The sequence below is a fragment of the Moschus berezovskii genome, chromosome 18, assembly GCF_049115385.1.
Source record: "Moschus berezovskii isolate FMDL1 chromosome 18, NW_MosBer_1.0, whole genome shotgun sequence".
In the NCBI taxonomy this organism is placed as follows: domain Eukaryota; kingdom Metazoa; phylum Chordata; class Mammalia; order Artiodactyla; family Moschidae; genus Moschus; species Moschus berezovskii.
Window position 1 is genome coordinate 32854093 of NC_142477.1, and position 72089 is coordinate 32926181.

Below are 72089 nucleotides of genomic sequence, written 5' to 3' on the forward strand. Positions count from 1 at the left end.
AGATGGACCTTGGTTGGCAAAACAATGTCTCTGCTTTTTAAAATGCTGTCTAGGTTGGTCATAACTTTTCATCCAAGGAGTAAGTGTCTTTTAATTTCATGGCTGTAGTCACCATCTGCTGTGATTTTGGAGCCCCCCAAAATAATAGTTAGCCACTGTTTCCCCATCTATTTCCCATAAAGTGATGGGACCAGATGCCATGATCTTAGTTTTCTGAATGTTGACCTTTAAGCCAACTTTTTCACTCTCCTCTTTCACTTTCATCAAGAGGATCTTTAGCTTTCTTCACTTTCTGCCATAAGATTGGTGTCATCTGCATATCTGAGGTTATTGATATTTCTCCCGGCAATCTTGATTCCAGCTTGTGCTTCCTCCAGCCCAGCGTTCCTCATGATGTACTCTGCATATAAGTTAAACAAGCAGAGTGACAATATACAGCCTTGATGTACTCCTTTTCCTATTTGGAACCAGTCTGTTGTTCCATGTCCAGTTCTAACTGTTGCTTCCTGACGTGCATACAGATTTCTCAAGAGGTAGGTCAGGTGGTCTGGTATTCCTGTCTCTTGAAGCATTTTCTGCAGTTTATTGTGATCCACACAGTCAAAGGCATTGGCATAGTCAATAAAGCAGAAATAGATGTTTTTCTGGAACTCTTGCTTTTTTGATAATCCAGTGGATATTGGCAATTAGACTAGATTATACCATATCTATATTTCACCCAGAATAATCATCTTGAAATGATCTAATATTATCACATTTCATAAAGCTTTAGCTAATAAATTCTTAATAGTATTTCTTCTAACACAATATATAACTGTTTTGTGTATTTTTGTCTTCAAATCAGAAAATATCAGAAACTTATCCTCAGCACTTTTATACCTTTGTAATTTTTTTAAAAAACTTCTTTCCCCACATTGTATTTATAATTATTACATTATTCATTTAGTGCAAACTCACAGTAGGAAAGGCATCATTAGGAATAGCAATTTATATATTTTTAGAAGGCCTGAGTAAAACTCTTGACATTAATTCTACTACAAAGTTACTAGTTCTATTTTAGAAATTAAACCACAAACTATTGGTTTTAAATAATTTCATTGCCTATAAATTTGTCATATTTCTCTGAGTTTTATAATATAAATTATTAGAAATAAAATAAAACAATTTCCCTTTACTTATTAAACCATTTTCTTGTTCTGTTAACTATTTGTCCCAGGGGGTAAAGTAATGTTAATTGTGACATTATTAGTTCTGCTCATAAGTAGTTTCAAATATTAATAAGAGACATAATTTAAAATACTAGAAAAGCCATGCATTAGAAGCTCTTTGACTGCTTGCTCCAATATGGTGTGGAGTCAATCCACACAATGAATACTATGAGGCTTGCTCCTTTTTCAAGGTATTCCCTATGCAGTCATCCTGAACACCATCAAACTTCATGCCAAATAAGCATTATCCTAGTTTTGGGAAATGAGAAAACTGAAGTTCATAGAAATGTGGTTGATTTTCTCAAGGTAGGGTGGCAAGTTAACAGTGGGATCAGGAATAGAAAATAATTTTGTACTCCAGCCTCAGTGGATCGCTCTCTTTTCTAATAAGATTGTGACTATATACAGATGATATCCATATATTTCTTCAAGAAAGACTAGAATACAACACCCATATCAAATCCATTTGATAGCACTGACAATAACATTGGGTGCCATTTTAGATAAGCCTAATATAAATCCTACATGTTGGCATATTGAATTTACTTGGTAAATTAGGGTGTGACATACTCTAGCAATGGTTCAATAGTACTATGAGTTTTACGGTTTCTGCTAGTACAAAATTCAACAGGCTACAGCTTATGCTGACAGAAAGGGAAAATCAGAGAGTTACAAAAATCATGTTTAATAGGAACAGAGCTAAAGGAATAAATAACACTCATCAGAATAAATTTCTAGATTGGAAAGCATTATTCAGAAGTAAATTCACAGTAACTAGTGTGCTTTTACTCTCAGACTGGCTGAGAATCAGAGGTTAGCTAAGAAAGACAAAGAGAAACCAGAAAGTGCTTTGCTGAAATACAAGGTCATATATAATCCTCAGAATTGTTTATATTGCTGTCTGTTGGAAATTATTAACAAATTCCAAAGATTGAAATCAGAATAAATATTTAAATTTATATTTATGATTACCCCCTCTCCTATAACAGTTATTTGCATATTAAAATGATCGAACATTTTTGTTGTTTGAAAATGATAAGAGTTGAATTTAGAAAGATTTTTAACTTTTTAGCATTCTCCTGTATATTAATTACATATATGTATATCAATTCATTTTAATCTGTATATATTTATATACATTTATACATATATGAAATAGATGTTTTTCTGGAACTCTCTTGCTTTCTCCATGATCTAGCGGATGTTGGCAATTTGATCTCTGGTGCCTCTGCCTTTTCTAAAACCTGCTTGAACAACTGGAAGTTCATGGTTCACCTATTGCTGAAGCCTGGCTTGGAGAATTTTGAGCATGACTTTACTAGCATGTGAGATGAGTGCAATTGTGGGGTTGTTTGAGCATTCTTTGGCATTGCCTTTCTTTGGGACTGGAATGAAAACTGACCTTTTCCAGTCCTGTGGCCACTGCTGAGTTTTCCAAATTTGCTGGCATATTGAGTCCAGCACTTTCACAGCATCATCTTTCAGGATTTGAAATAGCTCAACTGGAATTCCATCACCTCCACTAGCTTTGTTCGTAGTGATGCTTTCTAAGGCCCACTTAATTTCACATTCCAAGATGTCTGGCTCTAGGTGAATGATCATGCCATCGTGATTATCTTGGTCGTGAAGCTCTTTTTTGTACAGTTCTTCTGTGTATTCTTGCCACCTCTTCTTAATATCTTCAGCTTCTGTTAGGTCCATACCAGTTCTGTCCTTTATCGAGCCCATCTTTGCATAAAATATTCCCTTGGTATCTCTAATTTTCTTGAAGAGATCTCTTGTCTTTCCTATTCTGTTGTTTTCCTCTATTTCTTTGAATTGATTACTGAGAAAGGCTTTCTTATCTCTCCTTGCTATTCTTTGGAACTCTGCATTCAGATGCTTATATCTTTCCTTTTCTCCTTTGCTTATTGCCTCTCTTTTTTTCACAGCTATTTGAAATGCTCAGACAGCCATTTTGCGTTTTTGCATTTCTTTTCCATGGGGATGGTCTTGGTCCCTGTCTCCTGTACAATGTCACGAACCTCCGTCCAGAGTTCATTAGGCACTCTATCTATCAGATCTAGTCCCTTAAATCTATTTCTCACTTCCACTGTATAATCATAAGGGATTTGATTTAGGTTATAAATGAATGATCTAGTGGTTTTCCCTACTTTCTTCAATTTAATCTGAACTTGTCACTAAGGAGTTCATGATCTGAGCCACAGTCAGCTCCTGGTCTTGTTTTTGCTAACTGTATAGAGCTTCTCCATCTTTGGCTGCAAAGAATATAATGAATCTGATTTCGGTGTTGACCATCCTGTGATGTCCATGTGTAGAGTCTTCTCTTGTGTGTTGTGTGGATCACAATAAACTGTGGAAAATTCTGAAAGAGATGGGAATCCCAGACCACCTGACCTGCCTCTTGAGAAACCTGTATGCACGTCAGGAAGCAACAGTTAGAACTGGACATGGAACAACAGACTGGTTCCAAATAGGAAAAGGAGTACGTCAAGCTTGTATATTGTCACCCTGCTTATTTAACTTATATGCAGAGTACATCATGAGGAACTCTGGGCTGGAAGAAGCATCAGCTGGAATCAAGATTGTTGGGAGAAATATCAATAACCTCAGATATGCAGATGACACCACCCTTATGGCAGAAAGTGAAGAGGACCTCAAAAGCCTCTTGATGAAAGTGAAAGAGGAGAGTGAAAAGGTTGGCTTAAAGCTCAACATTCAGAAAACTAAGATCATGGCATCTGGTCCCATTACTTCCTGGGAAATCGATGGGGAAACAGTGGAAACAGTGTCAGACTTTATATTTTTGGGCTCCAAAATCACTGCAGATGGTGACTGCAGCCATGAAATTAAAAGATGCTTACTCCTTGGAAGGAAAGTTATGACCAACCTAGACAGCAAGTGGAGCCTACTTTGTCAACAAAGGTCCATTTAGTCAAGGCTATGGTTTTTCCAGTAGTCATGTATGGATGTGAGAGTTGGACTATAAAGAAAGCTAAGCACCGAATAATTGATGCTTTTGAATTGTGGTGTTGGAGAAGACTCTTGAGAGTCCCTTGGACTGCAAGGAAATCCATCCAGTCCATCCTAAAGGAGATCAGTCCTGAGTGTCCATTGGAAGGACTGATGTTGAAGCTGAAACCAATGCTTTGGCCACCTGATGTGAAGAACTGACTCATTTGAAAAGACCCTGATGCTGGGAAAGATTTAGGGCAAGAGGAGAAGGGCACGACAGAGGGGATGGTTGGATGGCATCACCGACTCAATGCACATTAGTTTGGTTGGACTACAGGTGTTGGTGATGGACAGGGAGACCTAACGTGCTGCGGTTCATGCGGTCGCAAAGAGTTGGACACGACTTAGTTACTGAACTGAACTGAAGTGAATGTAAGTTTCTGTGTCAGGAGAGAGGGGGAGAGAGGGTGAGATGTATGGAAAGATTTGTATGTGTTTAGTTTTTAGTTTATATATATTACTTTTTATTTTTACAAGCTTATTTCTCTCTTTGACTAATGAAAAATATTGGGGTCATAATATTTAGTATGTGATATTACACAGAATGCTTTTATTACTGGTTATTATCTTTGCCATAATTTCAGGTTTCAGTGTCAAAAGTAGGATATCCTAAAAAGCACAGAATATTTCACAGCTTTTCATCCATCTTAACTTCTGCATTGTTCTCCTGGTAATGTATCACATATCAGCAGATTATTAGACAAATGGAAATAACTGGAAATTTTGATTAAACATGAAAAAACTATTTTGTAAAAAAATAAATATGTATGACCATGAACTAGCTGCCCCAATAGCTATGACAAGGCAGAAGCATACAGTGATTAAAAAATAGCTCCAATAGGATTTCCTGTGCATATATACACACACATACAAATTAGTTCCATTAGTTTCTAAGTTACACTCAGCATCCTGAAGGTTAACTAAAAATAATAGTAAGTCAGTTCTTCTTTTTTAGAAAGTGTGAATTTCTAAGGGACAAACTTAACAGCAATATCCTACATCAAACATGTGGGCAAAGAATTTCCTGAACATTGTCACCAATTTTGTTTACCCACTCTGTTGTCACTCTTATTCTTCAATTGGCTTTATACTTAGGGCCATGCAGAAAGGATTTGGGTATCACTTTTAAGCGTGTGTGTTTGCGTGCAGTGTGTGTGTGTGTGTGCATGTGTGTGCTAAGTCCCTTCAATCATGTCTGACTTTGTGAGACCCAAAGGACTGCAGCCCGCTAGGCTTCTCTGTCCATGGGATTCTCCAGGCAAGAATACTGGAGTGGGTTGCCATGCCCTCCTCCATGGGATCTTCCCGACCCAGGGATCAAATCAGTGTCTCTCATGTCTCCTGTACTAGCAGGCGGGTTCTTTACCACTAGCCACCTGGAAAGCTCTATAAGCCCCTAGTTTCTTCCTATTAACCAAACCTGCTAAACTGAGAAGTAGGAGAGTAAGACTAGTTAATAACTAAATGCTTTCATTTTTGTTTTTGTTCATATTTGATGTTATTCCTCCGTTGAGAATTTCAGGAGAAGTGTTGTCTTATGTAGTAATAATCCAGTATTCAGGAATCTTAAGATCGTCATATATTACAGTACATCTAAAATGTACAATTATGGGCTCTAAAAATAAATCTAAGATTAAAATAGGATTGGTGTAAAAATACATATAATATTTTTGAATGCCATCATCACACAACTTACTTTTCTTAAATGATTTTCTCTAAAAGAGAATAATGATGGTTGAAAATGCTGTTTCATGATCTAGGCAATGCAGAAAAGCAAAATTTTACTGATAGACTGTCTTAGAAAATAACACATTGTTTAGAATAAAGAAGCTTTATTTTTTGCTTTTGCAAAAAACTTTTGGGTTTTAGTCTTTACTGCTTTATGTGTCTTGCCTACTTCTGAAATTTTTTCACCTTGGATTCCACTGTCATCTCTCCTAAGTGAACCAGTCTTGATTACCTGAACAAATTATACTTAATTATTCAATTGCAAAACTTTTATTAGTTTTATAAGCTGGATTCTCTTCCCCTAAATTTATATTTTCAAGTCCTGACCTCCAGTACCTCAGAACATGACTGTATTTAGAGATAAGGTCTTTAAAGAGGTATCGAAATTAAAATGAGGCTATTTTGGTGGTTGGTGATGGACAGGGAGGCCTGGCGTGCTGTGATTCATGGGGTCGCGGAGAGTCGGACATGACTGAGCGACTGAACTGAACTGAACTGAACCATATCCTGACTGATGTCTTTATGAGAAGAGGAGATTACAACACAGAGAGACACACCAGGGGCACATATGCACAGAGGGACGATCAGGTGAGGACAGGGAGAGAACTCAGAAGGAATAAGACCTGCCCATATATTGATCATGGACTTTTAGCTTCCAGGACTGTGAAAACATGTTTGTTTTTTTTTTTTTCTTGTTTAAGCCACCTAGTCAGTGGTATGTTATGGCAGCCCTTACAAATGAACACAGATAGTGAACATTAACCTTAACATTTTGGAATGCTGGCTAATACTTTAAGCATTTTACTTGCCAACGCCCACATTAAAAGTAGTTTTTCAATCACATAGCACATTTGTCTTCTGAGAATACCATAAGAAAGTATTGTTTTGCACAAGACTCACAATAATTAAATATTGATACCTCAAGGTCCAGTGACGTGGAGACAAAGGACCAGTGCAAAGTTCACATTTGATCATTTACTTTGAGTTTCGTCCAGTTAAATATTAGAAAAATGTGCATCTGCAACATGATTAGTGGAATTGCTAGTTTATTCCTTTTGTACATATTGAATTTATATTTCAAAATTTGATTATATTAATCAGTAAAAAAAAGAAATATTTAAAATCTCTCTCTCTCTCTCTCTCTCTCTATATATATATATATATAGTTTTATTTTAATAATTGCATGGCAAACAGAAACCTTGCCCTCTACACATAAAAAGAGTTTGTTTACTTATATGAACAATTTGTTTTCTGTTTTGTTTACTAAGTCTTTAAAATATCACAATAAGATAGGAACTAGAGTTTAAAATTTCTAATAAAACAAAATTAAATTTACTGTTAAAATCCACCAGAATTCATTCATTTGGCCATTCATTCATTTTTTTCAAAAAGACTCAGCAATTATTAGGTACTAAGCATTGTGTTTAACACTGGAGATAAAATTTTGAACCAGACAGAAATGGCCCATAATCACCTAGAGTGAAAACCATATTGACTGAAAATAGTATGTAATTTCCTTTCTGACAGTGACAATTAAAAAAAGCTTTGAAATAGTGCCATTATTTAGTAGTCATTTATATCTAATGGCTATCTAATTTATATATACACTTTAGAAAACCAAATAATAATTTAATCTGTTATTATGAGTTAATAGGAAAGATGGCAAAATTGGGAGCAAAGACATTTCTTAGTTTACAGCTGAGTTTTGCTGGGCCATAGTTTTATTATTTTGGGAAAATTACTTGAACCATGCAGACCTGTTTCCTTATGAATAAACCTTCATTATTAATTTTCATTTTGAGACTTGATTTAAAGCCAGAAATCATAATAAATACATGGTGGGCATGTGATAATTGATGATGCCTTTATTTTGATATTAACATTAATAATATTAGGTTTAATCAGATAAAAATTATGTAAGAATCCAAGTCAGAATTACTTTCAAAGCAGTCTTGAGTTCCAGATCAAGCTGCTTGTTTTTTGAGGGTCTGACTTTTAACCACTGTGAATTTCTCTTAGGAAATATATAAACTTTGTAAGAAATTTTAAAAAATCAATGTTATTATATTCACCAGAATTAAACACAGTATCTGATCTGGTGATATGATTCTAATTTGATTTCCGTTTCATTCTAATAAGGTTCAGATATAATGTTTTTTTGTGAGGTATTATATAAATTCACTAAAGAGAATAGTGTGTTGTTTTAGCTTTTTCTTTCTCCCTCACATTATGCCTAAGAAACTTTTTTTTTATTCTTGCACTGTATATGTGTGTGAATGTATGTGTATATGTATGCATTTGTGTGTATGTGCTTAAAGTATCCTGCTCTTCTGATTCTATTACTCTAGGACTAGATTTTCTTTTGTGAGTTTTGATATTCCATAGAAACAAGACTGTTTTAAACATGCAAAAGCTTCTGCCACTTTACATTTAGAGAAGCAGGTCCAATTTTAAGTTCCGGCAGTTAGTTTAATTATTTTAGTGAGTTTTGGCATAGACTCTGATTGGTTAAAAAAGGCTTATGTTCATCACTTGAAATTTTTTTGTTTAGGTATTAGGAATCATAAAGAATATATTCAGCAATAAAACCCTAGTCAACTGATTTACTCTATAAGAAAAATAAGTCTTACTTTCAAAATAAAATTTACATACCCATTACTAACAACAAAAAATTTGGACTCTCCATAAAACATAAATGGACCCCATAGATCAAGAATCCCAATTTTGAAAACCTTATTAAACTTAGAAAATGATAGCCCCATTTTCTTAATATATTTCATATTCTACAATGTACTTTTTGAGACTGCTAATTATTATATAGCATATGCATATATATGTGTATATATATAGTATAGACTATAGATTATGCTTTTTATCTGCTTTCAGTGCTGTTAAAACACAGTATTTTTCACCCATAGTAATTTAACTGCATGTTTTTTACTTGATGTTTTTACTATGATTATTTTTTTATTGAGCTTCATTACTATGTCTGCCATCAAAGTCCATTCAAAACCATAACTCTGCCAAATTCAAATGGATATAATTATTTTCCTGGAAGGAAAAATGAGCCTGGAATATGTCCACTTTGCTTCAGGTTGAACTAATCCAATGTTTTACAATTTTAAAGTGCTCCATGGATATTCTTTGTCACGTCAGATGTTTTTTAACTTGTTCATCAATGTATGCTGCTGTGAGTTGGTTGTGGTGTGTGAAGCACTTTAAAGAAAGGCAAAGTTTAAATTCTGTAGAATAAGTAAAAGGAATACTACAGAAGAAATTATGCCTTACTGTTATCTACAAATTTTACTTTAATATTAACTTTACTAATAAATATTTGTTTATTTATAGTAAAGTGAATTTAACAACATATGACTCAATAATGACCATTGTAAGTATACAAAGATGTGTTAAGAACATGAACTGAACATCTTAAGACTGTATGATCAATGTGAAATTATCCTTGGTGAAAGAAATTTCATTTTCTGGCCAATAAAACTTGAAATAAAGTATTTTAAACATACAAACATCCTTATATTTGACCCTTAAATGGGCAGAAGGAAACCAAAACCACAATTAATGTAAGGTCTCAATTTATGAATAATTTCAGAAGTTTCTAGAAAAGAAATGTTTTCACAAGAAAAATAATAGTTGCAAAGTAACTTGGTCTTATTTTCCTGACTATTATTTGTACAAGGAAACAAGCTATGAGAGACAATTGATAAAAGGTAACGTCCTACCTAATCTGAAATAGCGTTTTGTTTCCTAACATTTGCTTATTTACTTACCCTATAGAATTTAGGTAATTTTATGGCTGCAGTCCTGTTCACAGTGATTCTGGGGCACAATAAAATAAAGTCTGTCATTGTTTCAATTGTTTCCCCATCTATTTGCATTGAAATGATGATTCCAGTTGCCATCATATTAGTATTTTAATGTTGAGCTTTAAGTCAGCTTTTTCACTTTCTCCTTTCACCTTTATCAAGAGGCCCCTTAGTTCCTCTTCACTTTCTGCCATAAGGATGATGTTATCTGTGTATCTGAGGTTATTAATATTTCTCATGGCAATCTTGATTCCAGCTTCTGTTTCATCCATCCTGGCATTTCACATGATGTACTCTGCATATAAGTTAATAAGCAGGATGACAATATAAAGCTTTGATATATTCCTTTCCAAAGTTTGAACCAGTCTGTTTTTCCATGTTCAGTTCTTACTATTGCTTCTTGACCTGCATACAGGTTTCTCAGGAGGCAGGTGTGGGAATATCATACAAGTCTGATACTCGCATCTCTCTAAGAATTTTTCACAGTTTGTTGTGATCCACAAAGGCTTTTGCATAGACAATGAAACAGAAAACGTTTTTCTGGAATTCCCTTGCTTTTTCTATGATTCAATGGATGTTGGAATTTGATCTCTGTCCCTCTTTTTTAATCCAGACTATACACCTGGAATTTCATAGTTCACATACTGTTAAAGCCTAGCTTGTAGGAATTTGAGCATTACTTTGCTAGCATGTTAAAAAAGTGCAATTGTGCAGTAGTGTGAACATTCTTCAGCATTGCCTTTCTTTGGGATTGGAATGAAGACTGACCTTTTAGAGTCCTGTGGCCACTGCTGAGTTTTCCAAATTTGCTGGCATGTTGAGTGCAGCACTTTCACAGAATATCTTTCAGGATTTGAAATAGCTCAACTGGAATTCTATAACCTCCACTAGCTTTGTTCGTAGTGATGTTTCCTAAGGCCCATTTGACTTCACACTCCAGGATATCAGGCTTTAGGTGAGTGATCACACCATCGTGATTATCTGGGTCATGAAGATCCCTTTTGTATAGTTCTTCTGAGAATTCTTGCCACCTCTTCTTAATATCTTCTGCTTCTGTTAGGTCCATACCTTTTCTGTCCTTAATTTAGACCATCTTTGCATAAAATTTTCCCTTGGTGTCTCTAATTTTCTCAAAGAGATCTCTCGTCTTTCTCATTCTATTTTTTTCCCTCTATTACTTTACATTGTTCACTTAGGAAGGCTTTCTTATCTCTCCTTGCCATTCTTTGGAACTCTGTATTCAGATGTGTATGTCTATCCTTTTCTCCTTTGCCATTTGCTTCTTTTCTCATTTGTTTGTAAGTCCTCCTCAGGCAACCATTTTGCCTTTTTGCCTTTCTTTTTCTTGGGGATGATCTTGATCACTGCCTCCAGTACAGTGTTATGAATCTCTTTACATAGTACTTCAGGTAACTCCATCAGACTAATCCCATGAATATACTTGTCACTTGCATTTTGCAATCATAAGAGATTTCTTTTAGATCATACCTGAATGGCCACATGGTTTATTTCCTTTATTTATTGATTTATTTTTTTAGTGTAAGTCTGATTTTGGCAATAAGCCGTTCATGATCTGAGCCACAGTCAGCTCCCAGTCTTGTTTTTGCTGACTGTAAAGAGCTTCTCCATTTTTGGATTGCAAAAAATATAATCAATCTGAAATTCAGTGTTGACTATCTGGTGATATCAATGTGTGGAGTCGTCTCTTGTGTTGTTGGAAGAGGGTGTTTCCTATGACCAATGTGTTCTCTTGGCAAAACTCTGTTAGTCTTTGCCCTGCTTAATTTTTAGTCAAAGACGAAATTTGCCTGTTACTACAGGTATCTCTTGACTTATCTTTTGGGGGGTATTAGTTCTAGAAGTTCCTGTAGGTGTGCACAGAACCATTCAACTTCAACTTCTTTTGCACTAGTGATTGGGGTACAGACTTGGATTACTATGAAACAGTAGTTTGCCTTGGAAACAAACTGACAATATTCTGTCATTTTACAGGTTGCACACAAGTACCACATTTCCAACTCTTATGTTCACTATGAGGGCTATTCCATTTCTTCTAAGGGATTCTTGCCCACAGAAGTAGATATAATGGTCACCTGAATTAAATTCACCCATTCCTGTCCATTTTAGTTCACTGATTCCTAAAATGTTGATGTTTACTTTTGCCATCTCCTGTTTGATCACTTCCAATTTACCTTGATTCATGGACCTAACATTCTAGGTTCCTATGAAATATTGTTGTTTATAGCATTGGACTTTACTTTTACCACAACTGGGCACTGGAAGTCGATCTCTTTGTCATTGTCATTATGCAATATGCATAATTCAATTTATATAAAATTCTAGGAAATACAAGTTAATCTCTTCTTCAAAAGCAGATCAGTGGTTGTTTTAGGCATGGAGGGTAGTAGAGATGGTCTACAAAGTAGAGAAGCATTCTATACGTAATTTTGTCAAAGATTTCAGTGGACACTTGTCAAACTGAAAGAATCACTGAGCATAAAATACACTTTGTTGAAACTTATTTCAAAAAAATTTGTGGGAGGTGGGTCATGGAGGATCCTGCTGTGATTTATGTTGGAGAGTGTTTTGCCTGTGTTCTCCTCTAGGAGTTTTAGAGTTTCTGGTCTTATATTTAGATCTTTAATCCATTTTGAGTTTATTTTTGTGTATGGTGTTAGGAAGTGATCTAGTTTCATTCTTTTACAAGTGGTTGACCAGTTTTCCCAGCACTTGTTAAAGAGACTATCTTTTCTCCATTTTATATTCTTATATCCTTTGTCAAAGATAAGGTGTCCATAGGTGAGTGGATTTATCTCTGGGCTTTCTATTTTGTTCCATTGATCTATATTTCTGTCTTTATGCCACTGCCATATGACCCAGCAATCGCATTCCTGGGCATAAACACCGAGGAAACCAGAATTGAAAGAGACACATGTACTCCAATGTTCATTGCAGCACTGTTTATAATAGCAAGGACATGGAAGCAACCTAGATGTCCATCTGCAGACAAATGGATAAGAAAGCTTTGGTACATATACACAATGGAGTATTATTCAGCCATTAAAAAGAATACATTTAAATCAGTTCTAATGAGGTGGATGAAACTGGAGCCTATTTTACAGAGTGAATTAAGCCAGAAAGAAAAGTATCAATACAGTATACTAACGCATATATATGGAATTTAGAAAGATGGTAACCTTAACCCTGTATATGAGACAGCAAAAGAAACACAGGTGTATAGAACAGTCTTTGGGACTCTGTGGGAGAAGGTGAGGGTGGGATGATTTGGGAGTATGGCATTGAAACATGTATATTATCATATGTGAAATGAATCACCAGTCCAGGCTCGACACATGATACAGGATGCTCAGGGCTGGTGCACTGGGATGAACCAGAGGGATGGGATGAGGAGGCAGGTGGGAGGGGGGTCAAGATGGGGAACACATGTACACCTGGGGCAGATTCATGTCAATGTATGGCAAAACCAACCATTATAATATTTTAAAGTAATTAGCCTTCAAAAAAAAATTTGTAACCCAAAAAAGCCTTTGACTGTGTTGATCACAATAAACTGTGGAACATTCTGAAAGAGATGGGAAACCCAGACCACCTGACCTGTCTCTTGAGAAACCTGTATGCAGGTCAGGAAGCAAGAGTTAGAACTGGACATGGAACAACAGACTGGTTCCAAATAGGAAAAGGTGTACGTCAAGGTTGTATATTGTCACCTTGCTTATTTAACTTCTATGCAGAGTACATCATGAGGAACGCTGGGCTGGAAGAAGCATCAGCTGGACTCAAGATTGCTGGGAGAAATATCAATAACCTCAGATATGCAGATGACACTACCCTTACCACAGAAAGTGAAGAGGAACTCAAAAGCCTCTTGATGAAAGTGAAAGAGGAGAGTGAAAAGGTTGGCTTGAAGCTCAACATTCAGAAAACAGAGATCATGGCATCTGGTCCCATCACTTCATGGGAAATAGATGGAAAAACAGTGGAAACAGTGTCAGACTTTATTTTTTTGGGCTCCAAAATCACTTCGGATGCTGATTGCAGCCATGAAATTAAAAGACGCTTGCTCCTTGGAAGGAGCAACCTTGATAGTATATTAAAAAGCAGAGACATTACTTTGCCAACCAAGGTCCGTCTAGTTAAGGCAATGGTTTTTCCCGTGGTCATATATGGATGTGAGAGTTGGACTGTGAAGAAAGCTGATCGCCGAAGAATCGATGCTTTTGAACTGTGGTGTTGGAGAAGACTCTTGAGAGTCCCTTATACTGCAAGGAGATCCAACCAGTCCATTCTAAAGGAGATCAATCCTGGATGTTCATTGGAGGGACTGATGCTAAAGCTGAAACTGCAATACTTTGGCCACCTCATGCGACGAGTTGACTCACTGGAAAAGACTCTGATGCTGGGAAAAGTTGGGGCGGGAGGAGGGGACGATGGAGAATGAGATGGCTGGATGGCATCACCGACTCTGTGGACATGAGTTTGAGTGTACTCCGGGAGTTGGTGATGGACAGGGAGGCCTGGCGTGCTGTGATTCATGGGGTCGCGGAGAGTCGGACACGACTGAGCGACTGAACTGAACTGAACTGAACCCAAAATAAATAATTTTAAAATAAATCCATTTACCTTAAGCTTTAATAATGAAAACACATGGAAAGTTATCTAAATCATTACTCTTGAGGAAAAGCAAATAAAAATATGAAATGCAACTATTCACCTGTTAGAATGTCAAAAACACATACTTTTATACACAGAAAGTCATTTGTCAAAGAAAAGATGTTTATTTGGGAGTAGCAAAGGGATTTTTATTCAGGACATGCAAATAGCAAGCTACAGGTGTGTCTGTTTTGAATTTGGCTGTAATTATGTGCAGAAAATGTAAAGAGGGGAAGAGTTACATGAAAGTTGGTTGAAATAAAAATGAAATGGAGAACAGCTTTGAAAATTCCCCAAGGAAACAAAGCCAGTCTTGTTTTATAAACAAAACTCAATTCACCTTATTTTCTGAGACCAACTTGATTGGGTAGTTTCTAGTTCATGCCTCTGGTAACCATATGCAAAGTTTCTTAAGACTGATAGAAAGTAATCCCTGACCAAATTCCTGTCATTCAAGAAAGTTCCAATGTTATCAAATTTCTATGAATCAAGCATTTATGGGAAGTCAATCTCTTTGTCATTGTCCCTCCCACCCCCCGCCTTGAGGGTACATGTGTGAGAGCTTCCATTTTATATTCTCTGGTTCCATTCCTTCACATTTTCCCCTTTTGTTCAAGATCTTTCACAAAAAGCATTGCTGAGAAATTATCATTCAGGTGTTGTTAATTTTTTCTGCTATACACTTTTCTGTAGATGGATTGCATTGTATGTCCCTTGGATCTGAAGAGGGTTGTCCTCAGGTCTCTTTCCCATGTAGCTGAGGAGGATCATGCTCAGGTGTCTTGTCCCACAGATGAGGAAAATGATAGGGAGTGCCACCGCTTCATTTGAGCGAGAGGATTGGTGAAAGAATCTCAGTTATGTCCCTCTGTGGTGGATGATTTAGTTTTCATGGTCAGTCGAGTTTCAAGAAAAGACTTTGAAAGGCAAAGAAGTTTGTTTTGTACATGTATTTTTGAGGAAGATATATGTATATTATTACAAAACAGTAGAAATAAACTGAAAACCAGAAGCTCAATGATAGTTATTGATTAAATATGCTTCTCAACCAGTTTCCCCAGGTGTTTGTGTTTGTTGTTAAGTCATTCAGTCGTGTCTAATTTTTTGTGACTCCGTGGACTACAGCATGCCAGGCTTCCCTTTCCTTCACCATCTCCCAGAGCTTGGTCAAACTCACGTCTATTGAGTCACTGATGCCATATGTCCCAAGGTTCAGGAGCTTGGACAACTGCTTGGTAATGTCCTATGTTTAGTTCTTGTGTAAAGTTATTTTCCCTGACCTATTGACATAAAAATAACTTTCTTCACTAGGACACAAATTCCCCTTGCTGAGAAGTGAGGAGGTTTAGAGTTTTGAATTTTTTTCAGCACTACTTTTGGATACTTATTTTATTTGGGTTTCTTGATATTTCAAAGCTTGGACAGAAGCACTGAAAGTGGTAGACAAAACTATGAAAAGATTGTGAATTAGTTTTTCAAACTCTGCTATTCAAACCCAAAGAAAAGTTTTTGGTGATTGCAAACCCTGAGCCCTTTCTATCCACTTTAGTGTTTTTGTAGTCACTCCTCCAAACTATAAGCTTCCCCACTCTAATGTCATTTTTAAAGCTGGCTTGAGAAAAAAACAAAATTAGGTATATAAGCAGTAGAAGGAAGAGTTTTCTCATTTTGGCATCAGGAGTAAGGACAGTGATCCTATAGTGTACCTTCCAATTAAGGTAAAAATAGAATATATATTTTTTCCACATGAAAAGAAAGGCCCAATGTTTAAGGATAGACATAATTCTGTACTTTTGCTTAGATTTCCTTTCTTTGAATGAAAGATGGTATCTTGTGGTTATATGAATGTACACACACACACTACACAGCACATGGTAATCTGGTCCACTGACATTATGGGAGTGTTTGTTCAAGCACCTTAAATTTCTACAGATCTGAAGTAACAAGTGAACTAATCTAGTATAAATAAGATTTTGGTGGAGGTCTGGAACATCTTGAGGGGCAAAGTTGAATTAAGTTATCCACCAGATTTTTGGTCAATTTCCAATAACATGCCATTGAGTGGGAGCACATCAGTTTCTCTTTTAACAGTACTGTTGCTGTTCTTATTTCCATTATAGAGATACATTAAGGGAGAAGATGATAGAAGCTTGTATATATTCCAGTAGGGAGTGAATTCATATTCACAAGGTTATATGGAATAGCAAAGTTACACGTATTTAGTGGGAGATACACTATGGTTTTGTCAAGCTCATCATTGTTTATGAAACAGAAAAATTTGAGATAAGAGTTCAGGCCTGAGTTGACAGTACCCAATGGAAACCAGGTCAGGAAGCAACAGTTAGAACTGGACATGAAACAACAAACTGGTTCCAAATAGGAAAAGGAGTACGTCAAGGTTGTATATTATCACCCTGTTTATTTAACTTATATGCAGAGTACATCATGAGGAACACTGGGCTGGAAGAAGCACAAGCTGGAATCAAGATTGCCGGGAGAAACATCAATAACCTCAGATATGCAGATGACACCACCCTTATGGCAGAAAGTGAAGAGGAACTCAAAAGCCTCTTGGTGAAAGTGAAAGAGGAGAGTGAAAATGTTGGTTTGAAGCTCAACATTCAGAAAACAAAGATCATGGCATCTGGTTCCATCACTTCATGGGAAATCGATGGGGAAACAGTGGAAACAGTGTCAGACTTTATTTTTTTGGGCTCCAAAATCACTGCAGATGGTGACTGCAGCCATGAAATTAAAAGACGCTTACTCCTTGGAAGGAAGGTTATGACCAACCTGGATAGTGTATTAAAAAGGAGAGACATTACTTTGCCAACAAAAGTCTGTCTAGTCAAAGCTATGGTTTTACCTGTGGTCATGTATGGATGTGAGAGTTGGACTGTGAAGAAAGCTGAGGGCCGAAGAATTGATGCTTTTGAACTGTGGTGTTGGAGAAGACTCTTGAGAGTCCCTTGGACTGCAAGGAGATCCAACCAGTCCATTCTAAAGGAGATCATTCCTGGGTGTTCATTGGAAAGACTGATGCTAAAGCTGAAACTGCAATACTTTGGCCACCTCATGCGACGAGTTGACTCACTGGAAAAGACTCTGATGCTGGGAGGGGTTGGGAGCAGGAGAAGGGGATGACAGAGGATGAGATGGCTGGATGGCATCACCGACTCGATGGACATGAGTTTTAGTGAACTCCGGGAGTTGATGATGAACAGGGATGCCTGACGTGCTGTGGTTCATGGGGTCACAAAGAGTCGGACACGACTGAGCAACTGAACTGAACTGAACTGAATGGAAACCAATAATACCTGGTGCCAATCTTCTAGAAGGGAGGAGACTAGTGATTTCAAAGCTACCAAAGGCAGGTATTACATCTTTCCTACTTATATTTTGTCATCTTTCTAAATATAGTATCTAGGCCACCAGTGCTGATTAGTCATGATTATTGTTAGCTCTGGCATAAATATGTTGTTCCTATTTTGTTGTTCAGTCATGTCTGACTTTGTGACCCTGTGGACTGCAGCATGCCAGAATTCCCTTTCTCTCAGTGTCTGCTCAAACTCATGTCCATTGAGTTGATTATGCCATCGAACCATGGCATAAATATAACAATCAGTAAGTTGAACAGAATCAGATAATTTTTGTAAGGTGGGTATACAAGCTAAATCTAAAGTGAAGGACAATAGGAAAATCAGGGAAAGAACAAGCAAAGGCATGAATGAAATGATTTAACATGATACACAGTGAGGATGAGGAAAAAAAAGGTCTGGTTCATATATCTTAGGTAAGCTATCCTCTTTAGATGCCATCTACTTTAGTCCTTAGAATTTTTCAGCTTTAAGTCACCAGTTAATACATATATCTCTACAGATTTGGGGGCTTTCTTTAGATGTGACATGTGAATCCTTGAAGTTTTCTGCATTATGGTTGTTTAATATCATGTGAAGTAGGGTTCTTTCCAGCAAGATTAAAGATATCTTTTTGGAAATGTCTCTTCTGATGGATAAGATATCTGGGCTGTACCATGTGATGTTTGACATCTGTTTCCTGGAAGAGCACTGTGGAAAGCCTGCTCTATCAAAATATCTATGGGCTTGATGATGCCTTTCCAAAATTGAAGGTTATCCTTCTTTATTAGCTATGGGTCAAAAGAAATTGGGACTAAATGCATCAATTTTCCTGTAATTATTTTAAAAGATATAAGTTTTTGCATCCTGGAGGGAATAGATCTAAAATTTGGAAGAACAAAGAATAATACTCTTGGCCAGGGTGTTCAGAGGGTTTCAACTCATTCAGCTGAGTCTTAATAATTAGATTTATATGTTTCAGCAATGCTGAAGACTAAACATGATAAGTACAATGAAGGTGCTTCAGAAATGGCCAGACCACACAGACTCATCAAAACATCTGACCAATAAAGTGGATTCTTCAATCACTATGAAGTTCAAGGTGGGGGGGGGTTCCCCAAGTGAAAATAATCTTTTCTAATGGCATTGAGCTACAGAAGAAGCTGTCATGATTTCATGAAAAACTTCAGTCCAATGTGAAATTATACACCATTATAAAAATATTCGTGAGTGGGATTGATTGAATGAAATCCATTCAGGTGGTTCATTGCCTAAATGAAAATATCCAGAGATAGTTTGGATAGTTTTTCCAGCATTTTTGAACAGATGGAATAAGTAAGGTAAGTGCTTTCTGCAGCCTTGTCAAAGGTTCTCTACCAATATTGATCCATGAACATTATTTTATCAGTAGCCAAGTGACAAGGTAGTGGGCTTCCCTGGTGGCTCAGTCAGTAAAGAATCTGCTTGCCAAGCAGGAGACACAAGAGATGCAGGTTCAATTCCTGGATTGGGAAGATGCCCAGGAGAAGGAAATAGCAACCCACTCCAGTATTTTTGCCTGGGAATCCCATGGAAAGAGGAGCCTGAGGTCCCTGAGGTCACAAAAGAGTCAGACATGGTTTAGTGACTAAGCAACAATAACAAAGTGACAAGGTAAGCACTTTTTGCAGTCTTGTCAGTGTTTCTCTACTAATGTTGATTCATGAATATTATCATTTTATCAAGTGCCAACTAATTTAATTTAGGTATGGTAGTAATAGAACTTTTAAATTTCCTAAAAGGACTGGCTTATTATTGGGTCACAACTAGAGTTTCTTTTCTTCATGATACCAGTAGCCTTTAGATCTTCAATTTTCTTTTTCTTCTCTAGGGGCCATTTTTTTTTTTTTTCCTGGAAAATTCACTTAGGTTGTTACCAGTAAAAGTAGTTTTCTGGACCGTAACAGAGATTGTGTCTGTGGATCCCATAAAAGCGGCATTTTTTTGAAGAAATAATCAATGAGGTGATTTCCTTTGCCTTCCAGAGAGTTGAACTTAGAATGCCAAGGGACTTTAATAATAGCCAAAGCTGCTGGCCACAGTATAGCATCTTAAGTTTTGAACATAACTACCATTTTAAATTTTGTCTCTACTGGAAGTCAAAAATTCTGGTTTCTATAACATTCCAAAATCATGGGGTACTCTAAAGGCATGATAGCTATCAGTATTTGTGTTTGCAGTTTTACCTTCTGCTAGATTACTTGCTTGAATATCATTCAACATATCATTCAACTTGTTGGGCTGAAGTGGCCAAAAGTAGGGGTACAGCCTCGAGGACCTCAGAAGGAGTTGTTATTGAATATCCAGTGCAATAGTCGCAATTTTCATTTTTCAAGTAAGAGCCATTAGTAAACCATGAACAGTCAACATCTGTCAAGGAGGTTTCTTTTAAGTTATTACAAGGGGTTGATAGGTGATTCATTCAAGTTAGATAGATATAGGAGAGTTTGTCTCTGGAAGAAGGAAAAAGAGTAACTGGATTGTTACAATGAATGAGAGTGATATGTAGGTTGGTTAGTGAAAGAATTTTATAAAAAGTAAGAGAGCTTGCTGAAAAATGTTGGGAATGATATGAGTTCAAGAGAGCTTTGACAGCATGAGGTTCAAAGACGGTCAGAGGATCCTATGACCATTTCTTCAGTGGCCTTTACCAGAAGGGAGTGGCAAGGATAGCCCCAAGACATGAGGGGTAACACTGGGATCTATTTGTTGACTGTCACAACCTAGAGGTTGTGGTAGCCCCCATGTTTTTGAGTAAGTACTCTGAGGGTATTATCCTCTTTTTCATAAACAAAAAGCAAACAGGGAAGTTTATAGTTCATATGCTGCTGCTGCTGCTAAGTCACTTCAGTCGTGTCCGACTCTGTGTGACCCATAGATGGCAGCCCACCAGGCTCCCCCATCCCTGGGATTCTCCAGGCAAGAAGACTGGAGTGGGTTGCCATTTCCTTCTCCAATGCATGCATGCATGCTAAGTCACTTCAGTCATGTCCGACTCTGTGCGACCCCATGGACGGCAGCCCACCAGGCTTCTCTGTCCACGGGATTCTCTAGGCAAGAATACTGGAGTGGGTTGCCATTTCCTTCTCCATAGTTCGTATATCTGAAGGCAAAATGATTTATTAAGGTTTCCTTCAAGATTTTAAAGGCTAGATCATCTTTGTTTTTCCAGATAATGGGAGTTTAGTGGTTTTTACTAAGACAAGCAAAGCCTGGGCCATGAAAGATAAGTTTGGAATCAATTGTGACAATAAGCAGCTACTACAAGAATACCTTATAACTGACATTTAGTTTTAGGTTTGGGGAAATACAAGATGCCATGAAGGCTTTTGGGATCTACCTAGGTGTAACCCTTGTTCTGAGATAAAATGTCTTAAATATTGGACTTGATTTTGAACAATCTGCAATTTCTTCTTTGAGAGCTTGTGTCCCTTAGTGCCTAAGAGTTGTAACAGATGAAATCTGCCTTCTTGTGAGGAAGAGGTTTGACAAGGTGAGCACAGAAGTAAACCATCTCTATATTGTCAAATACTAGAGCCTCCAGAAGATTTTGTATTATCAAAATTAGCTTTTAAATTTTGTGAGAAGAAGGACTTTTGGAAGAACCATGGGCCATTTACATTCAGGTATATTGTTGTCCTTCTAAAGTAAAAGCAAGAATATATTGGCCAGCCTTACCAACCAGAATACTAAACAATGTATTGAATAAGTTGATCATGATGAAAAACTTGCTTTCAGTAGGGATTAATGCTAATAATGTATGGGGATTAGGAACAATATGATGAGGAATGACAATGTTACTCATTGCTTAGAGATCCTGAACAAATCTTCACCCTCAACCATTAGGTTTTCTTATAGGTAAAATAGGGGTATTACAAGCACTATTGCAAGGGATAATAAGATCCTGTGCTTTATAGTCTTCTGTGGTGCGTCTTGGACTTCCCAGGTGCACAGTGGTAAAGAACCTGCCTGCCAATGCAGGAGATGCAAGAGATTCAGGTTCGATCCCTGGGTTGGGAAGATCCTCTGGAGAAGGAAATGGCAACCCACTCCAGTATTCTTTCCTGAACAATTCCATGGTTAGAGGAGCCTGGAGGGTTATAGCCCATTGAGTCACAAAGAGTAGGACACAGTTGAGCATGGACACACATGATAAGTCTTATGCTCTGTAAACTTAAACTCTTTGTTTATAGGGTATTGATTAATTCTTGAGAGAGATTTGGAGGGATCCCCTTGGATTGTAACCAAGAGAGGGACAATATGAATTCTGCCTATGTCTGTGGAAGGTGTTGCTTACAGACTAAGGGACACTAAATAATGAAGATGTGTCTGAAATATGTCCTTCTATGATTTGTAAGAGCTATAGGAGAAATGGGTAACAGAGGATGAGAGAGTTGAATGGCACCACCGATTCAGTGGACATGAACTTGGGCAAACTCCAGGAGATGGTGAGAGACAGGGAGGCCTGGCGTGCTGCAGTCCATGGGGTCGCAAAGAGTCAGACACAACTTAGCAACTGAACAACATGGTTCCTAAAGTATTGGTCATATGAAAGAGTAAAAGTTTGGATTCTCTTGGGCATTAGACTTAAGGGACTTAAATCTTGAGTTACAATATCTTGAATTTATTTTTCATTCAAGAGAAAGAAATGTCAGCATAATATTTTTCTAGGAAATCTCATCCTAATAAGTGAAGAGGAGCCATAATACTGAGAAGAAATAAGTGTTTACCTTGTAAAGGTCCCAAGGAAAATGGATATAGGTTGAGAAAGAGACATATTGTGATTAGTTTGAACTCCTCACTATTTGAAGGGACTGTTCATTTGTAGTGGGGTTGTGAACTGATAGAGTAGCTCCTGTGTCAGTTGGTATGTAAGGGATTTATATCAGATCTGGGGAATGGTTTCCTCAGCCTGTTATATGGTAGAATGGGAAATAGTCCCTGTGACCCTTTGGAGTCCCATCACTGGAATGACCTTGACCCTTGGCTTTTGGAAAGGTATAACTGTCTAGACTTTTTAAAAAATCTCTTCCAATGGCTAGTTTTTATTTTTATTTTATTTTTTTAACAATAATGACAAAATTGTTTAGGAAGAGTTTGTTTGAAAACTGTAATTGTCTAGCTTTAAAAAAGAAAAATCAACTGCAGTCTCTCTTTCAAAGGTCAGTTTTTATTTTATTTTTACAATAAGACAAAATAGGTTAGGAAGAGTTTCCTTGGTAGATTCCATCCATTGAAAACTTTTAGCCATGCCCCCTTTTTTGGAATCATCTTCCATGGCATGTCTAACTGATTAGTTATGTTGACAAGGTCAAGGTGAATATTATTTTTCATTCTCTTTCGGTTATCTTGACTGACAGAAAAATCTTTGTTTTAACTATAAACATTGAAGTAAAGGCTACATTGATAGAGTCAATGTATATCAGTTCAGTTCAGTTCAGTTCAGTCGCTCAGTCGTGTCCGACTCTCCGTGACCCCATGAATCATAGCACGCCAGGCCTCCCTGTCCATCACCAACTCCCGGAGTACACTCAAACTCATGTCCACAGAGTCGGTGATGCCATCCAGCCATCTCATTCTCCGTCGTCCCCTTCTCCTCCTGCCCCCAACCTTTCCCAGCATCAGAGTCTTTTCCAGTGAGTCAACTCGTCACATGAGGTGGCCAAAGTATTGCAGTTTCAGCTTATCATCAGTCCCTCCAATGAACATCCAGGATTGATCTCCTTTAGAATGGACTGGTTGGATCTCCTTGCAGTATAAGGGACTCTCAAGAGTCTTATCCAACACCACAGTTCAAAAGCATCGATTCTTCGGCGATCAGCTTTCTTCACAGTCCAACTCTCACATCCATACATGACCACGGGAAAAACCATTGCCTTGACTAGACGGACCTTGGTTGGCAAAGTAATGTCTCTGCTTTTTAATATACTATCAAGGTTGGTCATAACTTTCCTTCCAAGGAGCAAGCATCTTTTAATTTCATGGCTGCAATCAGCGTCTGCAGTGATTTTGGAGCCCAAAAAAATAAAGTCTGACACTGTTTCCACTGTTTTTCCATCTATTTCCCATGAAGTGATGGGACTAGATGCCATGATCTTTGTTTTCTGAATGTTGAGCTTCAAGCCAACCTTTTCACTCTCCTCTTTCACTTTCATATAGAGAGTCTATATTTTCTTTAAAAACAATTTTGAGGCTGCTGTAGTAATTGTGAATGAATTCAATAGGCTTTTGAATTGTGTGCGCAAAATTCAATGGGTACATGCATTAATTTTGTCCCCATGTACTAGCTTACAGAAATTCCTCAGGATGGCAAGATGTAGCCTTTGGGATATGACAGGAACTTGGTCATATAAAAGAGCTATTTGTTGGCTGACTTGAAATTCCAAAGGTTTTTTTGAGGCTTCCCCAATGAGCAGTTTTTATCCAATGCTGGACCTAATCTTCTCCAATAAGCATGTGGATTAACTGATAAAGATCAAAGGTTCAGTTTGAATTACTCATTTCCCAAATCTTTAAGGATCCTTTGGAAAAAGATCCTTTGAAAGAAAAGCTGTGACCAACCTAGACAGCATATTAAAAAACAGAGACTTGACTTTACCAATAAAGTTCTGTCTAGTCAAAGTTATGATTTTTCCAGTTGTCATGTATGGATGTGAGAATTGGACTATAAAGAAAGCTTAGCAGAGAAGAAGTGATGATTTTGAACTGTGGTGTTGGAAAAGACTCTTGAGAATCCCTTGGACTGCAAGAAGATCCAACCAATCAATCCTAAAGGAAATCAGTCCTGAATATTCATTGGAAGGACTGATGCTGAAGCTGAAGCTCCAATACTTTGGCCCCCCAATGTGAAGAACTGTCTCACTGGAAAAGACCCTGATGCTGGGAAAGATTGAAGGCAGGAGGAGACGGGGACAACAGAGAATGAGATTGTTGGATGGCATCACCAACTAGATGGACATAAGTTTGAGCGAGCTGCGGGAGTTGGTGATGGACAGGGAAACCTGGTGTGCTGCATGGGGTCCCAAAGAGTCGGGCACTACTATGCGACTAAACTGAACTGAGGATCCTCAATTACCTTGGGAAAATAGTTTACTATAGACCCAAGTTCAACTTTGGTCCATGGAACAAAATTAATTAATGGTTTAGCAGGATCCTCAGAATACCTGATTTTAAAAGGGAAAGTTTTAATAGGCTCAGTTAGTAAAGTTTAGGAACTAGAGAAGAAGGGGAGTTTAGGTAAAGAAAGAGGATTTGAACAGGGCAAAGTTGAATATAGAGGAGGTCAAGTAATGAGGTTACAGGAAACCTTGGCTCCTGTCACCAAAGAAGTGGCCCCAGCTGATTGGTTTATCTCCTTTATTTCCTTAAGCTAACTTAGAAATGATATTTTACAAAGACGTAATTTTAACACATTACTTTCCAGGACATATCAATATGCCTTTGTTACCTGAACATTATCAACTGGAAACATTTTAATATTCACTTACATAAAAATTGCTGACCACAGGCATTAGTTTCTGCAAAAATCCCCTGGTAAATAATGTGTTAAAATGCTGAACTAGGTACCAATTAAAATAGTTATCCCACTCAGATTGTTTAGTTGTTATTGCCTTAGTCTTCTAATTTAGTCTGAAGAAAAATATGTTTCAGCAGATTGAAAGTTTATCCTAATGGCCACTGGAGTTCTACATTATCTTTAGTAGGACTGGATCATCTAGTCAAAAGTGCACGTAAGGATGGACCATAATTTTTTAACATAAAATCAGCCAGGATCCCTAAATAACGGTCACTATTGTGGCACTGAGATGACTGGCATTTCATATCTCATATCTTTTTCTGACAGCAAAAGAAAAATTCCTAAATCCCTAAGTAGCCTGATGGATGTATTTTCACGGTTGGGAGTTTTGTTTCACAGTGTGTCTTTGATGGGATTCCGTCGCTTTTCTCCTGGAAGACAGCCTTTGCCCTATTGTCTGACCCATGACAAGTTGTCCCTTGTTTCATGTAAATTGTCTTGCAGTTGACAGATGACCTAATGTCAGTCTGGTTTATCTGTGATCAATTTATGCTCTCACATAAATTGTGAGACTCACATAAATTTAGAGACTAAAGTCTCTAAAGAAAGGTGGCAAGTACTCTAACACCATTTGTTTGTTCAACCTGTGCCCACCTATAGAATTTTAAATTTTTGCTCTCATTCATTCCAAAGAAATTACGCCAAAATTCTAGCATGTTTCCAATAAGAAACCTGAAAAGGGTAAAACTTTTAAACAGATCTTTAACGCAGTCAGAAAGCCCACCCAAATGGAAGGAGACCAGAGTCTGAGAGGAGAATCACCAAACCAAAACTAGACAATGTCACAGATGCAATAAGTTCCAGGGCTTTCATGGGGGTCGCCGCCGCCACACCAAGTCACTTCAGTCGTGTCCGACTCTGTGTGACCCCATAGACGGAAGCCCACCAGGCTCCCCCGTCCCTGGGATTCTCCAGGCAAGAACACCGGAGTGGGTTGCCATTTCCTTCTCCAATGTGTGAAAGTGAAATGTGAAAGTGAAGTCGCTCAGTCCTGTCCGACCCTTAGCGACCCCATGGACTGCAGCCTAGCAGGCTCCTCCATCCATGGGATTTTCTAGGCAAGAGTACTGGAGTGGCTTGCCATTGCCTTCTCCGTCATTCATGGGGGTACCGCACACAATTTCAAGGGTCATATCCCTTGGGGGTCATCTCCTTTGGACCCCACTTCCAATGCAAAGAAATATCTACCTAAATAAAAAGATAAAATGAAGCGACCTCAATTTTGTCAAAAATTGTCTCATTTGGGAGTAGCAGAAGAATTGAGCTCAGTTAGAGTCTGTTAAAAAAACAAATGAAGATTAACTTTGAAAATTTCCGAGGAGACAAAACCAGACCAGTCCCATAAACAAAGCTCAATTCATTTTATTTTACAAGACCAACTTATCCAGAGTGACTTCTTATTCATGCCTCTGGAAAATATAAGCAAAATTTCCCAAGATTCCTTGATCAATTTCCTATGATTGAAGAGCATCCCAATACTATCAGTTTTCTGTAAATTAGGTATTTATGGGAAATCCATCTCTCAGTCCTCAAGTTTTGTTTCCCTGAGGGCATATGTATAAGATTTTCTATTTTCTATTCTCTGCTTCCATTTTAGACTGAAATTCTTTCACAGAGCATATGTAGGATTTTGGGGATATAAAAAATGGAGAATAATTTTGGAAGATTATTAAAACTTCTTTTTAAGAACAATTGGATAATGAGTCAAATTAGAACACACCATAAAAAAATGTTTTTAAGTTCATATTTTTTCCAGTGGTATTGTTTTGACATTGTTTCAAGAGTGTGGAAAATATTCTCTGAAGTTTTTTAAATGGAGATTTTTAGTCAGTTATTTTAATTGCAATCACATAAAAAAAGAAGATAGACAAAATGACCTTACCATGCATTCCAGCTTTATGCTTCTTTATGGCTATAGAATAAATATGTTTTGACTATTATTCCTTTACAAATAGCAAGTGGGAGTATGAGTATTGACATTCCATGCATAGTAATCAAGATAATATCTATTTTTATGAGAGAACAGTTCTTAATTAAGGTTAGTCCGAGTGGGTCACCTTAGTAAAATAATGAAAAGTCAAAGTGCCAGTATTCAAGGTTGCAGTGCCTTATAAATAGTTTATTATTGCTTCCTACTCTCTATATTACCAGGATGGCTATCTTTCTATGGTAACATTTTAATTTTATTCTCATTTTCAAGTGAACTTTTTGTTGTTGTTTCTCAACCCTAACCCTTCTGAAAATACCTAATTATTTAATGGATATTCAGAATAACATTGGATTTTATCAAGGAAGGAAAAACAGTGGACAAGACAAAAATACATATGATTTTCCAATATCTCCTAAGTTCCAACTTTGTCTTCATAGACAATATCAAACTGTGGGCATATTCTCTTAGAGTAGATGAATTTCTTCATAAGTTATGTGTCTGGTGATAAGTTCAGTTCTTTTACTTGGTCAATGGCTTGGTTACCTTGGGACCACTTATTTCTAATGCTGTCTTGCTGGAAGATAAGGAATGAAGTTTGCTTTCACACTATCACTCAACCAGGAGGCTATTCCATTCAGTGCTAAGACTAGGGCTCAGTACTCCCCCACTGACTACTGCTTCCTAATAAATAAGTCACTGTTTTGCAAGTCTAGGTTTTAAAGGTTTATTTGATGAGTTAAATAGAATAGGCTATGACAAGCTTTTTTTTTTTTTGCAGTGCCCTTCATCAGATCCTGTACATTTACCTGCCTTAGGTTTATCTAGAACCAAAAACTATTAATATCTTCATTTTATTAATAAGCAAACAACTGTTTAGGAACATTAAATAACTGCCAAATAAGTTATTAAATCAACCCAGCCTAGGATTATCTTTCTCAAAAATGACAATATTTTCATTCAGTTGTAAGTAAATCATTCATAGATATTAATCAAGAGAAACTACTGCAAGAAAGAAAGATGAGAGATACAAGGTTAATGAATCTGCAAAAGATTCAAATGCATGGATATCTTAGAATTAGTATGGTTTCTTCACTGTGGTTAAGCCAATTTAGATTTCTATTACTTTACCTTAAAGTGATTTTAATTCTAAGTTTAAATTCTAAAGGGCAGAAGAAAAGAAGTACATTTATTTCCCTGTTCCCCCATCTCTTATATCTATAATCAGAAATGTTAATAATACCTAATAGTTTCATAAAACTTGCTTCAAATGTCCTATTTTTTGAATTCTGAAGAGGTTTTTTTGATGATTATTGTAAAATAGGAAAGTTTGGATTGTATGATTCTACAAGAAGTCTAGAGGAAGAATGTGATGTTCTTAAGGTTTTATGTTTGTGCTTTTATGATTTTAATTTGATTTTAATTTTTAAGATTTTAACTTTAAACCCTTTGCCCAAGGGAGAAATTCTAGAACTGCTGTCTTGGCTCTCATGTTTTTATACACATTTTAGATGCATGAAGGAAGAGCAGGGGATAGGATAAAGAAACAAGCAACGTGTTCACATGATCCATAGAAGGCAGATGGAAGTAGGTTGTGAAAAGTGTAAATGCATTGGATATAGAGATATTAATCATCAGCCCAGTCTGAGGTGGCTAGCACTTTTATGTATTTTTTGCCTGGATAGGGTGAAATGTAGTTGCCATAGCATTTTATATACATATCACTTATATGCATTCAATACTTATCAGATAAAATTAATTTCAATCTCCTCACGCACTGATTGATAGGTCAGTGTTTCTATTTTCTTTCTGTGAAAACAAAAGTTCAGAGAAATTCATCTACTTAACCGAGAAAGCATAGCTGGGAAAATGTGGAGCTTACCTCATTCCAAGTATCTTTTTTTCTAATTTTGAAGGCTTTCAAACATATCACACTCTGGTCAACTGTTCATGCATGTGTACCTAAAAAGCTACTGTTTGGTAGAGTAATTTTGTTGGAAGAGGGAAAATGCTGTTGTATAACTTTATTTTATAAAGATCTGTGAAGGATAGAAGATATTATGTATTACAAATATTAACTTCCCAAGGGAAAAAAGTACAATATTCTTCAAGTACAAGAATAAGCACAAGAAAAACTCTATTTCCAGAAGAACCTTATTTTGTGCCAAATGTGCTTTTACACTTATTAGAAACAGTTCCTCATTCACAATGTAAAAATGATGTTATTATTTTAGTTTATATATAACATATGACATAAGGAATGATTTTGTGACTAATTTAGGCCTCAGGTTCTTTTTCCCACCCAAACAAAGTCATCCATTTGGCCATTTAATTTTTACAAATCTACTGTTTCAAATTTCACAGTTCATTTTCAAGTTAGAAAACATACTGATGTGTTTCCTTTCTATTTCTTCCTGAATATATTTGTGTTATCTTTTTGTGCGATAATGAATCATTTTTTGACACATTCCAATATTTTTTTCTCACATGCCTTTCCTTTTTTCAGCTCCAAATAATGAAATCATCACTGACCCCATTGGCATTCATTTCTATTCTGATTTGTGTGAAGAACTCTTATATTGAAGTTTTACACTGTCAACAACTAGAGGGGCTGGCTATGATCTTGTCACAGTCCATTTGTTTTACACTGTTTCTTTTTTCCTTCCACACATTCCTTCAATGTAAATTCATGTGAAAATATGGTTAGTGGGCTGTTTTATTTATTCTTCTAGATTGCCAATGGAAATATTAACTCTGACAGGAATAAATACAGGGCAGTACACCACCCTACCAGATATGTTATCTTGTGTTTATTATTCCCCATCATTCATTTTCAAAATCTTTCAGTTGCTTTCATGAAATGTGTGTATGTTTTACTCTTAAGACTCTCCCATTAAGTTTACTGTTAAAATTCAAGCTCATCTGTAATTTGAGACATTTATAAGAAGGGAAGAAAGTAGCTGAGTCTTTTTCAGAATCAAATTCAACCTCTTGGGCTGAGCAGCAGTTTTCTTTACTAAGTGATACAGGTTTGGCCGGGTAATTTTAGAAAGGCACGAATAGTTGTATCTTGTGTTGAGTGTGTTTGTATGCATATTATAATATTCTGATTGCATAGAATATTTAGAAGTTTGTAAACTTATAAACTATGTTTCTTTACTTTAAAGAAAACTTGAAAGCTTTTAGACACTAAAAATAATCTAAGAATAAATATAAAACCAGTAGATTTTTCTTTCCCAAAAGATCTTCAGAAGTCATTGTTGGCCAACTTCCAAATACAAATTAAGTAATGGATTTGTATGACACTTTTATCATATCAGTTATATATTTATTCTTATGGTGGACACTCTTTTGTCTGTTGCCAATATCTGTGGATGGTATAAAGTTGCAGAAAAGAAGTAAGTGCCAAGTTTAAATGTGGATCCGTAAGTTGTCGAAAATGACCATTGAGAATCATTCTCCGAATACTGACTAATCAAACCATAAGAGAAGGCTAGATCGGAAATAATCATAAGGATTTAATTTAGGCCAAAGTGACTTTTTTTTTTAGGCCAAAGTGTTTTTGTTTTGCAGAAGAGGAAACTGATCTACAACAGTGAAGTGCACAGATTTACAGTACATCTCAGACTAGAGACTCAACTCTGTAGAATACTGATGTGCACCATTCAAATTGTTTAAGTAGAAACGCCTATTTGTTGTTTTTCTGTTGCTATGTGAAGATGAGCAACAACTTGGTGATTTCCTGGGTTTATTATCACTCAGTATTTGTGGGTCTGGGGTCCAAACATGGCTTCATTGGCTACTCCACTCAGGGTTTCAAAAGGTTACCATCAGGTTGTTGGTCAGATAACATTCTCATCTGGAGGCTCATGTAGGGAAGACTCCATTTCCAAGATCATTCAAGTTGTTGATAAGAGTCATTTACTTATAACTGTGTAACTGAGGGCATTGGCTTTCTTTTGGTCCTAGGCTGGAGGCCACTCTTAAGTCTTCAAAGAAGCTAAATGTTCCTAGAGTCACCCACAGTTCTTTGGCAAGTGGGCTGTCTTGGTGTGACAGTCTACCTCATCAAGCCAGAAAGGGCAGTATCTCACCTCAAGGAGGTTCTAGCCCTTTTAAAGACTTTCATCTATTTAATTCTAAGATAATTTTTTGGGAGATTTAATTGTTGTTGTTGTTCAGTTGCTAGGTTGAGTCTGGCTTTTGAGACCCCTTGGACCTCAGGCTCCTTATCCTCTGCTCTCTCCCAGAGTTTGCTCAGATTCATGTCCCTTGAGTCAGTGATGTCATCCAACCATCTCATCCTCTGCCACCCCCACTTCTCCTTTAGCCCTCAATCTTTTCCAGCATCAGGGTCTTTTCCAGTGAGTTGACTCTCTGCATCAGGTGGCCAAAGTATTGGAGCTTAGGCTTTAGCATCGGCCCTTTCAAGCAATATTAGGCTTTTAATGAATAGTCTTTTAAAGGCTTCCATCTGATTAATTGTAATAGAAGTTATTGGGAGATTTAATTACATTGGCAAAATCTTTTTACCTTTGTCATACTTGGTTAGATAGAAGCAAATTACAGATCCTATCCACCTAATCTGACTCATCTGATCCTGGGAAAGATTGAAGGTGGGAGGAGAAGGGGATGACAGAGGCTGAGGTAGTTGGATGGCATCACCAACTCAATGGACAGGAGTTTGAGTAAACTCTGGGAGTTGGCGATGGACAGGGAGACCTGGCGTGCTGCAGTCCATGGGATTGCAAAGAGTCAGACACGGCTGAGCAACTGAACTGACTGACTGACCCACACCTAAAGGAAGTTACAAAATGTGTGAACACTAGGGTGTGGAAATCATGAGGAGTCACCCTAGGATGTCCACCACAGCTTACATCTTAGATCCAAATCACACAGAAAGAATCTACTGAAACACTGGTGCATATATCACATATATACATAAACATTTGACTTTCCCCCAGTAATTCAAGAAGCTTTCATGCATCTATATGTATTCTCTATCTTCACTCAAAGATCAAATCCAGTCAACCTTGTTTATAATCTCATCTTCTCTTTGTCTTGAGAGTTTGAGAGAAACCATTTTCCCCTTCCTTTCTTCTTTCTTCAAGTGAGTCAGGCATTCAAATGTGTTCTCTACATCAGCCCTGTGAAACAGAGCAAACATGGAAGCCACATATGTAATTACATGAAAAAGTAAAAACAAACATTAACATAAACCTACATTAAAAAGTAAAACTAATTTTCATAATATATTTATTTAATTAAATATATTAAAATATTATGACCTTGATAGGTATTCAAAATATGTGTAACAAAAAATTTGCATCATTTGCTTCCTAGCAAGTCTGAAAAATCTGGTGTGCACTTTACATTTACAGCACATCTTAATTTGAAGGTTTTCCAGTTCTCAATAGGCACACATGGATACTTCCTACATTATTGACTAGTCATTCTCTCCTATTAAAAATATCATTATGAAAGAGCTTCCTCCAGCTAAGACCATATTAATTGGCTCTCTATTACTATTCTCAAAAATCTTTTTCTACAAACAACTTCTACTTCCTAATCTATCAATTACTCTTTACCCTTTCTCAGCTGGCTTTCACCCTTGCAAATCCGTCATCACTACTTTTGCTCATATCTCCATGTTGCTAAACCAAATGGAAATTTTTCTAAGTAGAATTATCATCACCTTGTTGCATAATTGATGTCTTATTTCCTTATAACTTCTTTCTTTTTAAATAACATGCCAGCACTCATGCCTAGTTTTATTCCTCCATCACTGATACCTTCTTAATCCTGAGTTAACAAACCAGTTAAACAAACAATACAAAGCTCTTACTCTTCCCTAAAACCTGGCCCTCTTCCACTGTCTCCCAGGGTAACAAATGGCATAGTTATTGGTCCAGGTGATTACAAAATTGTGTCTGTCTCTGGCTGGCTGGCTGGTTCTCTCTTGCTGTCTCTCTGTCTCTCTCTAAATATATCTGCACTGTTTAATTCAAGAAATATTTGAGTTTGTACTTTTGTACCATTTGCCAAACAGTAAAAAATACAGATAAGGACTGTCAAGGATTGATTTCCTGTGCATATGCTATAAAGAGCAAGAGAGAAAATAAATTCATACATAATACAATAATCAATATATCATCATAATACAGACATAATATTGTAAATATATAATTTCATATAGAAAAATAAAACAGGATATCACCATGACAATTATTATGAAATTAGAATTACAATGTATGGTTTGGTCAAAGAGTCCAAATTAACTGTGTGTCTGTGTGTGTGTGTGTGTGTGTATGTATTGTGTGAGAGTATTGCAGACAACAGACAGTATGTTTGTATATAAATATTTATGTGTGAATAGACATATCTTCTTATGTATATAAATACTCAAATGAACACTCATATGCATATATATGTATATATGCGTATATGTGAATACATGGTGGCACTGGTGGGAAAGAACCTTCCTGCCAATTCAGGAGACATAAGAGATGTGGGTTCTATCCCTGGATTGGGAAGATTCACTAGAGGAGGGCATGGCAATCTACTCTAGTATTCTTGCTTGGAGAATCCTATGGACAGAAAAGCCTGGCAGGCTGCAGTTCATAGTGTTGCAGAGTCAGACATGACTGAAGCAACTTCGCAGGCATGGCATATACTAATTTAATTCTCATACTCATCATATGAGAAAAAAAAAATTTCTCCATTTACAGAATTATCTCTCCCACAGTCATACTGTTGTAAATAACAGAGCCTAAACTTGAGCCAGCCTCCTACTCAGTGGCATAATAAACACAAAGTAATGGTCCCTCATTCCATTAATGTGGTATATCACATTGTTTTCTATATACTGAATCATTGCATCCTAGGGAAAAATTCTGCTTGGTTATAGAGTATAATCCTGTATTTTAATGTGGTGTTGAATTTGGTTTGCTAGTATTCTGTTGAGAATTTTTGCCTGCATTCTTTTTCTGGGATACTTGTCTCTACTTTTATCTTCTTATGGTGTGCATTAGTATCAGGGTGATACTGGCCTCATGATATGAGTTTAGGAGTGTCCCCTTTTCTACATTTTGGAAGAGTTTAAGAAGAATTGGTGTTTACTCTTAATGTTTGGTAGAATTCATCTGGGAAGTGATCTTATCCTGGGAATTTCTTTTTTGGAAAGTTTTTGATTACAAATTCTATCTCCTATATAGCTATTGGTCTTTTTAAGATTTTTATTTCTGCTGGATTTAGTCTTGGTAGGATGTTCTATTTGTTGGCATATAATTATTTATAATAAAAATAATTGGGTTTCCCTTGTGGCTCAGCTGGTAAACAATCCACCTGCAATGCGGGAGACCTGGGTTTGATCCCTGGGTTGGGAAGATCCCCTGGGGAAGGGAAAGTCTACCCACTCCAGTATTCTGGCCTGGAGAATTTCATGGACTATATAGTCCATGGGGTCACAAAGAGTCAGACATGACTGAGTGACTAAAAGAAAGAAATTTGCCTTGAATTTTTTAAGATTTCTCTGAAATCTGTTGCAATGTATCTCTTTCATTTCTGATTCTATTTGAGTCTTTTCTCTTTTTTCCATGGTTAGTATAGCTAAGGTTATTATTTTTATCTTTCAAAAACTTCAACTCAGTTTTATTAGTTTTTTTCTATTGTTTTTCTATTTTCTATTTCATTTGTTTAAGTTTTGTTCTTTAATATTTTCTCCGTTTTACTAGCTCTGAGATTAGTTGTTCTTTTTCTAGTTTCTTTACACACTTAGATGCAGTTAGATTGTTTATTTGAAATTATTCTTTTTGAATGTGGGTATTTATTGCTGTAACATCCTTTTGCTGTAGCCCATTTGTCTCAAAATTTACTTCACTTTTGATTTCTTCTTTGATCCAACGGTTGTTCAAGAGTATATAGTTTGATTTCTATTTATTGTTGAGTTTTTCTGTTTCCTCCCATCTGATTTCTAGCTTCATTCCATTGTGGTTAGAAAAAGATACTGAAATGTTTTCAGTCTTATCAAATTTAAGACTCATTTTGTGACCTAGCATGTGATTTACCCTGGCAAATGTTTTGTGTGCTCTTGAACACATATTCTGATGTTGTTGAGTGAAGTATTCTGCACATGTCTATTAGGTCAATTTGACTTATGGTTTTGTTCAAGACTGAAGTTTCCTTTGGAGAAGGAAATGGCAACCCACTCCAGTGTTCTTGCCTGGAGAATCCCAGGGATGGGGGAGCCTGGTGGGCTAGAGTCAGACACGACTGAAGTGACTTAGCAGCAGCAGCAGCAGCAGTTTCCTTATTGGCTTTTCTCTCTGGATGATCTATCTATTACTGAAAGTGGAGCACTGAAGTCTATCCTTAGTGTATTACTCTGTATTTCTCACTTCAGATCTTCCAATATTTATTTGTATATTTAGGGGCTCTGATGTTGGTTATATAGTTCACCTTTGAACAATGTGGGGGTTAGGGGAACCAAGGTCCCACACAGTTGAAAATCTGCATTCAGGAGGACAAAAGGATCAAAGTTAATATAAACTGTCTATATTAAGGCATAAAGAGCATGTCCATGTGGTTGGAAAGTGGTCACTGAGGGCGATTGACTCAAGGTCGAAAGAAATTAGACCATGTAGAGATTTGAAGACACTAGTGAGCTGGTAGGTTTTCTCTAAAAATGAGGAGCAAGTAAAGATTTGAGATTTTTTAAAAAGAAAGTTAAATAGGCTCTGATTTTCACTATATCAGAAACTTTGCAGTCATCCTCTAAGTCAAGTCCTGTCAGTCTTTATTTCTAAGACTCAGGTAGATAATATAACAGAGTGCATAGAGATGTTTCAAAGAAGCACTGGTATTTCTGTTATCAAATGTTTACTCAATTCATGATAACAATGGAATTTATTTAAAAACAGAGTTTTATTGGAACACAGTCATACTGATTCATTTATGTGTTGCATGATGCTTTTCATGCTACAATGACAGATTTGAATATTCCCAATAGAGATTGTATGTTCAACAAAGCTTCAAACATTTCCTTACTGACCATTTACAGGAAAACAAAAGTCAACTCTTGATATAGAAAAAACTAAATTAAAGCCAAAATTTGGTTATTTGAAAGAATTAATACATTAACTACACCCTAGCAAGACTGACAACAGATAAAATAAGAAAATATAAAATAAAAATAGTAGGAATGAAAAAGTGGACTTACCTAAAATACAAATATTAGGATATAATATGTTGGTAATTACTTTTGGTGAAAAAGATTGACATCTGAGATGAACAAATCTGTCAAAAAAAAAAAAAACCTCCCATGGAAGGAAAATATCTTTGAATATTTATATTGCTATTTAAAAGAAATGTTATTATTGATTAACTTCCCTTGAATAAAAATTTTAAAAAAAGTCAAGTCCAGATAGCTTTGGAGAGTAAGAACAAAGGGTATACTCCCAAGGTCTTTAGGAAGGCAAGATTAAAAAAAATAATTTTATAGTAGTTTTGTTGTGCAGTAACTGAGCGCAAGAACATAATGTTTGCCAGAAATATTAGTTCATCAACATCTGGGTATACTGCCTACTATTTTTCAATATTTATTTGCAAAATTCTGACTTAGATTTTCATTAACTGACTTGAAAAACTACAATCTTTCTCAAATGTGATTTTAAACTTTAATCAATCTCTGTTATATTATTCAATTCCGGGTAAGGCATTGCTAACACTAAATATTCTAGAATTCTCTCCTCTCTGAATTAATAAAATAGCCCTTAGTCCAGAGAGGATTTATTATATGTTTATTAGCAGACTTTATTGAATGTAGCCTGCTTTTGAAAGCAGAGTTATAACTTCTTAAGCTTTTCACAATATCACTTGTAGTAACTCATCCTTATTGAAAATTTATGAATCTAATGCAGTGGAGTCAATAAAGTTAATAAATGCTCAAATTTTACATGCTTAAAAATTAACACCAAGAAACAAAGAGGATTATGGTACTCTTTTACTATTTTGTTATTAAGTGGTCCTAGTTACTGGTAGTTATAATGACCTCTCTGACAGGAATGTCATGGAAAATGTTTTATTAATGATTGGAGATCATTGTGAAAATGTGAAGTGCCACATAAATACTAAATTATTCCTGACATAAGGAACTAGACTATATCAGCTGTCCTAGCAATAAATGTCAGAACATGGGATTATTTCTGGAAAGTATCTATTGTCTAATCTCTGTCCCTTCAGTCTTTTGAAGAAGTTAAGGTTAAATGATTTACAGTTAGTAAAATTGAATAAACTTTACTGGATTCTGGAAAGATTGAAGGCAGGAGGAGAAAAAGATGACAGAGGATGAGATGATTGGATGTCATCACCGACTCGATGGACATGACTTTGAGCAAGCTCTGGGAGTTGGTGATGGCCAGGGAAGCCTGGTATCCTACAGTTCATGGGGTTGCAGACAGTCAGACATGACTAGGCAACTGAACTGAACCAAACTACTAGATTACTTAGTAGGATAACAAAAATAACAGACTAACAGTCAGGGCAGAAAGACCACCAGGGTTAGAAAAAAAAATGATATGAAATTCCAAAAGTAAAACAAAATTGTCAGTAATATATAATATGAATAGACCAAGGAATTCTGTTCAAAAACATGCATGTGTATATCTGGACTGTTTCTTCAGTCGTATCTGACTCTTTGCAACCCTATGAACCACAGCCTGCCAGGTTCCTCTGTCCATGCAATTCTCCAGGCAAGGATACTGGAGTGGGTTGCCATGCCCTCCTCCAGGGGATCTTCCCTACCTAGAGATCGAACCCATTTTTCTTATGTCTCCTGCACTGGCAGGCAGGATCTTTACCACTGGCGCCACCTGGGAAACCCCAGAGAGATGCATACTTAATAATGAAAAGGATAAGGAGAATATGGCATTTTAGTTCTACATGACACCTACAGAATTGGATAGTTCCAGAAACAAATTCTATGTAATAAGTGTAATGATGGAACTGTTATAGAAATGAGAATGTGTTAAATGCATACTATACATAGTTCCACTAGAGAAGGCAGCAGATAAACCCCCTTAAACCACAAAAACAATCAACCTGACAAAAATGAATGAAAAATCACTGCATTATAACTTACATTCAGTCCCTCAGTCATGTCCGACTCTTTGCAACCCCATGGACTGTAGCACGCCAGGCTTCCATGTCCATCACCAACTCCTGGAGCCTGCTCAAACTCATGTCCATCGAGTCGGTGATGCCATCCAAACATCTTATCCCTTGTCATCCCCTTCTCCTCCTGTTTACCTCTTGCCCAGCATCAGGGTCCTTTCTAACGAGTTGGCTCTTCACATCAGGTGGCCAAAGTATTGGAGTTTCAGCTTCAGCATCAGTCCTTCCAATGAATATTCAGGACTGATTTCCTTTAGGATGGACTGGTTGGATCTCCTTGCTGTTCAAGGGACTTTCAAGAGTCTTCTCCAACACCATAGTTAAAAAGCATCAATTCTTGGGTGCTCGGCATTCTTTATAGTCCAACTCTCACATCCATACATGACTAATAGAAAAACCATAGCCTTGACTAGACAGACCTTTGTTGGCAAAGTAATGGTTTAAAGAAATTAGTTTAATTTTGGATATAAAAAAAGAAAATCCATTTGTTGGTGATACTAAAAATATTATCTTTGACTATCCTAAGACTCTTAAAATACTCATAAGGAAAGAAAGAAAACAATAGGATATGACATTACTATAAATCTGATTAAGCCAGGTTTATGGTTTTAAGGGCTCTGGTGGCTCAGATGGTAAAGAAGCTGCCTGCAGTGCAGGAGACCTGGATTCAATTCCTGGGTCAAAACAATCTCCTGGAGAAGGGAATGGCTACCCACTCCAGTATTCTTGCCTGGAGAATTCCATAGGCAGAAGAGGCTGATTGGCTACAGTCCATAATGTCGCAGAGTTGGATATGACTGAGAGACTGACACTTTCACTTTCGTGGTTTTTTAATATGTTTAGGAGACATATTTTAGAAAAGTGAGAAGAAGTATATTTTCAGTACACTGGTATAAGTGTTAAGATTGTTGCAAATTTGAACAACATGGAAAATAAGGCAGAAATGAAAGGAAATAGACAAATATATTGAAGTTTAAAATGTTACATGAGACATTTAACAGTATCATGAAGGACAGCACCCATCAACCTCCATAACCTCACAAAACCCTCCTAATACAGCAATTTAGTAAGTTAAGGACTAAACTAAAAAGTAAATAGGGCTGGAAAAATTAGTGACAATGTTTTGAAAACTGTATAAATGGTGTGCTGAGGAGCAACCTGATTTGTGGGTTTTAACTCCCCAAAATTTCTGGTAGTGGATATGAACTTGGTAGGGAACAGGTAGATTGTCTGAAAGTATATCTAAAAGGAAGTTATACCCAAGGTTCACTTGTTTCATTTCATGCAACCTGCGGATGATGGATGATTCCACTTCTACAGAGCAGAAGATTACACATTATTCCTGGTAGAGGGTAATTAAAGATCTGGACTGACATATAACATGTATGGTTTAAAGCAACGTGTATGTACCAATACTACAAATTTTGGGACCCACCAATGTCTTCTTGCTAGAAATTCTACAATTTTGAGATCAGTTATCCAGGTATAAAACATGAGAATAAAGTATACACAGAAATAAAAGAAGTCTTAGAAGAAAGAACATTGAGAAGAGTTCACAGAGTCAAATGAAGGAAGAGCAAAAGGCCTAGAGTACCAACAAATGAATAAATAGGGACCTATAGCAAAACATATCAACATCATATTTCAGAAAACTTAGGAGTATAATTTGATACTTTATCACTGTCTTCATCCATGCAGTTCCCTCTTCTACTTTCAGGACAGCTCATTCTCCTTGAATTTTTCTTACTCTCTGGAAACTCACTCTTAGTCTTTTTAAAATATTTATTTTATATTGGAGCTTGGTTGATTAATAATGTTATTTAAGATTCAGATATATACCTAAGTGATTCAGTTACACACATATTTGTATCTATTGTTTTTCAAAATTTTCTCCCATTTAGTTCATTACAAAATGTTGAAGCAGATTTCCCAGTGCTATACAGTAGATCTTTGTTGGTTATCTGTTTTAAATATAGCATTGTGTTACATGTCAGTCACAAACTCCCATCTATCCCTCCCTCACACTCATCCCTCCTGGTAACCATACATTTGTTCTCTATATCTGTGAGTCTGTTTCTGTTTTGTAAATAATTTCATTTATATCATTTCTTACTTTCTTCATATACATGATAACATGTATTTGCCTTTCTCTAACAATTATTTAGTACGACAATCACCAATTCCATCCATGTTGCAGCAAATGTCATTAATTCATTCTTTTTAATGACTGAGTAATATTCCATTTATATATGTACCACATTTCTTTAGCCATTCCTCTGTTGATGGGCATTTAGGTATAAACTGTGGTCCCATGAACACTGGAGTGCATGTATCTTTTTGAACCATGGTGTTCTCTGAATATATGCCTGGGAGTCCGATTGCTGAATCATACAGTAGCTCTATTTTTACTCTCTTAAGGAATCTCCATACAGTTATCCATAGTGTCTGTACCAATTTACATTCCCATCAACAGTATAGGAGGGTTCCCCTTTTATCCATACTATCTCCATTATTTATTGTTGGTAGATTTTTTTGATGAGGCCATTCTGACTGGTATGAGATAATATGTAATTGTAGTTTTGATTTGCACTTCTCTATGGACAGGGAGGCCTGGCGTGCTGTGATTCATGGGGTCGCGGAGAGTCGGACATGACTGAGCAACTGAACTGAACTGAACTGAATATGAGTGATGTTGAGCATCTTTTAATATGCCTCTTGAACATCTTAGTGTCTTTGGAGAAATGTCTATGTAGATCTTCTCATTTTTTGATTGGGTTGTTTGTTTTGATATTGAGCTACATGAGCTGTTTATATATTTTGGAGACTAATCCCTTGTCAGTCACATATTTTGCAAATATTTTCTCCCACACTGAGTTATCTTTTTGTTTTGCTTATGGTTTATTTACTCTGCAAGACCTTTTGAGTTTAATTAGGTCCCATTTGCTTATTTTTTGTTTTATTTCCTTTACTCTGGGAGATGGATCCAAAAAGATATTCCTGCAATTTATGTCAAAGAGTGTTCTTCCTGTGTTTTCTTCTAAGAGTTTTATAATATTCAGCCTTACATTTAGATCCATTTGAGTTTAATCCATTTTCAGTTTGTCTTTGTGTATGATGTTAGGGAGTGTTCTAATCTCATTGTTTTATATGTAGCTGTCCAGTTTTCTCAACACCATTTATTAACCAGACTGTTTTTCCTCCACTGTATAGTCTTGCCTCCTTTGTCACAAATTTGGGTTTATTTCTGGGCCTTCTATCCTATTCCATTGATCTGTGTGCCAGTACCATACTGTTTTGATTACTGTAGCTTTGTAGTATAGTCTGAAGTCTGGGATCCTGATTCCTCTAGCTCTGTTATTCTTTCTCAAGACTGCTTTGGCTATTTGGGGTCTTTTGTATCTCCATACAAATTTTAAGATTTTTTTGTCCTAGTTCTGTGAAAAATACCATTGATAATTTGATAGTGATTGCATTGAATGTGTAGATAGCCATGGGTAATATAGTTTGACAGAACTGATTCTTCATCCAAGAACATGGTATACCTTTCCATCTTTTTGTGTCATCTTACATTTCTTTTATCCGCATCTTATAGTTGTGGGAGTACAGGCATTTTGTTTCCTTAGGTAGGTTTATTCCTAGTTATTTTATTATTTTTGATGCAATGGTAAATAAAATTGTTTCTTTAATTTCTCATTTTAATCTTTCATTGTTAGCATATAAAAGTGAAACAGATTTCTGTGTTTGAATTTTGTATCCTTCAACTTTACCATTAATTGATGAACTCTAGTAGTTTTTTAGTATCATCTTTAGGATTTTCTATGTATAGCACCATCTGCAAACACTGCCGGTTTTACTTCTTATTTTCCAATTTGGATTCTTTTTATTTCTTCTCTTATTTCTTTGACTAAGACTTTCAAACCTTTGTTGAATAAAATAAAAGGTGAGAGTGTACATCCTTGCCTTATTCTTGATCTCAGAAGAAATGCTTTCATCTTTTCACTGTTGAGTAATATGTTAGCTATTTCCCAAATATGCTGATTCTTCTGTCTTTCTCCATTTTGTTTTTAATGCTGAAGTTTCCTAGGGCTTAAAACTCAGACCTTTTCTTTCTATTCTCATTTCCTTGGTGTTCTCTCCAAGTCTCATACATTTAATCTATATTCTAACTTCTAAAATTACATTTGTCATACTGGTCTTTGTCGTAACTTCAGCTTTCAAGTTTATCTATTCAGCATCTCAAATCAAATTGTATAAAAATGAACTCCTTACTGGTCATAGCAAACACCCTCTTCCAACAACACAAGAGAAGACTCTACACATGGACATCACCAGATGGTCAACACCGAAATCAGATTGATTATATTCTTTGCAACCAAAGATGGAGAAGCTGTATACAGTTAGCAAAAACAAGACCAGGAGCTGACTGTGGCTCAGATCATGAACTCCTTATTGATAATTCAGATTTAAATTGAAGAAAGTGGGGAAAACCACTAGACCATTCAGATATGACCTGAATCAAATCCCTTATGATTATACAGTGGAAGTGAGAAATAGATTTAAGGGACTAGATCTGATTGATAGAGTGCCTGATGAACTCTGGACAGAGGTTCGTGACATTGTACAGGAGACAGGGACCAAGACCATCCCCATGGAAAAGAAATGCAAAAGAGCAAAATGGCTGTCTGAGGAGGCCTTACAAATAGCTGTGAAAAGAAGAGAGGCGAAAACCAAAGGAGAAAAGGAAAGATATAAGCATCTGAATGCAGAGTTCCAAAGAATAGCAAGGAGAGATAAGAAAGCCTTCCTCAGTGATCAATGCAAAGAAATAGAGGAAAACAACAGAATAGGAAAAACAAGAGACCTCTTCAAGAAAATTAGAGATTCCAAGGGAACATTTCATGCAAAGATGGGCTCGATAAAGGACAGAAATGGTATGGACCTAACAGAAGCAGAAGATATTAAGAAGAGGTGGCAGGAATACACAGAAGAACTGTACAAAAAAGATCTTCACGACCAAGATAGTCACGATAACGTGATCACTGACCTAGAGCCAGACATCTTGGAATGTGAAGTCAAGTGGGCCTTAGAAAGCATCAGTACTAACAAAGCTAGTGGTGGTGATGGAATTCCAGTTGAGCTATTTCAAGTCTTGAAAGATGATGCTGTGAAAGTGCTGCACTCAATATGCCAGCAGATTTGGAAAACTCAGCGATGGCCACAGGACTGGAAGAGGTCAGTCTTCATTCCAATCCCAAAGAAAGGCAATGCCAAAGAATGCTCAAACTACCGCACAATTGCACTCATCTCACACGCTAGTAAAGTCATGCTCAAAATTCTCCAAGCCAGGCTTCAGCAGTATGTAAACCATGAACTCCCAGATGTTCAAGCAGGTTTTAGAAAAGGCAGAGGCACCAGAGATCAGATTGCCAACATCCGCTGGATCATGGAGAAAGCAAGAGAGTTCCAGAAAAACATCCATTTCTGCTTCATTGACTATGCCAAAGCCTTTGACTGTGTGGATCACAATAAACTGTGGAACATTCTGAAAGAGATGGGAATCCCAGACCACCTGACCTGCCTCTTGAGAAACCTGTATGCAGGTCAGGAAGCAACAGTTAGAACTGGACATGGAACAACAGACTGGTTCCAAATAGGAAAAGGTGTACGTCAAGGTTGTATATTGTCACCTTGCTTATTTAACTTATATGCAGAGTACATCATGAGGAACGCTGGGCTGGAAGAAGCACAAGCTGGCATCAAGATTGCTGGGAGAAATATCAATAACCTCAGATATGCAGATGACACTACCCTTATGGCAGAAAGTGAAGAGGAACTCAAAAGCCTCTTGATGAAAGTGAAAGAGGAGAGTGAAAAGGTTGGCTTGAAGCTCAACATTCAGAAAACAAAGATCATGGCATCTGGTCCCATCACTTCATGGGAAATAGATGGAAAAACAGTGGAAACAGTGTCAGACTTTATTTTTTGGGGCTCCAAAATCACTGCAGATGCTGATTGCAGCCATGAAATTAAAAGACGCTTGCTCCTTGGAAGGAATGTTATGACCAACCTTGATAGTATTTTAAAAAGCAGAGACATTACTTTGCCAACCAAGGTCTGTCTAGTCAAGGCAATGGTTTTTCCTGTGGTCATGTATGGATGCGAGAGTTGGACTGTGAAGAAGGCTGATCGCCGAAGAATCGATGCTTTTGAACTGTGGTGTTGGAGAAGACTCTTGAGAGTCCCTTATACTGCAAGGAGATCCAACCAGTCCATTCTAAAGGAGATCAATCCTGGATGTTCATTGGAGGGACTGATGCTAAAGCTGAAGCTGCAATACTTTGGCCACCTCATGCGACGAGTTGACTCACTGGAAAAGACTCTGATGCTGGGAAAGGTTGGGAGCGGGAGGAGAAGGGGACGACCGAGAATGAGATGGCTGGATGGCATCACCAACTCTGTGGACATGAGTTTGAGTGTACTCCGGGAGTTGGTGTTGGACAGGGAGGCCTGGCGTGCTGTGATTCATGGGGTCGCGGAGAGTCGGACACCACTGAGCGACTGAACTGAACTGAACTGAATATTATTTCACCTCCAGCTGTCCTCTTGAGGTCACACTTTACTCGTTTTATGGTAACTTCATCTTTCAAGGTGTTTAACACAAAACTGATGTCATGTTTTGAACTTTTTCTTTATGTCCAATAAATTAGAAAATCCTTTCTTCACATTTAAAATGCATCTCGATCTGAGGACTTCTCACCATCTTAGTTACTACATCTGAGTTTGTTCGACCATCAACTCTTCTTTGCTGTGATCTTATAACTGCTATTTCTACACCTTCACCTGTTGCCCAACATCATGTTTTCAACAGAGCAGCAGAGTTGATATTTTTTAAAATCTGATCATTTTCCTGCTATTAATCTTGCAATGGTTTCCCATTCCACTCATAGGAAAATCCAAAGTTCTGACAATAAATCACAAAACCATGCATAAGCTAGTCATTTAGTTGTTCCCTCATCACATTCACTACTAACCTTTTTGCTAAATCCCTGTATTTAATCTAGAAATGTTCAACAAAATGGATCTTATGCTCACCATTTTTCTGCCTCGAATGATGTGACCAATGTATTTGCTTGTCTGATCCTTTTATTCCATTTTGTCCTTGCTCAGATGTCACTTTAACTGCCTGATTCCCTATTTAAACTGGATCCTACCTTTCCTACAGAGAGTTCCAGATCCTTTTGTTGGCCCCACTTTTTACTTTGGCCATAGTACTTAGCTTATGCTTTGTTGAAGTAATTTGATATCTGTATACTATGATGGTTTTGAAGCAGACCTAGATTTCTTAATTCATATGCTTTGCTTTTACTTCATGTCTTTCATAAATCTCATGACATCTGTGAAAATTGTTAGAGTACAAATGTTTATCAAGCATTCATATTGAAAAGGGATATAAGTTCTCAATAGTTCTTAATCATCCAACTACTGTGGGATAATAATAGTACTTAATAAAAATTATTATGATTATGAGTATATGTAAGATGTTTAGAACAATGCTTTTCATTGTTAGTACTATCTAAGAATTTCCTATTATTCTTCTTAGTTTTGTTTTTTTTTTTCAATGTGGTTTTATTCCTGTAAAAACAGGTACTAGTTCTCTGAGTCTTAATTAATCCTGAAGTCTGAACCTTCAGGGATCAGTCCATGCATCTTTTGCCCAGCATCTTAGAGACTGAGGGAAAAAAAGTTTTCTACAATGAATCATCTAAGTGCAGTAAAGAAATTATTACATTTGCTTTTGGAAAAATAACCCGAGGAACACAGGGTCAGTAATTGGTATGTGGGCTTAGTTACCCTGCAGCATGTGGGATCTTAGTTTCTTTGTTCCCTGAACAGGGATTGAATCCTCCTCCCCTGCAGAGGGTCGATTCTCAACCACTGGACCACCAGGGAAGTCCCCTGAGTCATTTTAAGTTTTTCACAGTAGGATGTACAAGCTGTTTCATTCACGCTGCTGAGAACAACCTCTGGTTGTTGTCTGTGAGCTCAGGTAGAGTTGTACAATGCACTGCCCCTGCATGGATCCTCATGTATCTTCAGCTTCCCATTGCATGATAGTTGGGTCTAATGTGTATTTTAAGAGACAGAACATGAGAACATCCTGGGCCCAGAAGGTGAAACTACATCATTTTCTTCATATTCAGTGGGTGAAAGGAGTCACACAATTTACACATATTCAAGGGGAGAGGTCTCTTCACTGTAAGAGTGTCAAATAATTCATAATATTTTAATTCACCATCCAGTTTTTAGATATATATATATTTTTTTTTAGTCAAAGGAAAAAGAAAATTAAGATGGCTTTGACAGTTGTGGATGGAGCAGGGAGTAATCTCGTGATCTCTATTGTGGAGACCAGAGTGAAAGGCCCTGGTCATTGAGGAGATAAAGAGGGTTAGGTCACTTCAAGGAAAGGAAGAAGGTGGAATATTTGAGATGACTTATTTATTTTGTGTTTTATTTTCCTCCATTACTTGACCACTACATTACAGGTTTGGATCAAATATAATGTTATGTGAAAAGTTAAGTTTGCAATGGGCTGTGTACAACATCCAATGACTTGGTATTAAATCCTCCTCCTCCCAATTACTAACTTGTACTGAATACTGTAATTTTTCAGTCTGTTTCCCATCTGTAAATAATATCTAACTGTATTTGCATTTTATGATAGGTCTTACTCTTTCTAATTTCATATTTTATATGAAAGTCTCAGTAAATAAATTCTGACAGGTAAATATATTTCTCCATAAAGTTTCACGGTATAGAACTTGGCCTAGTAGTGGGTCTTCTGATTCCTAGGGTAGGTTATTGCCTATATATTACCTTTTTTCAGATTTTTTAAAAATTCATATGGTTTCTTTTAATTTGCTAATTCACCAGCAAAATCTGTGGCTTAAAGACATTGTCTCCAACCTAGTTCTTTAGATGATCAGTATCAAGACTCAACTTAAAGCCTTGTACTTGGCCTTCATTGACACTCTCCTGGCCTACACCACTAAAATTCACAAGGAGATGCGGTGCCTTTGGCAAAAGTTCTGCATGTATTTAAATATCAGGCAGCATGTTTACTGATTCAAGGCAGTGTAATCAGGTTACCATGGAGCTGGAAGAAGAGGGCAGTCAGCATTAAATCATTGAATGATTTCCAACTGACAGGCCTATAATCCTGGGTGTAGTATATTGCCATCTTGGATAAATGGCTAAATAAAATTTTATAATGGTTCTCATTTCAACAGAAAGAGAAATTCATTGCAAATTATAAGCTCTTTCCTCACAGCTTCCACAGCTTATGAAAGTACTGGCAATAAGACATGGCAAAATAACAAGAAGAACAATTGGCAGAGAAGTTTTAATTAAATTAACATACCAATCTTCCAAAGCTTAATTATTTAAATTGCTAACAGCACACTATGGAGGTGACAAAGCAGCAACTAAGACCCTGAATAAAACAGAATTGTTTAACAGCAGTTATTCTGCCTTTCAAAATGCATTCTCAGTGAATATTTAAATAGAGATTCTAATTATTTGAGGAGGTCAATAGGTGACATTTTAGTAATCAATGCCTGGCCCTGTAAACTGACCTTGAGTTTATCCTAATTAAGTCAGTTATTTGACAGCTGCATGGAAGTACATAATGTTTATCTTTTTTTTCCAAAAGCAAGACATTGGGTTGGCCAAAAAGTTCGTTCATGTTTTCCATAAAATTGAATGGAAAACCCAAACAAACCTTGGCCAACCAGTACTTACTGACTTTTGTTTTTCTCTTCCCTCTTTTTCCCCTCTTGCTTTGGGCTATGTTATAGTGGAGAAATCCTGCAATAATAGGCAAGTGCAAGGGTCCCCTGTGTTTATTGTTGCTCAGTCACTCAGTCATGTCTGACTCTTCGACCCCATGGACTGCAGCATGCCAGGCTTCCCTGTCCTTCACTCTCTCTCAGAGTTGCACAAACTCATGCCCATTGAATTGGTGATGCCTTCCAACCATCTCATCCTCTTTGCCCCCCTTTTCCTCCTGCCTTCAGTCTTTCCCAGCATCAGGGTATTTTCTGATGAGTCAACTCTTTGTATCAGCTGGCCAAAGGATGGGAGCTTCAGCTTCGGTGTCTCTTCTTCCAATGAATATTTAAAGCTCATTTCCTTGAGGATTGACTGGATTGATCTCCTTGCTTTCCAAGGGACTCTCAGGAGTCTTCTCCAACTCCACAGTTCAAAAGAATCTTTCTTTGGAGTTCAGTCTTCTTTATGGTCCAACTGTCACATCCATGCATGACTACTAAAAGAATCACAGATTTGACTATATGGACTATTATCAGCAAAGTGATATGTCTGCTTTTTAATATGCTGTCTAGGTTTGTCATAGCTTTTCTTCCAATGAAAAAGCATCTTTCAATATCATGGCTGCAGTTACCATCTGCAGTGATACTGGAACCAAAGAACATAAAGTCTCTCACTGTTTCCATTGCTTCCCCATCTATTTGCCATGAAGTGGTGGGACCTGAGGCCATGATCTTAGTTTTTTGAGTGTTGAGTTTTAAGCCAGCTTTTTCACTTTCCTCTTTCACCTTCATCAAGAGGCTCTTTAGTTCCTCTTTGCTTTCTGCCATTAGGGTAGTATCATCTGCATGTGTGAGGTTATTGATATTTCTCCCGGCTTTCTTGATGTCAGCTTGAACTTCAGCCCAGCATTTCACATGATGTACTCTGCATATAAGTTAAATAAGCAGGGTGACAATATATAGCTTTGATCTACTCCTTTTCCAATTTTGAACCAGTCATTTGTTCTATGTGCTGTTCTAACTGTTGCTTCTTGACCTGTATACAGGTTTTCAGAAGGCAGGTAAGGTAGTCTGGGATTCCCATCTGTGTCAGAATTTTCCACAGTTGATCCAGTGATCCACACAGTCAAATGTTGATCCACACAGTCAAATGTTTTAGTATATCAATGAAGCCATAGATGTTTTTCTGTAATCCTCTTGCTTTACTATGATCCAATAGATATTGATAATTTGATCTCTGGTGTATAGGATTTTATTAAAAGTAATTTCTCCTTTTCCTATCTTCACCTTTATGTATTTCCTGACAGGGAAAAAAGTTTACATAGAAAAGGTAAAGTAATGACATTCAGATTTATCCAAAAACAATTCTATGTTATTATTATATAACAAAAGAAGTTATGTTCAAATTGATAGCTAATCGGTAAATTAGAAAATAAACAGAAATGAACACCAACTACATACCAGACAGATCTGTTATCAGCAGAAGACTAGTCCATGCTATCGTTTTCTTCATGACAAACATACTTCCTTTTCCTGCCATCATTTTCAGTATTATTGCCTAAAGCTGGGCCTATTCTTAATGCAATCTTTGCTCAGACATGTCACAAAAATGAAGGAGTAATGCACTAACTTTCCTATAAAAGCTGGTAATAGTTTACTTCTATTCTTCTATTTTGATGGGCTTGGTTCTTTAGATTTCTGATAGAACAAATAAAATTAAGATAGATAAAAACTCATGACTGAATATATAAGAATACAATAAGAAAAAGTAATTCTTCAGAAAAAAGGCAGAAAACAGAGTGATAAGTGAGAGTGAGAATAACAAGGCAACAATAATTTCATTATGAACAAAAGCAAAGACAATTTTCTTTGTTTTTAAATTCCGTGCCAAAATTTAATATATTATTTGCAATTACACTTTTCAGTCCTGGGTGTTCATTGGAAGGGCTGATGCTAAAGCTGAAACTCCAATACTTTGGCCACCTAATGCGACAAGTTGACTCACTGGAAAAGACTCTGATGCTGGGAGGGATTGGGGGCAGGAGGAGAAGGGGACTACAGAGAATGAGATGGCTGGATGGCATCATCAACTCGATGGACATGAGTGTGAGTGAACTCCGGGAGTTGGTGATGGACAAGGAGGCCTGGCGTGATGTGATTCATGGGGTCCCAAAGAGTCAGACACGACTGAGTGACTGAACTGACTGACTGACACTTTTCAAGAGTAAAATGGTAGCATACATTACTTAAAACAGACAAACCAAAATCTATAAAAATGGCAAATAAGCACAGTAGAGTATGGTTGTTGCACATACACACCAAAATTCTAACAACAATTTTCTCAAGGTTTTTCAGTTAAATAAGACACTGATTTCCTTGATTTTCCAATACTTTCCTAACAAGTTTATAAAAATTTGGAATTCTAAATACTACCTTTATTTAAATATACATTTCTTAATTTTAGCAGGATATTTGCACACCACTATTTTACCAAAGTATTTGTTTCTTATCTTCAATCTACTCACATCCTGGTAAAAGAATATATTCATCTCTGTGGGAAACTATTACACATTTTTAGCTCAGTCAGTTTGGATGGACTTTCAAATGCCGACCCACTCCAGCATTCTTGCCTAGAGAATTCCATGCACAGAAGAGTCTGGTGGCTACAGTCCATGGGGTCGCAAATAGTCAGACACAACTGAGAAACTAACACTTTCACCACATCCTCAGTTTCACAAGGGGGGCAATTGTTTTTTCTAAAAGAATAAAATCATCCTATCCCTTTAACCACAGTTCATCCTGTTATTACTAGTGTAAGAGAAAAAGACTCAGGACATCTACTGACTTTCCCTACTAGACATGAGGCTAAAGTGACATTACTCTTGAGATTGCTGTAGCTATCTTAGAACTAAGGGGAAAACGTGCTCAGAATATGATTGACACAAAGAAAAGAACATAAACAAGCTAAGAGATGTAAAACTGCCCAGGAATGGAGTGGCCTCACTGTTAACGAGATCCGTGACCATATCCCTGAGTAAAACCAGGTAGAACTCCATGTAGATACCTGAGAGAGGATGATTCCAGGCAAGAGGAAGCAGAAAAACACTAGTGTAGGTGGGAATGGGCTTAATGCCAAATTTGGCCTAATGTCTAAATAATAAAGGTTGTGTGTGTGTGCTCAGTCATGTCCACCTCTTTGCGACCCTATGGACTGTAGCCCAGCAGACTCCTCTCTCCATGGGATTCTCCAGGCAAGAATACTGGAGAGGGTTGCTATTTCCTACTCTGAATAAAGGTTCAGTCAGTTTGGTTCAGTTTAGTTGCTCAGTCGTGACTGACTGTTTGCGACCCCATGAATCACAGCATGCCAGGCCTCCCTGTCCATCACCAAATCCCGGAGTTCACTCAAACTCATGTCCATCGAGTCGGTGATGCCATCCAGCCGTCTCATTCTCTGTCGTCTCCTTCTCCTCCTGCTCATAATCCTTCCCAACATCAGAGTCTTTTCCAGTGAGTCAACTCGTCGCACGAGGTGGCCAAAGTATTGGAGTTTCAGCTTTAGCATCAGTCCTTCCAATGAACACCCAGGATTGATCTCCTTTAGAATGGATTGGTTGGATCTCCTTGCAGTCCAAGGGACTCTCAAGAGTCTTCTCCAGCACCACTGTATATCTAAAATAGTGGAAAGGTAATAAAATCAAAATCACGAGGAGGTGCAGGTAATATCCTTGCTTGTAGGCCATCAAAAGATCTTGATTTTAGTAAAATATGGGTCATGACTAGAAAATTTTGAGTAGCAGAATGACCTGATCCCATTTACATCTTTACCTTGATAGTCACAATACTAAATGGAGAAGCATTCTGGGATGGAGTCGGGGGAGTTGCAAGGCAAACATGGATGCAGGAAGCCAGTTTGTAGGTTGGTGTAACTTTCCCATTGAGAGAAAGTGTGCTGTTACTGAAATAAATTAATATTCAGAATAATACTTGGATTGTGAAGATTCTAGAAATGTGATAGCAATTATGAGGTCTTGTTTTATTTCCCCTGCTATTGCATTCAAACATTAGCTGCATTAATGTGCAAACACAGAGGTACTGTTTAGGAACTAATGAACACTTGATGTACTATAACCTGTGGGAGGTGCAAGATATTTAATAATAAAAAATTCCCTTCACTGTACTCTGATTACACTTGCAACATTTTGATTAAATTGCTTGTATTAAATATGAGCTAGAAAATTGCTGATATAATATGAAACTTGAAAGTATGATCTAAAATGCATTTAACCTGCAGAAAATTAATGAAGCAATGACAATAAGATGGAATAATTTGGTATTTACATAGTTTCAAGTGGGCAGCTTCCAGACACTAAATTAGGAGAATTAGAACACTAAATGCTATTTTAAAACAGATTCTCTTTACATGGGAAATCTAAACAGTATAAAGAAATTCAGATCAAATCATTTTTTTAGAAATCACATAACATATTGATACAGTGTCCCTCTAAAATTAACTTGTAAAATGCATGCTTATATATTTTTTGTTAGCTTGTAAACTTTATAAATTGTATCTCTGGAATGAAATCAAAACATTTGTGTAGGTGAGAGTTGGACTGTGAAGAAAGCTGATTGTCAAAGAATTGATGCTTTTGAACTGTGGTGTTGGAGAAGACTCTTGAGAGTCCCTTGTATCACAAGGAGATCCAACCAGTCCATTCTAAGGGAGATCGATCCTGGTGTTCATTGGAAGGACTGATGCTAAAGCTGAAACTGCAATACTTTGGCCACCTCATGCGACGAGTTGATGGAAAAGTCACTGGAAAAGTCTCTGATGCTGGGAAAGGTTGGGGGCGGGAGGAGAAGGGGACAACGGAGAATGAGATGGCTGGATGGCATCACCGACTCTGTGGACATGAGTTTGAGTGAACTCTGGGAGTTGGTGATGGACAGGGAGGCCTGGCGTGCTGTGATTCATGGGGTCGCAGAGAGTCGGACACGACTGAGCGACTGAATTGAACTGAATACTTAAAGAAAAATTTTAAGAAAATGTTTAGGAGATGCAGTGAAGTTAATATCCCTCTAATAGTCTATGGGATTATTTGTTCTGAGGATTAAAAGAAAAATATCCCCCTCTAATCCAATTTAATCTCAGAAGAAGATGATGATTAGTGAATTTATGCATTTCTGAACAAGGAAATCACTCTTCTATACCTCCTTTCCCTTAAGAACAGCACCAGCTACAATCCATGTACATCTGCTTTGTATAAAGTCAATCACACCTCATGTCTTGACATCTCCGAACAGTAATCATTCTCATATCTATTCAGTGGACACTGAGTACAGATCACAAAGATTCTCATGGCTAGGACCATATTGTTGATGTAAGACTAAGTATTATTGGACATTCTGGGTGTACAACCTCACTCTCGACTTTATGGAGGATGGGAGGGATTGGGGGCGGGAGGAGAAGGGGACGACAGAAAATGAGATGGCTGGATGGCATCACCGACTCGATGGACATGAGTTTGAGTGAACTCCGGGAGTTGGTGATGGACAGGGAGGCTGGCGTGCTGTGATTCATGGGGTCACAAAGAGTCAGACATGACTGAGCGACTGAACTGAACTGAAAGTATATCAATACTTATTAGTTTTAGTTTATGTGTGTGTGTGTGTGTGTGTGTGTGTGTGTGTGTGTGTGTGTGTGTGTATACTGGGGCTTCCTTGGTGGTTCAGAAGCTAAAGAATCTATTACCAGGGAAGCCCCAAAATATATATAGGTGACTCAGATGGTAAAGAATTTGCCTGCAATACAGGAGACCCGGGTCGATCCCTGGGTTGAGAAGATTCCCTGGAGAAGGGAATGGTTACCTATTTCAATATTCTTGCCTGGAGAATTCCATGGACAGAGGAACCTGGCATGCTACAGTTCATGGCGTCACAAAGAGTGGGACACAATTGCGACTAACAAACACATACATACATACACACATACATACATACACACACACATACATACACACACACACATATATATGAAATATGTATATATTTTGTTTCATATATATTTTATTTATATAGTGAGATGTAATTCACATAACATAAAATTCACCTTTATAAAGTATAAAATTTAGTGATTTTTAGTACATTCACAAAGTTCTGCAACCATCACCACTGTCTAATTCTCCATTTTAAATACCCCAGAAGGAAACAATGCATCCATTAGCAATTATTCTACATACCCCTCATCTACTAGGCAACTGATAATTTACTATCCCTATAGATTTGCCTATTCAGGACATTTTATATAAATGGAGTCCTACAAGGTCTGGTCTTTTGTGTCCAGTTTCTTTCACTTAAGATGATGCTTTCAAGATTTATTCTTGCTGTAGCATCTGTCAATACTTCCTACATTTTTATGACTTAATAATATTATGATATTTTATTTATATATTCTTTGGCAGATATTTGGATGTTTCCACCTTTTGGCTATTATGGAAAATACTGCAGTAAAAATCTGTATACAAGTTTTCATGTGGACATATATGTTCAGTTTGGTTTTTTGGGGGAGGGGTGAACTTTCTGGGAATTGCTGGACCATTAAATTACTTTATCATAAATATTTTGAGGAATTTTCAAACTGATTTTCTAAATAACTGTGACATTTTATATCCTCAGAAGCAACAAATGAGGATTTCAATTTTTCCACATCCTTGCCAAAACTTTTTGGCAAATCTCATTGTGGTTTATATTTGCATTTCCCTAATATAGAGCATCTTTTATGTACTTTTCGGCCATTTGTATTTCTTCTTCAGTTCAGTTCAGCTTTGTCCATTTTTTAATGACTATGTCAAATGTTTAGCTAAACTCCTCCATGGTATTACTGCCTTGGTGTCCATTTTGTTTGGCCAAGAAACATGCAGTGACCTTAAACTGACATTAGCCCCATCATGTAAGCACATGCCCGAAACAGCAGCCTGCATTCCTTCTGTGATTTCCTAACATCTCATGATCAACAGTCTCTGCTGCCTTCTGCTACCTTTCTGTTATGCTCCCTTAGGTAAGACTTCCATATAACTTACCAAAACCTTGCTCTTTTGGCTCAAATTGACCAATCCAGCCTTAGTCAAGGAAGCACTTTTTCCTTCAGCCCTAATAAATACATGCGCCGGGTCCTGCCTCTCTCTTTCTACACTCTGTCTTTATCCCCACCTCAGGCCCCTCAAGGTATGTCAGATACTTCTTCGAGGACTTGTGAGTAATACAGTGCTCTATCTCAGTTTCTCCTGTGGTCTTTTGTTGAATCTTGGTTCATCCTCTGGTATCCTCTGCTCCACTTAATAACGGCTAATTTAACTTGTCAAATTCATCATAGATTGTGAGTCTTACAGCCTCTGTCTGTCTTCATATCTAAAACAGTTTATTATAGATAGTATATAGAGGGACCATATTTTTTCATCTATTACTTAAACTTCTTCCTTTTAATTGAAAATTTTATTGCATTTAGTTTTTTTTTTTTTTTTTCAACTTGGGGTATAGCTGCTTTACAGTGTTGTACGACAAACTGATTAGCTATCTGTACACATATATCACCTCCCTCTTGGACCTCCCTCCACCTGCCCCATCTATCCAGGTCACTACAGAGCACTGAGCTGAGCTCCCTGCACTATATAGCAGAGTCCCACTAGCTGTCTTACACAAGACAGTGCACATAGATCAATCTCAGTCTCCCATTCATCCTATCACCACCCCTTGCAGCCTCACCCCTATGCCCACATGTCCCTTCCCTACACCTGCATCTCTATACCTTCCTTGAAATAGGTTCATCTGTACCATTTTTCTAAATTTCACATATATGCATTTAATATACAAAATTTGATTTTCTCTTTCTGATTTACTTCACACTGTATAACAAACTCTAGGACCATTCACTTTTCTGCAAATGACCCAATTGTGTTCCTTATTGTAGCTGAGTGATATTCCATTGTATACATGTACCATATCTTCTTTATCCATTCATCTGTCGATGGACATTTAGGTTGCTTTCATGCTCTGGCTATTGCAAATAGTGCTGCAATTAACCCTGGGGTACATGCATCTTTTTGCATTTTGCTTTTCTCAGGGTATATGCATAGTAGTGGGATTACTGGGTCATATAGCAGTTCTAGTTTTACATGTTTAAGGAACCTCCATACAGTTCTCCATAGTGCCTGTATCAATTTGCACCCACTGACAGCTCAAGAGAGTTCTCGTTTCTCCACACTCTTCTCTAGCATTTATTGTTTGCAGATTTTTTTTTTTTAATGATGGTCATTCTGACTGGTGTGAGGTGATACCCCATCTCATTGTAGTTTTGCTCTGCATTTCTCTAATAATGAGTGATGTTGAACATCTTTTCATATGCCTCTTGGCGATCTTTAGGTCTTTTTTTGAGAAATGTCTATTTAGCTCTTCCACCCATTTTATGATTGAGTTGTTTGTTGTTTTGATATTGAGTTCCATGAGCTATTTATATCTTTCGGAGATTAATCTCTTGTCAGTTGATCTGTTTGCAAATATTTTCTCCCATTCTGAGTGTGGTCTTTGTGTCTTACTTATGGTGAGACAAGATAAAAATTGTCTCATTTTTGCTGTGCAAAATCCTTTAATTATGTCCCATTTGTTTATTTTTGTTTTTATTTTCATTAATCTAGGAGATGGGTCAAAAAAGATCTTTCTGTGGTTTTTGTCAAAGAGTGAGTTTTATAGTGTTTGGTCTTACATTTAGGTCTTTAATCCATTTTGAGTTTATTTTTCTGTATAGTATTAGGAAGTATTCTAATTTCATTCTTTTACATGTAGTTTTTAAGTACTGTTAAAGAAGGACTTGTGTCTTAACTACATGAATACTGTATAGGCTGTAATTATTTTCTTCTTCAATGTCATCACTGTTTTTTGAAGTTAATTTTTTGTTATGTAAAATGTTGATCCCTGTATTTTCCTTTTATGTATGTATATATATATATATGCATATATATATATATATTTGCATATATGTCTGTGTCTGTGTGTGTATTTAGTAGTTACCTTGAGAAATAAATTAGCATTAAAATTGAAAACATGGTTTGAATTCTACCATCTAAATTTTAATAGTCTGCAAACATTTTATTCATATACATCTCCATCTCACCTTCTGTATATTGTTATTCTTATAGATTGCATGCTATAAATGTGTGAACAGTAATATAAATTTGTAATTATCTTGTATATATATCCCTTTCAATTATATATCAAATAAAGAGGAGCCATAAACTAAATGTAAAATAACCCTGATATTTATATTTGTTGTTTTCCAGTCTCTCAGTCATGTCTGACTCTTTGAGACCCCATAGACTGCAGCATGCAAGGCTCCTCTGTCCTCCACTATATCCCAGAGTTTGCTCAGATTCAAGTCCATTGAGTCATTGATGCTTTCTAACCATCTCATCATCTGCTGTCCCCTTCTCCTTTTGCCTTCAATCTTTCCCAGCACTAGGGTCTTTTCCAATAAGTTGGCTCTTCACATCAGGTGGCCAAAATATCAGAACTATAGCTTCAGTCCTGCCAATGAATATTCAGGGTTGATTTCCTTCAGGATTGACTTGAACCCCTTTCAGTCCAAGGGACTCTCAAGAGTCTTCTCTAGCTTCACAATTCAAAACCATCTTTGGCACTCATTCTTCTTTATGATCCAACTATCACATGCGTACATGACTACTGGGAAAACCATAGCTTTAACTATTCGGACCTTTGTCAGCAAAAGTGTCTGTTTTTTAATATGCTGTCTAGGTTTGTCATAGCTTTCCTTCCAAGGAGCAGATGTCTTAATTTCATGGCTGCAGTCACCATCCCCAGTGATTTTGGAGCCCAAGAAAATCTGTCATGTCTTCCACTTTTTCCCACTCTATTTGTCATGAAGTGATAGGACTGGATGCCATCATCTTAGTTTTTTGAATGCTGAGTTTCAAGTCAGCTTTTTCATTCTCCTCTTTTACCCTCATCAAGAGGTTCTTTCATTACTCATCTTTTACTGCCATTTATCATCTGCATATCTGGGGTTGTAGATATTTCTCTTGGCAATGTTGAGTCCAGCTTGTAATTCATCCAGCTTAGCATTCTGCCTGATGTACTCTGCACAGGAGTTAAATAAGCAGGTTGACAATATACAGCCTTGTTTTACTCCTTTCCCAATTTTGAACTAGTCAGTTTTTCCATGTTTTGTTCTATCTGTTGCTTCTTGAACTGCATACAGGTTTCTCAGGAGGCAGGTAAGGTGGTCTGGTTTTCTCTTTAAGAATTTTGCAATTTGTTGGAATCCACACAGTCAAAGGCTTTAGCATAGTCCTTGAAGCAGAAATAAATATTTTTCTGGAATTCCCTTGCTTTCCTCATGATCCAACTAATGTTGAGAATTTGATCTCTGATTCCTCTGCCTCTTCAGAATCCTGCTTATGCTTATGGAAGTTTTCAGTTCACGTACCACTGAAGCCTAGCTTGAAAGATTTTGACCATAACCTTGCTACCATGTGAAATGAGCACAACAGTATCATATTTTGAACATTCTTTGGCATTGCCCTTTGGGATTGATATGAAAACTGACCTTTTCCAGTCCTGTGGCCACTGCTAAATTTTCCAAATTTGCTGATTTATAGTGTATATAAAAGGGTAGTGGATTTCTAATGTATTAATTTTATATCCTGCAAATTACCAAATTCAGCTATGAAATCTGCTAGACTTTAGTGGTATTTTTAGGGTTTTTTCTGTATAGTTCTGTGTCAGCTGCAAAAAGTGACAGTTTTACTTTTCTTCCAATTTGGTTTCCTTTTATTTCTTCTTCTCATACGATTACTATGGCTACAACTTCCAATATTATGTTGAATAAAAGTAGTGCGACTGGACATCCTTGTCTTGTTCCTGATTTCAGATGAAATACTTCCAGCTTTTCACCTTTGAGCATTATGCAAGCTGTGGTCTTGAATATCTGATCTTTATTTTGTTGAAATATGTCCCTCTATTCCCAGTTTCTGGTGAATTTTTACCATAAATGGATGTTGAATTTTATCAAAAAGCCTTTTCTTCATCTATTGAGATGATCATATGGCTTTTAATATTCAGGTTTTCAATGTGGTGTATGAAAGGTATTGATTTGCAAATACTGGAAATAATTTTTCTTGATGCAGCTGAATTAATTTTTATTTTGTTGATTGTGGTTTTTTGCTGCAAAAGAAATCATTGTATAATCCAAGAACATAAAGATTCAGCTGTATATTTTCTAAGGTCTTTTATAGTTTAGTTCTTATAAACGTGGTCTTTGATTCATTTAGGGTTTTATTTTGTATATTGTGTAAGGTAAAGATTCAACATCAATATTTGTGTGCATATTTATATATAGGTATTGTGCTTAGTTACTTAGTCATGTCTGACTTTTTGCAACTCCATGGACTGTAGCCAGCCAGGCTTCTCTGTCCACCGGGATCCTCCAGGCAAGAATATTGGAGTGGATGGTCATGTCCTCCTCCAGGGGATCTTCCCAACCCAGGGATTGAACCCAGGTCTCCCGCATTGCAGGTGGATTCTTTACCATCTGGATAATCACGGAAGCCCAAGAATACTGGAGTGAGTAGCCAATCCCTTCTTCAGGGGATCTTCCTGACCCAGGATTTGAACCGGGGTCTCCTGCACTATAGGCAGATTCTTTACCAGCTGAGCTGCCACGGAAGCCCCATATATTTACATTTAATTTTTACAAAAATGGATATGTATATATGCAAATGGAAAAGGCAATGGCAACCCACTCCAGTACTCTTGCCTAGAAAATCCCTTGGATGGAGGAGCCTGGTGGGCTGCAGTCCATGGGGTCACTAAGAGTCAGAGACGACTGAGCGACTTCACTTTCACTTTTCACTTTCATGCATTGGAGAAAGAAATGGCAACCCACACCAGTGTTCTTGCCTGGAGAATCCCAGGGACGGGGGAGCCTGGTAGGCTGCAGTCCATGGGGTCGCACAGAGTTGAACACGACTGAAGTGACTTAGCAGCAGCAGCATGTGTGCATATGGAATATAATTTTATTCCATTGTACTGTTGATCCATGAAGTCTTGATTTCTGTGACTTAAGTTTGAAAAATCAGAAAGTGAGACTTCTATTTTTGTTTTATTTTTAAATTTGTTTTTAAGTTTATTCTACCTATTATTCTGTGTTCTGCAATTCTATATTTTTGTATCAGAGAAGAAATTTCTACATAGTCAACTGGAGTACTTCTATTAGAGTTTGTGTTAACTCTGTAAATTTAGGGTTTTGCCATCTTAACAATGCTGTCTTACAAACCATGAACATAATATGCTCTTGCATTCTCTGTAGTCTTTAATGTCTTTAACAATATTTTGTTGTTTTCCACATGAAAGTCTTATGCTACTTTTATTTAATATATTTCTAAGTGTTTTTAATGCTATTATATAAGAAAATGTTAAATCAGTTTTATTTTCTGATACTCTTTTGCCAGTTATATAAATGCAATTTACTTTTGTTTATTAATCTTATATTCCCATACATCTGCAGGAAATTTTTGTTCAAGGATCCCTCCACAGTGGGAGAGTTCCTTCACGTTTCTACTGAACCATCTGACCCTTGACTGGCAAACCATTTATTGGGAGAAAACACAATAGGGGTTCGGTACTTTCTCCTGTTTAGACTCTTGCTTTTATCATGGCAGTAAGTGATGAAAGCCTTAACTCTCATTTTGGCTTTTGGTTTTTGATCAGTTACTCCAATATTTGGCAGCTCAGTTTTATCTCCATCTCAACTGTGTACCAAACAATACAATTCAGCATATCCAGAGGTCTATAAATATCTCTAAATGGTATTCACTTTAAATTAAGCATGAGTTAGTGCTGGTGTCTCTGACTCTAATCCATTATTACATGAATCATTTTTGCATCCTTCTCTATGTGTAAGTTCCCATTCGAAAAGTGAGAAAACTTACTTCTACCATCCTGCACCCATGTACTTAATTCTTGAATGCTGGTATACATGTATTTTAGTATCAGAATTATTAAATGAGAAATGACTATCAACTATATACAGTTCTTAGGTGCAGTTTTCTTTCATCAGTCAGTTCAGTTGCTCAGTCATGTCTGACTCTTTGCAACTCCATGGACTACAACATGCTAGGCTTCCCTGTCCATCACCAACTCCCAGAGCTTACTCAAACTCATGTCCATAGAGTTGCTTATGGCACCCAACCATCTCATCTTCTGTTGTCACCTTCTCCTTCTGCCTTCACTCTTTCCCAGCATCAGGGTCTTTTCAAATGAGTCAGTTCTTCACATCAGGTGGCAAAGTATTGTAGTTTCAGCATCAGCATCAATCCTTCCAATGAATATTCAGAACTGATTTCCTTTAGGATGGACTGATTGGATCTCCATGCAGTCCAAGGGACTCTCAAGAGTCTTCTCCAACTCCACAGATCAAAAGCATTGATTCTTCGGCACTCAGCTTTCTTTATAGTCCAACTCTTACATCCATACATTACTACTGGATAAACCATAGCCTTGACTAGATGGACCTTTGTTGGCAAAGGAATGTCTCTGCTTTTTAATATGCTGTCTAGGTTGATCCAACCAGTCCATTCTAGAGGAGATCAATCCTGGGTGTTCATTGGAAGGACTGATGCTAAAGCTGAAGCTCCAATACTTTGGCCACCTCATGCGACGAGTTGACTCACTGGAAAAGACTGATGCTAGGAGGGATTGGGGGCAGGAGAAGATGGGGACGACAGAGAACAAGATGGCTAAATGGCATCACCGACTCGATGGACATGAGTTTGAGTGAACTCCGGGAGTTGGTGATGGACAGGGAGGCCTGGCGTGCTGTGATTCATGAGGTCACAAAGAGTCGGACACGACTGAGCGACTGAACTGAACTGAATTGAGGTTGGTCATAACTTTTCTTCCAAGTAGCAACATGTTTTTTAATTTCATGGTTGCAGTCACCATCTGCAGTGATTTTTGAACCCAAGAAAATAGTCTGTCACTCTTTCCATTGTTTCTCCATCTATTTGCCATGAAGTGATGGGACCAGATGCCATGATCTTAGTTTTCTGAATGTTGAGTTTTAAGTCAACTTTTTCTCTCTCCTCTTTCACTTTGATCAAGAAGCTCTTTAGTTCTTCTTCACTTTCTACCATAAGGGTCATTCCATCTCCATATCTGAGGTTATTGATATTTCTCCCAGCAATCTTGATTCCAGGTTGTGCTTCATCCTGCCTGGAATTTAGCATGATGTACTCTGCATATAAATTAAATAAGCAAGGTGACAGTATGCATTCTTGATGCATCCTTTCCTGACATGGAACCAGTCTGTTGTTCCACATCCAGTTATAACTTCTTGACCTGTATACAGATTTCTCAAGAGGCAGGTCAGGTAGACTGGTATTCCCATCTCTTGATGAATTTTCCACAATTTGTTGTGATCCACACAATCAAAGGTTTTGGTGTAGTCAATAAAGCAGAAGTAGATGTCTTTCTGGGACTCTCTTGCTTTTTGAATGGATTGCAAGGAGATCCAACCAGTCCATTCTAAAGGAGATCAATCCTGGGTGTTCATTGGAAGGACTGATGCTGAAGCTGAAACTCCAATACTTTGGGCACCTCATGCGATGAGTTGACTCACTGGAAAAGACTCATGCTGGGAGGGATTGGGGGCAGGAGGAGAAGGGGACGACAGAATGAGAAGGCTGGATGGCATCACTGACTCGATGGACATGAGTCTGAGTGAACTCCGGGAGTTGGTGATGGACAGGGAAGCCTGGCGTGCTGTGATTCATGGGGTCGCAAAGAGTCAGACAGGACTGAGCTACTGAACTGAACTGAATGGATGTTGGCAATCTGATCTCTGGTTCCTCTGCCTCTTCTAAATACATCTTGAACATTTGGAAGTTCACAGTTCATGTAATGTTGAAGCTTGACTTGGAGAATTTTCTTTACCTTTAGTCTTATAGATTACACTCATATCCAAAGTTACCTGGATTGCCAATCTCTTGTACACTTTCCAGTGAAACTGTTTAATGTGTAATACCATTATTTTTTCACATTCTTCATTCTATCCTGGAATCCCCTGAACTTCTAGAGAACTTTAATGTTTTCTCATACCATAAAGTTCAATTTTTATGCTCTAAAATTCTGAGTATTTACAATTTGTTCATGTAACCACCATTACTATTTCATACACAGTCTCACATAGTTAAATTCTGTGTTTCACATATTCAACCTATCCCCTCCTACTCATGGATCCTTTAAATACACTGATCTGTTTACTATCTTTATAATTTTACTTTTTCCAGAATATCATGTAAATGGAATAATAAGTAGTTCTCATTACTCCACATGCTTACTAGTAACTGGTATTGCTATTAATAGTTTTTGGATTTTGGCAATTGTCATAGGTATGTATGTGTGTTGTATTATTGCTATATTTTGCAAATACCTAATGAGAAATACTTTTGAGCATAATTTTATATGATTATCTATCACAGAAAATCTTTTTTTGAGAGGAGTCTATATACATATTTTTATAACTGAATTGTTTTGGTTTCTTACTGATGAATTTTAAGAGCTCTTTGTATATAGATACAAGCTATCAGATGTGTTCTGAAAGCATTTTCTCTCAATATGTGGCTAATCTTTCAATCCTCTTAATAGTGACTTTGCAAAGTAGTGGTTTTTTAAAAAAATTTTATTTATTCATTTTTGGTTGTGCTAGGTCTTTCTTGTGTTTGTACAGGCTTTTTTTTCTAGTTGCAGCAAGTGGGGGTACTCTTCATTGCGGTGTGGTGGCTTTTCTTATTGGGGAGACCAGGCTCTAGGTGTATGGGCTGAAGTCACTATGGGATACGGGCTCACTAGTTGTAGTTTGTGGGCCCTAGAGCACTGGATCAGTAGTTGTGGTACCTGAGCTTAATTGCTTCATGGCACGTGGAATCTTTGTGGACCAGGGATCAAATCCTAGTACCCTGTACTGGGAGGTGGTTCTTATCCACTGCTCTACCAGGGAAGTTCTGCACAGTAGTAGGTTTTAAGTAAATAATCTAAAACTTACTAATTTTTCCAAGTTTTATTATTTTGGTATTTCAAAACTTATTTTAAAGAAACAATGTCTCATAGATATTTCTATTTATTTTTTCTAGAAATTTTATAGTTCTGCATTTTACTTCTGGATATATGGTTCATTTTGAATTTATTTTCTTAAATGACATAAAATCTGTTTCTAGATTTAGTTATTTTTATGGACATCGAATTTTTTTTAGCATTACTTGCTGAAAAATAACCTATACACTTGCCATTAAATTGCCTTTGCTACTCTGCAAAGATTCAGTTCAGTTCAGTTCAGTTCAGTCGCTCAGTCATGTCCGACTCTTTGTGACCCCATGAGTCACAGCACGCTAAGCCTCCCTGTCCATCACCAACTCCCGGAGTTCACTCAAACTCATCTCCATTGAGTCAGTGATGCCATCCAGCCATCTCTTTCTCTGTCGTCCCCGTCTCCTCCAAAGATTAGTTCACTGTATTTGTGTCTGTTGCATGGTTCCATGTGTCAATTCCTTTGTTGGTTACTGTAGTTTTATAATAACTTCTGAAACTGGAGAATGTGAGAATTCTAAATTTGTTCTTCTTGAGTATCATGTTGACACTTCTATACCTTTTGCTTTTTAGTGTAAACTTTGAAATAATTCTGTCTACATATAATTACTGGCCTATTCAGATTATATATTTCTCCTTTTGTATTAGTAACTCCATTTCACTATCTTAATTTTGATATAGGTAATTTGCTCTCTAACTCCCTATATCCTCAAACTCACCCTGTCTAGAGGTTACTATAAATTCTACTGAACTTTTTGAAGAGATAATTTTTGGTTTCCTTGATTTATTCTTTTCAGTTTCATTAATTTCTCCATTAATTTTTATTTCTTTTCTTCTACTTGATTTAGACTTAAATTTCTGTTCTTTGCTTAGCTTCCTAAGTTAATCAATTAGGTTTTTAATTTATCTCTTCCTTATTTTCTAATATTGTACTTAATGGCAAATTTTTCCATCTTTGACCACTTTTGCTACATCCCATAATTTTGATGTTCTATTTTCATTGTAATTTAGTTCCCATTTTAAAATTTTCTTTTGAGATTTCTACTTTGAAGTGTCAAAGTTTATTTAGACATGCTTTAAATTCACTTTTAGTGCAGATATACGCTGGGCTGGAAGAAGCACAAGCTGGAATCAAGATTGCCAGGAGAAATATCAATAACCTCAGATATGCAGATGACACTACCCTTATGGCAGAAAGTGAAGAGGAACTCAAAAGCCTCTTGATGAAAGTGAAAGAGGAGAGTGAAAAGGTTGGCTTGAAGCTCAACATTCAGAAAACAAAGATCATGGCATCTGGTCCCATCACTTCATGGGAAATAGATGGAAAAACAGTGGAAACAGTGTCAGACTTTATTTTTTTGGGCTCCAAAATCACTGCAGATGCTGATTGCAGCCATGAAATTAAAAGACGCTTGCTCCTTGGAAGGAAAGTTATGACCAACCTTGATAGTATATTAAAAAGCAGAGACATTACTTTGCCAACCAAGGTCCGTCTAGTCAAGGCAGTGGTTTTTCCCGTGGTCATGTATGGATGTGAGAGTTGGACTGTGAAGAAGGCTGACCGCCGAAGAATCGATGCTTTTGAACTGTGGTGTTGGAGAAGACTCTTGAGAGTCCCTTATACTGCAAGGAGATCCAACCAGTCCATTCTGGAGGAGATCAATCCTGGATGTTCATTGGAGGGACTGATGCTAAAGCTGAAACTGCAATACTTTGGCCACCTCATGCGACGAGTTGACTCACTGGAAAAGACTCTGATGCTGGGAAAGGTTGGGGGCGGGAGGAGAAGGGGACGACGGAGAATGAGATGGCTGGATGGCATCACCGACTCTGTGGACATGAGTTTGAGTGAACTCCGGGAGTTGGTGATGGACAGGGAGGCCTGGCGTGCTGTGATTCATGGGGTCGCGGAGAGTCGGACACGACTGAGCGACTGAACTGAACTGAACTGAACTGATAGATTATTCTGTCTCTCCTGTATCTCCTTTATTACATTGATATCATTCATTTCACATAGTCTTATGATTCTCCAGGCAAGAACACTGGAGTGGGTTGCCATTTCCTTCTCCAATGCATGAAAGTGTAAAGTGAAAGTGGAGTTGCTCAGTTGTGTCTGACTCTTAGCAACTCCATGGGCTGCAGCCTAACAGGCTCCTCCATCCATGGGATTTTCCAGGCAGGAGTACTGGAGTGGGTTGCCATTGCCTTCTCCATTCTTATGATATAACCCCCTAAAATACTGATTGTTGTTCAGTCCTGTCCAACTCTTTGCAACCCCATGGACTTCAGCACACCAGGGTTCCCTGTCCTACACCATCTCCTGCAGCTTGCTTAAACTCATGTCCATTGTGTCGGTGATGCCATCCAAACTCTCATCCTCTGTCATCCCCTTCTTCTCCTGCCTTCAATATTTCCCAGCATCAGGGTCTTTTCTAATGAGCCAGCTCTTCACATCAGATGGTCAAAATATTGGAACTTCAGCTTCAGCATCAGTCCTTCCAATGAATATTCAGGGTTGAGTTCCTTTAATATTGACTGGTTTGATCTCCTTGCAGTCCAAGAAACTCTCAAGAGTCTTCTCCAAAACCACAGTTCAAAAGCATCAATTCTTTGGTGCTCAGCCGAAGAATACATGGGTATTATATCAATACAAGATTGTTATAATTGCATTAGAAAATTATCAAGATAAAAATTCATTCCCTCTTCATTTATTTCCCTTGTGCACTATTCCTTTGCAATGTAGATTTGAGTTTGATGTAGTTAGTTTTATCCCTTAAGAATTTTTAAAGATATTTCTTCCATCCAAGCCTACTTGCCAATAAATTCAGTAATTTATTTTCTTATGCTATTGTCTAATAAAGTATTTCTCCTTCAATAATGAATGATAATTTTACTGTTTATAGAATTCTAGGTTTTTTTCAACTTGTATATTTCATTTCATTTTCTTTCAATAGCTTGTTTTAGGGGGAAGTCTCATGTATTTCTTATCCATGTCACTCTAAATGTATTTATTTTCTCTGATTTCTTTCAGGATTTTTTTACATTTGGTCTCCTACACTTTTAATATGATAATAGCAGATGTACTTTATTTTTATTGTTAATTCTGATCCTGTTTTTGTTCTGAAGTTCACTGTCTCACTGCCCTTGCTTTTGTAATATTCTCAATCAGCATTAATTCAAGTAATTCTATGTTCCTTTTTCTCCTTATAGCTTACCAATTATGATATGCAGTACATCTTTGAAATTGTTCACTTTTTTGGATAATATTCTTTTATTTTTTTTTTCTATTTGAGTTGCAGTTGGGAAGTTTCTGCTGAACTTGCTCACTGATTATTTCTTTTAAACTATGCTCATCCTACCAATGGGGACTTCCCTGGTGGCTCAGGTATTAAGAATCCACTGGCAATGTGGGGAACCCAGGTTTGATTCCAGAGTCAGGAAGATCCCCTGGAAAAGGGAACAGTTACCCACTCCAGTATTCTTGCCTGGAGAATCCCATGGACAGAGGAGCCTGGCAGGCTGAAGTCCATGGGGTTGCAAGCAGTTGAACACAACTGAATGACTAACACTTTCATTTTCACTTCATCCTTAAGGATTTACTCCTTAAGTAAGAAATTAATTACCTCTTAATTCAGGTAGAATTTGGACTCATTCATGTTTTCTGTAACTAGAGGTTCCAAGGCCTTTATTTTGTGTCCTTGTTTTAATCTTAGTTTGGAGCTTCACTAATCACTCCTCAGTGAGTCTGCATCTCAGGATGTTTCATCTATAATGCATTGTTACTATACTACAGCAATGTTGGTGTGGTGGTATGATATGAGGGAAGAAACAGATTCTATAATTTTACAATTAAGTCTCAATATTTCCAAAGGCCTTTGTTTCTGAGCTGTGACCTTCACAAGTGTTTCTTATATAAGGAAAAAAAGTGGGATTTTTTTTTTTCTTCCCTCTTATATGAGACAGGAAAAGTAAATGGAGATGGTTTGGGATACTCTTCCCTAGGTGAAGTAAGACTATAATATTCTTTTCTTGTAGATTATCTCCTTGTTATAGAGAGTTTTCTGTGTGTATTTCAAAATGCTTGGTGCTGTGGTGCTTCTAGACTTCCAGAACTTAACGAAAAAAATATTGTCGTATTAAGCCATCATATTTTCAGTGATTTGTTACAGCAGCCTTAAGAATTTAATATGGTTACTTTTCCCAGTCCTAATATAAGGAGGGATTTTTCTCTCAACTCTTTAGTGTGAGAATTTGCATGTACATCTGTGTATAAACCCCCCCAAATTGGGGGTCCCCTTAAGATTTTAGCACCCAAGAGTTTCTCACTGACACTAACTCCATACTCAGTCTCCAGGAATTTATCAATATTATGATTTAAAATGTCCTATTCCCTCATGGCTCAGACAGTAAAGGATCTACCTGCAATGCAGGAGACCTGGTTTTGATCCCTGGGTTGGGATGATCCCCTGACTAAGGGAATGGCAACCCACTCTAGTACTCTTGCCTGGAGAATTCCATGGACAGAGGAGCCTGGCAGGCTATAGTCTGTGGGGTCAAAGAATCAGACATGACTGAGCAACTAACACACACAGACACACACACACACACAAACCATTTTATGGCTCCTATAACATTTTTTCTCCAGATAAGTAGATCTTCGCAGTGACTAAGTGGGTCCATCTGTGTTTCTAGACTTTGGGGTGGTGATTTGCCCTGTAAGCTCTATTTCACATTAAGTGCAAAAAGATACACATTGGTTTTCAGGGTTTTTGTTTTTGCTGTGAGTTTCAAAGTTTGACATCTATATTTTTTTGCATTAGGGCTGAAACAAGAAGTTCTGTTAGATATATACATTTTAAATTGTAAATGAATTAAGTAATGAGATAAAAGCAAAAATGGTAACATTTATGAATTCAAATCTAAAGTAAAACAAATGGAGCTGAGAAATTATTTTGTGAAGATTGTTAAACCATACTTTATGGTTGCATCTTTATTTAATTTACAAGTTTTATCAAATTTCAGCCCAGTAAATTAGTTTCCTTTTGCCATTTGATAAAGTTATCTATTACTTGATTTTAAAACTGACAGTTTTGAATTTCTTCTGAAATCATATTGTAACTTTGTTGATATTATTGAGCTATCTTAGCTGATACTGTGTAATTAAAATATGGGTTTGCACTCTTTAAGCATCATATGTGTGATTGCACTGTGTGATGCTCTTCTAGAACTGAAGAACATGAGCATCTAAATATTTGTGAATTTCAAATGAGTTTTATTTCTACAAATTGAATATAATTAAAAATAATTAAGAAAATGGGATGAATCTATCTTTAATAAGCTTGCTTTTATTTTTTATATTTATCTTTCACAATCATAATTATCACTGAGATGTAATTTGTTAGCAAAATACTGAACATTTTTCATTTGCAAAGCAATCTTCCTTAATATTAGTCAAACTGTATTTTAAATTGCATTTAGTAGAGCTTTTTCTATATTAATTATCAAATTCATTTTAATATTTCATATTATTTTGATATGTACTTTTATATTATTGGCAATGTTATACTCTTTTCACAAGTAAAAACAGTGGAAAAAATCATTCTACTTTCATTGCTAAGTTACAAAGATTTGTTTCACCAGACTATAAAACGTTTTACTCAACCAACCAGTGTGGTATCATTCAGGTAACACTTTGAGAAGTATATTCATATGTTGAAACTCAATAAAGTGTGCAATTCATGTGTTTACAGATTGTTGCATGGTAATTGTACCCCAATACTTTGGCCACCTCATGCGATGAGTTGACTCACTGGAAAAGACTGATGCTGGGAAAGGTTGGGGGCTGGAGGAGAAGGGGACGACAGAGAATGAGATGGCTGGATGGTATCACCGACTCTGTGGACATGAGTTTGAGTGAACTCAGGGAGCTGGTGATGGATAGGGAGGCCTGGCGTGCTGTGATTCATGGGGTCGCGGAGAGTCGGACACGACTGAGTGACTGAACTGAACTGAACTGAACTGAATTGTACCCCAAACAAACAGTCTCTGTATTTTTTTTTTAACTTTGTCCTAGTGGCAGGAAATTTTCTAGGAGTTAGTGTTGCAAAGAGCAGTGAGATACTTGTCAGCTTGAGGCACCCTAGAGAAGTAGATGCACTTATTAGTAGATCTTTAATATATTCAGTGCAATGAATGACAATGCAAAGGGCAAAGTGAGAAGTACTATGGAGAGGCACTTATCTTCATGATTATTAGGGAAAACTCACAGAGGACATTCAATGACAGATGAAACCAGGGGGATGAACAGTGGATTAGTTTCCTAGAGCTGCCATAACAGTTTGCCACAAACTAGATAGCTTCAAACAACACAAGTTTGTCCTCTTACAGTTCTGGAGGGTACAATCTGAAATGAAAAGTGTCAGCAGCACTGTTTTCTTAAGTTTCCCAATAAGAATCCATCTTTGTCTCTTCTTAGCTTCTGGTAGTTTGCTGAAAGTCCTTGGCATTTCCTAACTCATAGCTACATCTTTAGAATCTCTGCCTCAATCTTCACATGATCAATCTTTCCTTTATATGATTCTGTTCTTCATATTCACCTATCCTTCTCCTCTATCTTACAAATGCACTAATCATCGGATAGATGACTAGTAAAATTCCCGTCTCTCTTATCAAGTATGACTTCATCATAACTTGATTGTACCTCTAAGATTCTATTTCCAAATAATGCCACATTTGCACTTTGAGATGATCTGAATTTTGGTGGAGAATTATTCAACTCTGCCCTCTCCAAATTTTCATTATTTCTGAATATGAAATATATTCATAGTATTCCATCATCACCATATCATAATGCCTTCCAGTATCATCTTTCAGTTCAAAATATCATCTCAATATAATTAACTCAAAAAGTCTCAAATCTTGTATTTTCTAAATAATTTAAGTCATGTATGAGTGAAGCTCTGTTATGATCCATTATGGGGAAAAATTGCTTTCTACTCATGGACCTGCCAACATAAAAATAAAAATTATCTGCTTTCAAAATACAATGTGGGATATGTATAGGGTATATATTCCTACCTTAAGAGGGATAAATAGAAAGGAAAAAAAAGGTAAAGATCTGAAGCAGAGTCTGAAGCTCATTAGAGCAATTTCTGTTAAGTGTCATGACCAGAGACTAAGCTTCTGTGGCTCAGTGCTCAGTCTTCTCACCCCACTGGGGCAGTTGGTCCACCCTCTTGACCCTAACCAGTGGTAGTTCTACCTACTCAAATATTTTCATAAATATTAAATTTGTCATAGATTTGCTATAATACTGATTCCTTATTTCCATTTTATATGTTAATATTGGCAATAGCAACTCTAAGAACCATGCAAGAATATTCTATCTTTCTAAAATTGCTTATTTCACTTTTGCTAGTTTTATTTTAGGAACAGTTATTCTATTCACATTTTGTAATTACTTTCTCCTTTTCTGAATTAAGGTCTGTGCTACAAAATTTTGTTGTGTGCATTATAGGAGAAAAACATTCTATTGTAAAATAGATGTGGAAAATGTAAAATATAAAAACTAATCTACCTTCTCTTCCCTCGGCCTTT